The sequence below is a fragment of the Sturnus vulgaris genome, chromosome 31, assembly GCF_052056855.1.
Source record: "Sturnus vulgaris isolate bStuVul1 chromosome 31, bStuVul1.hap1, whole genome shotgun sequence".
Taxonomy (NCBI): domain Eukaryota; kingdom Metazoa; phylum Chordata; class Aves; order Passeriformes; family Sturnidae; genus Sturnus; species Sturnus vulgaris.
The window spans coordinates 640,207-710,179 of NC_142273.1; the positions used below are offsets into that span (position 1 = coordinate 640,207).

Below are 69,973 nucleotides of genomic sequence, written 5' to 3' on the forward strand. Positions count from 1 at the left end.
GCAAAGGACATCTTCCAGATGTTGGGAGTCGAAGAAGGAGGTTGGAAGACAGTCAAACAAGAATAGTAGAAGGATGTAGGTCTGACAAGCAGCATCTAGAAATAGAAAGTTTTGACCTTGAAATGGGCCAAAATGGGATGATTCCAAGCATGGGACTCAATTAAAATCTTGTAATGGAAAACATCTGCTCAGTCACACAGTGCACCTGCGCTACCTGCGGGTCACACCTTGGTCACTGAGGAAGATGATGAGCCTTCATCGGAAATAAGACCCTCAAAAGGATGAGAGACCCCCTAACCCATTAGTAGAGCATGCGCCGTACACACAGCGATGTAGATTTTCGGAATGGAAACTAGGAGGAGTTTTCTAGAAACTTCTGTAGCCTACAGTATATAAGTGGGATTGTTAGCCTGGATGCTTTGGTACGTGAGGAATGGGAGCCACTCCCCGTACCCCCGGTCGGAGGGGGGCCCCTCCTTGGTCGGTTTTGCTTATGCTTTATACGAACCTCAATTATACTGAATTACTTACTGCCACATTTTGTATATTCTTAAATATATGCACTTTGATTGTATGAATCTCCAATACTTTAATTGTCATCTCCAATACTTTGAAGTTATTCATTTTGTTACTATTAAAAATCTACTATTAAATTTAATCTTGTTGGTTGATAAATTAGAAAGATAGAACATCATTCATAACAACGGGCACCGGAGTTTGTGCCCCCATGGCAGCAGCTGCCTGGGCCTGTTGCTTTCTCTCTGCTCTGCTGCTCACAGCCAAGACATTTTCACTGCCCCTCTGCCAGGGCAATGTCATGTGCCAGTCATGCTTGGAGGCTTCCCTGGGGCGGTGCCAGCACTAGGATGATGTAACTGGGGGCAATGAAAACAACGAATCGCCTGGCGAACTTCCAGGATGGCCAGGGAAAACTGGTCTGCCATGCCAAAATTCAGCTAAGTCCCGTGTGAGCTGGGTAGTGCAGTTCGCCCTGTGCCTGGAGCCATGGGGTTGCCCCACCCTGCCATCCCTGGCCGAGCCCAGCCTCAGAGACAGGCAGACCTGGCCACCACGAGGCACTGGATAGCAGGGTACACCTGGTGCCCGAGCACTGCCCCGGAGCACGGCACACCTGTCTGCTGAGGAACTCCCCAGAGCCAGGGTCACCTGGCATCCTCCTCAATCTCCGGACCTGGAGAAATCCCACAGCCACATAGCACTCCATAGCCAGGTAGACTGGCAGCCCCATTCAAGTGGAGACCAAATTTCAAGAGGAGGAAATATTTTTGATAAAAAAAACACCTTTTTTTTTTTTAATGAAAAACATGTGTATATTTTTATTTAAAGAAATGAATATTTTGAAAAACAGATTTATTTGGAGAGCTTTGTTTTTGGTTTTGGACCCATGCCACCTCCATCGTGATCACAGCCAGCATCTGCTCTTTTCTCTGCCTGCATGCACACTCTCCCACTCAAACTGCCCCCAGCAGAGCCCACATAACCTGCAACAAACAACCTGGATGGGGGGGATTGTGTGGAAGACAGCAGAGCCCGGTCATGAAGGGACCAGATTTCCTCACTTGCCAGGAGAACAGAAATCCAGATACAGACCAATACACACAGAGAAACAGATATGCACTGGGCTGGACTGGATGGTAGGGGAAAGGAGGGGGGTCCTTGGGGAAGGGGCCTGCAGGAGCAATGGGGTGCAGGAGCTGCTGTGCTCCTGCCCAGAAGCACTGGGGTCCTGGCCAAGAGGCACAGCTGGGGCAGGGGCTGCATCCTGGGCCATGAAGGGGATCCTGGGGTGACAGGGATGGGAATGCAATGGGGCACTCTGGGCAAGATGTTCCCTGAGAGAGATCCGTGGGGCAGGGGTGCTGTCTGGGATGTCTGTAGGGATGCAATGGGCTGTGCTGGGTCAGACTGGGATGGTCTGGAGTGTGGTGGCCATGCAGGGGGAGGTTTGGACACTGGCAGAACTTGTGGTACTCACCAGAGTTGTCTTCAGGATCTTGAAATTGTCTAAATCCATCTTCAGAAAGATCAGGAGACCTCAGTGGACACTGTGATGTCTCCGGTGCCAGCAAGGGATGGGGGAAGCAAACTGCTCCCCAATTCCCTGAGGGGATGCCCTCCAATCCCAGCACTCCACTCACTGCCCGGACATCATCTTGGGTTCCTTCCAGGAGTACCTGGGAAAGGAGAACAAAGGCTTGGTCTGGATTAACCTTGCGGCGCTGTGGCAGGACATGGGTGCAGGGAGCAGGGCAGATGCTTTGCCTTTGGGAATTCAGGGCCTCCTGGGAGATCTGTTTGAGGTGGGGGGAGACCCAAAGACACTGAACTGGGGTGACCTGAAGAGCCCAAGGAATTGAAATAGGGGTGTAGAAGGGGCCCTGTGTGGCATGCAGGGAAGGAGAAAGGAATTGCAGTGTAGGGACATGGGGCTGCAAGGGAGGGGCTTAGTAGGAAAAGAAGAAATAGGACGGCTGAGGACAAAACCAATGGGACTGGGGGAGGATTTGGAAGTGGGGGGTGAGTGATGGAACGGTATCAGAAGATACTGCTGTAATGGCCATGGAGAAAGGCAAAGGATTGAGGAGGGAAAAGGAAGAGAGGCATTGGGAATGATTGCTAGGAGGGCATTTGGGTACCCTGAATGGGACAAAGAAGAGAAGCTGGGAATGAGATGCCTGAGGAAACCAAAAGGATGGGATGGGAGGCTATAAAGGAAAGGATGTGGGGGAACCTCAGAGCCTGTTCCAGGGGGACAGCTGATTGGAGAAGAGCAGGGCCACACTGAGCACAGCACACCTTCATCTTCCTCTCACACTGGGCAGAGCTCCCTGAGGCTGCAGCAGGGCAGGAGCACTTTTAGCCCTGCCAAGACACCTCCCTGCTCCCTCCCTAAAAGTCCCCAGGCCAAAGCCCAGCTTGACACAGTCCCCAGCCCTGGCCACAATCCCAGCCCTGGCACAGAGTCCATCCCACCTGTAACACACATCCAGTCCCCTTGGCCATCATCCCTCCAGCCTCCTGCATGGGCCAGCTGCCCCTGCAAGGGCCCAGACACCTCTGGGGTCCAAGAGGGTTGGGCAGGGAGCTGTAGGCAGCTGGATCACCTGTGGAGAACACCCCCACTTCAACACAATCCATCCTCCAACAGCTTCCAGAGCCACATCCCCCCATCTCCCAATTCCCCTCCTCTCCAAGGGCTTTTCCTTCACAATATCCCAGAGCTGACCCCAGCGTGTCTGAGCAGAATCATCAGTGTTCCCCCTCCTGCCCCAGGGGGAAACAGGAGATGGGCTGACCCCTCTTCTTGGGACAACAGGACTCCAGAATCTCGGAAAACTGAGACATGATGGGACAACGGTGTCACGAACCTAGGAAATAGCCAGGTGATTTGGATCTCCAGTGACTGGGGTCACTGGGCAGCACTGGGAAATGATGATCAGCTGAAGACAAAGCTGAAGCCTGGGGAATTGCTCAGGTGTGGCATTTCCCACATCCACACCAGCCCATTATTTCCCTTTCCCTGCATGCCTTGAACTGGTGCCATCTTCAGCCCCAGGGTGGAGTCCAGGTGGGAATATCCCCTGTGCTGGGGGTGACCCTCTTCCTGTCACACCTGCAGCCAATAAACCTTCCCAGAGCACCTGGGTCCTGTTCTACACAGCTGCCCCACATGGGGGGTGCCAGGGACCCCATCTCCAACAGGGCTCCCATTCCAGCACTGTCCCTGCCTGGGACTTGGCTGCAGCTCCCCAAGGCTCTTGTCCCCACACAGTGTCTCTGCAATGCCCTGGCCCTGGGCTTAGGCAGGCAGTGACCCAGAGCAGGATGTGTCCATCCCAAGGGATATGGGGGAGCAGGTCTTTGTCCCCAGGCAGACACTGGGATCAAACTGGGCAAACAGAGGTGCCCAGTCAGGGGGAGGGATGTTGGTCCCCTACCTGCATCTCTGATAAGCCCTGTTTACCCAGGGCCTGAGGCACCAGGAAGACATTCAGATATCTTGGGCTTCCAGGAAGGAAAATCCACAGTGAAGTGGTTCCTGAGAGCTGTCCATGGCTGTGATTCTTCTTTGACATTCCGTGGCATTAATGCAGGTCTGTTGTTTCCTGTGAGGTGCCTGAGGTCCTGAAAGGTCACAATGGGGTCTCCCCACAGCCTTTTCTTCTCCAGGCTGAACAGCCCCAGCTCTCCCTGCTCTCTGTCACAGAGAGCTCCAGCTCTTGGAGTGTCTTGGTGTCCTCCCCTGGAACAGCTCCATGAGTTCTGAGTCTTTTCTGTGCTGAGAACTCTATTGTAAATCGTTTATACATAAAACACTATCGATAGGAGAGTTTTAGCTCATTCATCCTGAAAGACTGCCAAAAGTGTAGGGACATACAACAGTAGGGACAGTTTCTGGAGGGCTGGCAGGGGGTGGCCCTGCAGGGACAGCAGCACCTGGGGCACTCCTGTGGTGTCTGTCCCCAAACTGTCCCACGGGAACACTGGTGTAGCACGGAGGGTTTGAGCACAGGGACACCTCGGTCACCCTGGGCTGAGGCAGGACATGGGGACACTGTGGACACCCCATGTGTGCACAGGTCACCTCTCCCAGCCCTACAGCACCTGTCCCCACGGCCACATCCCCATGGCCCTGTGCCCGTGATCCCATTCCCATGGCACCTGTCCCCATGGCCCATCTGCATGGGACGTGGCCCTTGTCCTTGGCACCAAATCCCTGTCTCCCTGTCCCTATCCCCACACCTGCCCCAGCCCCAAGGTTCCCTTTTGCCACATCCTTGTTCCCCCATCTCGATCCCCCTGTTCCCATCCCCACATCCCAGTTCCCCTCTTCCTGTCCCCAGGGCCGCCCCACAACTCTGCTCACACTGGGGTCCATGCCCATGCCCTGGCTCTGCTGGCCTTGGGGACCTCAGGGGACCCCGCAGCCCCCCTGTGCCCCCTCCCCACCGCTCTCTGCCTCACCGGGGCCCATCCCCGGGCCGTCAGGCCCGTGCCCGGGGCACTCACCCCACAGGAGCAGCGCCACCTTCCCGGCCATCCCGCTGTCCCCGGCCATGGGCACTGGCTGTCACTCGCTGCTGTGGCCACCTGTCCCCTGGCTGGCGGCTCTTCCCATGAAGGGACAGGAAGCGAGGTCACGTCTCGTCCCCACGTGTTGGTGGCCCTTGGTGGGGTCAGGGTGTGGACAGGGTGGGGACCTTGTGGGACATGAGGGTGATGGTGGGGACAGGATGTTTCCAGAATTTGGAGGCTGAGGTGGTGCAGGGGAACAGGGATTGGGTGTCCAGGGGATTGGGGTGCCAGGGATGGGGTCCCATGGGAATGGGGGTCCCAAGGGTTGGGTGGATTCAGACTCAGGGATGAGGGTCCCAGAACAACGTGGCCTCCTGGGATTTGTGATCATGGGAGGGATCCCAGGGATGGGGGTGCCAAGGAAGGGAAGACATGACGGATGGGGATTCTCATGTTTGGGTTCCCAGGGGAATTGGGGTGCCCTGTCCTTAGGGATTCCTGTCCCAGAGGTGGCACATCCTGGGCGCCTCTGTCCTGGGGGCCCTGAGCATTCCTGCTGTCCCCAGTGGGGCCCTGGAACCTCTGGGATGCCCAAACTTAAGGGGACACGGGTTACAACCTTGCCTTGATGATGGGAAATCCCAGGATACATTTGCTTGAATTCCCTGATGCCCAATTCTTTGAGACAAAATTATAAATCCATCGAATAAAGGCAAAAATCTTTTCCCTCAACAATTTTTCCTCAGTCAAAAATGAACTCAGCAAAAATCAATTGGACAAGCTATAAAATGATCTGGTTTATAGAAACCTTTGAATCATTGTTCTCCCAACAAGTCGCTCACAAAACAAACACAAACAAATCACAAAGCAATGAGATTTGTTGGTTCCCTTTAGGAGCCCATTGGTGCCATCCCACAGCAGCATTTCCTTGTGGATAACACAGAGGGTGGAATGTCCCTGAGTGTCCAACAGCTCCATGGGATTGTCCCCTGCCTGCTGGGCACCAACCCAGCCCTAAGGAAGGCTTTCCTTGGGCCATAGTCAGGAACTCTTCCCATTTTCCTCATTCCCACTCTCAAACTTGATTTACTTCCCATGGATTCTGCTCCCAAGCAGGGAGGAACTCTGTCCATCCTTGGAGCAGAGCACAGCAATCTGTGGCAATGCCCGTGTGTCCCTCAGGGTCTGATTCCCTGGTAAATCCACTGCAGCCTGCCCTCAATTCCCCTGCCTGGGCACTCCCTGCTCCTGCTGTGACACCCCTGTGCCCCAGAGCCACGGGTGGAGCCCCTGCTCGATATTTCCACACTTTTCCCTCTCTTCTGCTGTCCACATCCAGAACACAAACATTCTTTCTGGCAGGTTCCAGAGGGCTGCAGGTTTTGTTCAAGAAGGAGGGTCCCACTTGTATTATTGAGCAGATCCTTGTGGCATTTGCAGCAGTTCTGGGGCTCTCTCAGTGCCTTGGGCACAGGCACCAAATGATCAATTGCTGCATTTCCGCACTGGTTCCCTCGCAGCTGCCCCTGCAGGGGGGGTTTCCAGCCAGCCCTGCTCTGAAAACCATCAAAGGCCCTCGCAGAGCCACTGCTTGGGCTCACCCTGGGTTTTGTGCTTCTTGCAGAGCTGAGCAAACCACAGCCACGCCTTTTCCCCCCTTAGAATTGTCACCTTTGCAGCAGCTCGAGAGCTGCGATAATCAAAGCCAAGGGGGCGGGGGGAGCCTCAGGTCCTGGCTGCCAGCTGGGGCTGGCCAGAGCAGGGCTGGCCAATGCCCATCCCTGTGCAGTGGGGCTGGGCCATGGCTGGGCCCCACACTTGGATGGCCACTGGCTTCAAGGAGGAGCAGTTTGGGAGCTCCTTCCTGCCTGGGGCTCCATTCCCGAGCTGCTCTTGCCAGCTCAGATCCTGCAGGGGATGAGGGAAAATGGAGAAGTGTGGAACAGGATTTCTCCCAAACCCCAATAAAACCATAATGTCCCAATTCATCAGGACAGAAACCCCGTGGGGGGATTGTGGGGAGCAGGAGAGTGAGGGGGAAGCCCCCCAAGAGCTTCTCAGGTGTTTCATGTGCAGGGTCTCATCCATCTCCTGGTTGCCAGCACTGAGGCCCTGCAGGGCTTTTGGGTGTTTTTGGGGTGGCTTTGGGTGTTTTTGGGGTGTCTGTGCCCTCCCTGACTGACACCAGCCCATGTCCATCCCCCTCCCCAGTCAGCCCCGCTGGGGTTTTTCCCCCACAGAATGATCCTGGTGGGCTGTGCAATGGGGCCGAGGGGCTGCACCTGTGAGGGTTCCCAAATGGGGATGGAGGGCTCCCAGATGGGCGGGGGCAGCCAATGAGGGGGTGTAGAGTGGGCGGGTCACACCCCAAATTGGGGCACCCCAGAGGTCACAGAGGTCACAGTGCCCCACTGAGGACAGAGGGGGTCGCCAGGGCCCCCCACCCACCCGGGACAGGGGTGTGCAGGATGTGCCCTACCCTGGACAGGGACTTCCTCAGGGAATGTGTCCAGGGACCCTGCCCAGAACCCCCATCCCCCAGGACAGGATCTCCCCTGCTGGGATGTGTCACCACTGGGACAAAATCCACCCAGAACGTGTCACCCCCAGAACAGGATCCCCTCAGGCAGGACCCCCTGGATGTGCCCCCCAGGACAGAACCCGCCCCCGTGTGACTCTCAGCACAAACGGCCTCTTCCTTCTGCTGCAGGAGAGAGAAAGTGAAAGTGTTGGGGGGGCTCAGCCGGACACTCCCAGCCCCACAGCCTGCCCATCCCTCCCTGCAGACCCCCCACCCCCTTTTCTCCTTCCCTGGGGTTCCCCCCAACCCGTTCCCTGCCCAGGTGCTCCCCAGGATTTCTGAGCCAGGAACTGGGGATGAGGGAGCATGGCACAAAAGTGAGGAAAATGAGGAAAACAGAGAAATAAAGAGAGGAAAAGTCAAGGGCAGGGGAGGACACAGAGGCAGAGCAACCCAGGATCCCCATGTGATGCAAGCCTAGGAAATGAGCACCCCAGGGGGTGAAGACTGGGTCACCCCAAAATCGGAGGCACCCAGGGAAGGAGCTGTGACCCACGGGCCTGCCCATCCACTGCCCATCCCTGGCACCCCCATTCCCCTGGGAACCAAACCATGGGACCCCCATTCCTTATGTCCCTCCTCTCTGGTATTCCCATCCCAGGAATGCTTTCCCCAGGATCTCCATTCCCAAGGACCCCCAACCCGGAAGTTCCATTCCTGAGACCCCCATTCCCTTGGGGACCCGGATTCCCCCTGGACCCCCATTCCCCTGGCACCCCAATCCCTGGGATCCATCCCATGATCACAAATCCCAGGAGGCCACGTTGTTCTGGGACCCTCAACCCTGAGTCTGAATTCACCCAACCCGTGGGATCCCCATACCCATGGGACCCCATCCCTGGCACCCCAATCCTCTGGACACCCAATCCTTGTTCCCCTGCACCACCTCAGCCTTCAAATTCTGGCAGCACTCAGCCGGAACCAAGTCCCACCATCACCCCCATGTCCCACAGGGTCCCCACCCTGTCCCCATCCTGTCCACACCCTGCCCCCACCGGAGGCCACCTACACGTGGGGACGAGACGTGACCTCGCTTCCTGTCCCTTCATGGGAAGAGCCACCAGCCAGGGGACAGGTGGCCACAGCAGCGAGTGACAGCCAGTGCCCATGGCCGGGGACAGCGGGATGGCCGGGAAGGTGGCGCTGCTCCTGTGGGGTGAGTGCCCCGGGCACGGGCCTGACGGCCCGGGGATGGGCCCCGGTGAGGCAGAGAGCGGTGGGGAGGGGGCACAGGGGGGCTGCGGGGTCCCCTGAGGTCCCCAAGGCCAGCAGAGCCAGGGCATGGGCATGGAGCCCAGTGTGAGCAGAGTCGTGGGGTGGCCCTTGGGACAGGAAGAGGGGAACTGGGATGTGGGGATGGGAACAGGGGGATCGAGATGGGGGGACAAGGATGTGGCAAAAGGAACCTTGGGGCTGGGGCAGCTGTGGGGACAGGGACAGGGAGACAGGGATGCAGGGACAGGGACAAGGGCCACGTCCCATGCAGATGGGCCATGGGGACAGGTGCCATGGGAATGGGATCACGGGCACAGGGCCATGGGGATGTGGCCGTGGGGACAGGTGATGTAGGGCTGGGAGAGGTGACCTGTGCACACATGGGGTGTCCACAGTGTCCCCATGTCCTGCCCCAGCCCAGGGTGACCGAGGTGTCCCTGTGCTCAAACCCTCCGTGCTACACCAGTGTTCCCGTGGGGACAGTTTGGGGACAGACACCACACCAGGTGCCCCAGGTGCTGCTGTCCCCATGGTGCCACCCCCAGCCAGCCCTGTCCCTTCTCCCTTCCAGCCCAGACCCTCGGCCTCGCTGGTGAGTCCTCGGGGGATGCCATGTCCCTGCCCCGCTGTCCCCAGCCCCGTGGTGGCCCTGCCAGGCTGGTGTCCCCTGTCACCCGCAGGTGCCCAGAGCCCGCAGCTCCTGGTGGAGCCCCCCTGGAGGCCGGCAGTGCTGTGGGACCGGGTGACACTGACCTGCCAGGGCTCAGGGACCGCCGGTGACACCACCTGGTACAAGGACGGGCAGAGATGGGGACAGGAGAGACGCGACAGCTTCCGTGTCACCGAGAGTGGCACCTACCAATGTGAGAGACCCGGGACCAGGCTCAGCCCCCCCGTGACAGTCTCAGATGGTGAGGGGGGTTTGGGTGTCCCCAGCCTGGCACCCGCGGGGACCCCGAGGGCTCAGGGTGGGCTCAGCTCCATGGGTCACCCATGGTGTGACCAGAGCCTGTCCCCTGCCCTGGGGACATCCCAGAGCATCCCAGTGCAGGGGGATCCCCGTGCTGGAATTGGAGACCCCTGCTGTGACCCAATGGGGGGTTCTGGTGACACCGGGTGTGACAGGTCCTCCCTGTCCCACAGACTGGCTGGTGCTGCAGGTGCCGGCGCGGGCGCTGCTGGAGGGGGACACGGTGACACTGCGCTGCCGGGGCTGGGGGAACGATTCGGTCACCTGGGTGTCCTTCTACCGCGACGGGAACAAACTGAGGACGCTCCGCGATGGCACCGAGCTGTCCCTGTCCTCTCTGCGGCTGAAACACAGCGGCCTCTACCACTGCAGGGGCTGGGTGGGAAGCCGGGTGTGGATGGAATCTGCGCAGGTGACAGTGACAGTGCAGGGTGAGCACCCCACAGCCCCACCCCGACACCAACACAGCCCCTCCCCAGGCACTCGGGGACACAAATCCCCCTCCAATCTCTACAGAGCTCACGCCTGTCTTGGTGCTGGAGGGTCCCCCCGAGCTCCCCGAGGGGTCCCTCCTCAGTCTCAGCTGCCTCAGCACCCCCAGCCCCCTGCGGCCCCCAGCCCCTCTCCTGTACCGCTTCTACCGGCACGGGCAGTTGGTGGGGGGCCCGCAGGGGTCCCCGCAGCTCCTGGTGCCCGCCGTGGGGGTCTCCCACTCGGGGAATTACAGCTGCGAGGTGCGCTCCGAGGGGGGGGCCGTGTGGAAGAGCAGCGCCCGGCTCGGCGTCACGGTGCGCAGTGAGTGCGGGGATGGGCACGGGGAGCCCTCACAGCCCCCACGGGACCCCTCAGCCCTCCCTGGGAACCCCCCTGCCAGTGCCGGGTCAGCGATGGTGACAGCGTGGCCGAGAGCCCCGCATTGAACGTCACTGTCCTGGTTGAGCGGGACCCTCGGGCTGAGGGTGACCCCACCCACGGTATCCCCAATTCCACACATTCCCATCCCACCTCATCCCCCCACTCCATCCCCAGCCCAGCCCAGCTCACAGCCCCCACCACTGGGTGTCACAGACCAGGGCATCTGGGACCGTCTGGCTCCAGGGATCCCCACCCAGCACATCCAAGCCCTGCATCCCTAAGCCCAGCTGTCACATCCCCCACTGCACACCAGGTCACATTCACCCTGCTGAGCGTGACCCTCCCAGGGCACCGGGACCCTTGGCATCGGGGTGACGCCCCCTTTGATGTGCCTCATGGACCCCATCACATCCCACCCACGCAATTCCGTGCCCCCCACCAGGTGACGGCCATCCCTGCCCTTGGACACAGCATCCCTCATCCCACCCTCACCTCACCCTCATCCCATCCTCATCCCCCACCCCTCACCCATCACATGCCCTCATCCCACACCACATGATCACCCCCAGCACCACGGGGTCACTGTCCTGGGTGAAGGAGACCCTCCGTCCCCAGGTGCCACCATGCAGACTCCCTCATCCCCCCACACCGGGTGCCAGCCCCTCCCCCGGCCTCAGCCCCGTCTGTGTCCCCGCAGTGCCCGTGGCCAATGCCACCATCACCCCCGGTCCCCCGGCACTCCAGGTGCGTCCAGGTGACCCCGTGACCCTGCGCTGCTCGGTGCAGGTGGGCTCAACCCCTGTCACCTTCACCTGGCTGCACCACGGGCACGAGGTGGCCCGGGGTCCCCTCTTGGAGCTTGGGGCCGTCGATGTGGGACATTCGGGCACCTACCAGTGCGTGGCCACCAACCAGCTGGGACAGGACGGGCACCGCGTGTTCCGGGCACTCAGCCCAGAGCTGGCCCTGGAGGTGACACCACAGGGAACCACTGGACAGCACCGGAACACAGGTGGGGTCACACGGGCTCACCGGGCTGATCAGGACCCCCGGGGCTCAGGGTGACGCCTGTGTGTCCCCCTCTGTCCCCAGCAGTGACTGTGAATTTCGGCAGGACCCTCCTGTTCCTGCTCCTGCTCCTGGCTGTCATCGGGGGCTGTCGCTGGTGGCACCGCCGGGGTGGGTGACAATGGGGGGACATGGGGGTCCCAGGGATTGGGGTGAAGCCCCCATAGTGGGGGGGCCATAGGGTGTCACCAACAGCTCCTGACTTGGGTGAAGCTGAGCCCCCAGAGACCTCAGCTGGGGCTCCTGGGGGATTTGGGGAGGTCCTGGAGGGTCGTGCAGGGATGTTGGGGGTTCTGTCAGGGGTTTTGGGGGAGTTTGGGGGCTCAGGGGGCAGTCAGGGGTCCCGAGGGTGTTCAAGGGCCCTGAGGCCCCCAGAGTCACCCCTCCCCCCTCTTTCCTTTGCAGCCCTCAGGAAGGAGCAGGAAAGGTGAGTGGGGGGCTCCAGGTCTGACCCCCCATTTTACCCCCAGCGCAGGAAGCCCCGCACCCCCACAGACCCCCCCTTATCCCCGCAGGCCTCCCCAGGAGCCCTCGGCCCCCCCGGAGGAGGGGGCGGTGCTGGACCCGCACATCGTGGGCACCGAGAGGGCAGGGGGTGAGTACAGGGGGGCACAGGGACACGTCACCCACGGGTGTCACCCCCACCCAGGTCCCCAACCCCGGAGCCTCACTCAGGACACTCCACAGCCCCAGGGGACCACGAGGAGCTGCCGGGACCCCACGGGCGACAGCGGCACCGCAGGGACAGCTACGAGAACGAGCAGTGACACTGGGGACACTGGGGACACTGGGGACACTGGGGACACTGGGGACACTGGGGGCACTGGGGACACTGGGGACAATGGGGACAATGGGGACACTGGGGACACTGGAGTTCCCTAACCGACGGCACACCTCTTGTGTCCCACACTCCCTCGGCTCCTGTGGTTGCCCATCGTGCCCGGGAGGTGGCCACGACTGCGGGGTTCCATGTGAGGCTGCCCAGAGCTCCCCGTTCCAGTGCTCCCAGTGCTCCCAGTATGCCCCCAGGGCTCCCCTTTCCCTCCCCCAGTGCCAGGGGGCACAGGACCCTTGTCCCTCTTATTGGACACAAACGCAGCTTTTGGATTAAAGCGGCAGAAATGGTTTTGGTTTGTTCAGCTCTGCCTGCTCAGCTCAGGAAGGAGGAGGGTTCCGGTCAGGTCGTTGAGCAGATCCTTGTGGCATTTGCAGCAGTTGTGGGGCTCTCTCAGTGCCTTGGGCACAGGCACCAAATGATCAATTGCTGCATTTCCGCACTGGTTCCCTCGCAGCTGCCCCTGCAGGGGGGGTTTCCAGCCAGCCCTGCTCTGAAAACCATCAAAGGCCCTCGCAGAGCCACTGCTTGGGCTCACCCTGGGTTTTGTGCTTCTTGCAGAGCTGAGCAAACCACAGCCACGCCTTTTCCCCCCAGAATTGTCACCTTTGCAGCAGCTCGAGAGCTGCGAGAATCAAAGCCAAGGGGGCGGGGGGAGCCTCAGGTCCTGGCTGCCAGCTGGGGCTGGCCAGAGCAGGGCTGGCCAATGCCCATCCCTGCGCAGTGGCCAAGGTGAGGAGCTCCACAAAACCTTGCCGGCAACCAAAAAAGGTCCTTATGGGCAGAGCTGGAGGCCTGTGATCCCCTAAATGTGTCCAGTGCTTCCTCAGTAGCCCAAAATCCCCGGGAGAGGTAGCAGAGCCTAGTGTTCGTGCACAGGGATGGTTAAGCAGCACAGCTGAACTTCAGGACCCCCGGCCCAAATTCCAACAGCTCGTTAAGAGTCTGCTCCACCTCCCTCTCCTGGGGCTGCTGTATCGGGACCAGCAGTGGCCCAGGAAGAGCAGCAGCTCCAAACGAGCTGTGGAGCCCCTGAGGAGCCCTGGCAGTGTCAGCAAGGAGCACCTGCTTTCCTCAACATCCCAGGGCAATTCAGCATTCCCAAAGCTGCTGTGCCAGGGCTGAAGGAGGAAAAGGCAGGGAAAGGCTGAGGGTTTTCAGGAGTTGTGCTGGAAAGGCCCGAGAGGTGCTGTTGTGGAGCTGAGAGCTGCCTGGGGTTGGGTGGTGCCTTCCTTGCGTTGGGGATCAGGGAGAGCGGTGGCGGGTGTTGCGCAGGGTGTGTGCCTGGCCCCGGGACACTGCTCCGCTGCCCCTGGGCACTGGGATCCAAGCTGCTGCCTTGGTCTCTTCTGCCCGGGCGCTGCCGGTGCTGGTGCCGGGAGCGATTGGTGCAAAGCGTGAGTTTGCAAAAGGAGCGATTTCCCCTGGTCCCTCCCGCCCGAGGCCGCCATGGCCCCTGAGGGGTTCGAGCGGCACCGGGGCGCCCCCTGCTGGCCGGGATTGCTCCCTGCAGCGCCCCCTGTTGGCCGGGATTGCTCCCTGCTGCCGCCCCTGCTGGTCGGGATTGCTCCCTGCAGCGCCCCCTGCTGGCCGTGGCCAAAACTGCACCAAAGATGAACAAACTGCCCTGAGCAGGTTGGAAATTTCTGTTCTTATGGTGCTCTTTGTTCTGTTCTGTTCTATAGATTTCCTGGCAACGAACTGTTATTCCTTTTCAGACTTTTTTTGCCTGGTAGCGCCATAATTTTTACAATTATAACAATTTGGAGGGATGCGTCCTCTTTCCATTCCAGAGAAGTTCCTACTTTCCTTGGAGATGGTTCTACTTTAAACCAAGACAGTTTGGTCTCTTCAGTTCCAGCGTGGATGGGACAGACACTCCTAGAGAAGACAGGCTCAGACACTTGGCCACCTCATGCTCTGCCTTTGAAGCCCTTGGGCCACCAAGGGGCCTCTACCAAGGTGGGACTCCTGGTCCCTCGGCCACTCAGGAGTTGGGTTTGGCAGAGCGTCACTCTGTCCCCAGTGTTCCATGGCTGACAGACTGACTGAGATACAGGAGTCTGTCTCACCCATCCCTGCCACACACAGGTGTTCCAAAATGTCTTGACACATCAAACTTTTCCTAACCCTGACACCCGTCCCTGCACCATGGCCTGATCCCAACTGCCCTGGGAAAGGGGGAGGCTCCAGATCGCCCCAGGGCCTTTATGACATCATGGTGTGGGGAACACAGCAGAAGAGGGGTTTGAGACAGGGCAGAAGGGAATCTAGAGCACTGGTTTTTAGTGGCAGCCTAAAATTGGAGAATCCCATCCCTAGAGCCTGGCAGATCTGAACAAAGAAACACCATTTTTGCCAGTTTAACCATAAAGCTGCATTTTGGTTCCAATAGAAAGGCAACGAGTCCTGTGTTCCCTGGGCACTGGGAGTGTAACAGCCAGGTGAGGGTTTGCATCACTTTAATTAGTGGTTTGTCATCTGTCTCGACTGTCTTCCCTCAGAGTCAGGATTAACAGGAACACGATGGAAACAGTTTCTCTGGTGTTCAGGCTTGGATGTTTATTATATCTTATCAGAAAGTACATGGAGTAAAACAGCACTTCCACTACTTGCTAGAAGCGAGGAACAATGCCTACAGATGCAACTGCTACAAGGTCTTTTATGGCAAACAGTCCAATAGAGAATTAACACCTACATTATTTATACTTTTGAACCAATAACCAGATTCCCATCACCCTTAGAGTGACACTGACTGACCAACCAGAAATTACTACCAGAAAACCATGAAGAAGGAAGAAGAAGAAAGATGAACAAAGAAAGAGACAACACTCAAAAACCTCCATGTTGTCCCATACCTATTACTATACTATAAAAACCTCAAATTTAAAACCCATCACCCCATGAAAACACACACTTCTAATTCACTGCACACACTTCTAATTCACTACACACATGATTTCTATTTCATCATTCATATTTAGAAGATGCGGGGTGACGCGAGCAACGGGGAGGGAAGGCATGCAGACAATCAATATGATTGATAAAGCAAGCTCCGTTTATTCTCTGTTACAATGGTTTTCTATACACTTAGCAAGCAACAAGTGCAGCTGTCATATTTTGATTGGTTGCAGATTCCTGCCTCGCTGCTTCTTCTTGCCAAGTTTCTTCCTTGTTCTCATGAGAAACTTCTGTAAAGTTGCATAGAGCAGGATGACAAGATTACAGTGCCCTTGCCACATTAAAACATATTGAAACACTTGTGAAATGATGTACAGCCTGTCTTATTCAGATCAACAAGGGGATTGATTGAACAATGCTTCCAAAGACCCATGACCCTGATCAGTAAGCCATTCCTCAACAAGAAGATGTCTCCAAGGCCTCAGGTAAAAAGCAATGTTTTTCAGTGTTTTCTCTGTGTGAAAGCACAGAACTCTCAAAACCTCCAGATTTCAGGGATCCAACATGGGAGGAGACATGAGGAGCCGTGGGTGTACTGGGAGTGCTGAGAGGGGCATTGCAGAGGCACTGGGAGTACAGGGGTATTGGGAGATAGAATGGGAACCACCTGGATCTACTGGGAGCAATGGAGAGGCACTGGGAGGGGAAAGGGAGCCCTTGGGGATACTGGGAACACTGTGGGGAGGAAATAGGGAACTGTCTGAGGGTTCAGGAAGCACTTGGATGTGGAATGGGGAGCCACTGGTTATAATGGAAGGGGGTGGGGAAGCCCTTGAGGGTTCTGGGGGAATGGGGAGCTCTGGGTGCTCTGTGCAGTCGCAAACGTGACCGCCTACTTGTGCGCACTTAGGCGTGAATGTTGGGCACCCACGGGGGCAGTGGGAGGGACACACAGGTGTGGCAGCCCATGAGTGGGGTCCCCTAGTGCCCACAGTACTCCCAGTGCCCCCAGAGCACCCCAGTACCGAGCCGTGCCCGGAGTGTCACAGCACATTCCCGGAGATGTCCCCACATTCCCGTGGTCGCCCATGGGTTGCTGCCAGCTCTGCGTAGGTCACCTCGGGATCCTGGAGTGTGGTGGCACAGGGGACACTGCGAGAGACACTGGCTGTGGCATCTGGGCACAGGGACACCCATGGGTGACGTGTCCCTGTGTCCCAGCCCGGACTCACCCCCCGTCTGCTTGGGGATCACGACGTGGGTGTACAGCACCTCCCCCTCCTCTGGGGGGGCCGGGGGCTCCGGGGGGGCCCTGAGGGAATCAAGGGGATATGTGGGGGGGATGGGAGGTCTTGGGGGTTGGGGTGAAAGGGGCGAGTGTGGTTTGAGCCCCCCACTCACCTTTCCTGCTGCTTCCTGGCAGCTGCAAAGGAAAGAGGGGAGGGGTAACTGTGGGGTTCCCCATGGCCCTGACCCCTCTCAGGAATCCTCAAACCCCACTGCACCTTCAATTTCTCCCAGGAACCTTGGGCATCCCTGGTGAGCCCCCAGAACCCCTGAACCACCCCAGTGCTCTGGACCCCCTGAGTCTCCAGAAGCTCAAGCCTGACAGGGAAGAGCAACCTCCAAATTCCTCCGGGATCACAGAAAGAACCCTCAAAATACCTGCAAGACCCTCTGACACCACCGCAAATCCTTCAGGATCCTGAGCAGAGGTCCTAAGTGCTCAGCGCTGCCCAAGTCAAGGGCTGTGGGTGCCACCCCACACTTAGCTGGTCCCTCAGCTCCCCAGGGCCCCCATATTCCCCATTGTCACCGACCCATGTAGTTCCACCTGTGCCAGCCCACAGTTACACTCATGAGCAGGAGCAGGAAGAGGAGGGACCAACCAAGCCCAGCGGCCACTGCTGGGGACAGAAGTCATCAGGGTCACCTCTCACTCTGAGGATCCTGCAATCCCAATGACCCCGTGTGACCCCACCTGTGATCCAGTGTCCCTGTGGTGTCACCTCCAGGGCCAGCTCTGGACTGAGTGCCCGGAACACGCGGTGCCCGTCCTGTCCCAGCTGGTTGGTGGCCACGCACTGGTAGGTGCCCGAATGTCCCACATCGACGGCCCCAAGCTCCAGGAGGGGACCCCGGGCCACCTCGTGCCCGTCACGCAGCCAGGTGAAGGTGACAGGGGCTGAGCCCACCTGCACCGAGCAGCGCAGGGTCACGGGGTCACCTGGACGCACCTGGAGTGCCGGGGGACCGGGGGTGATGGTGGCATTGGCCACGGGCACTGCGGGGACACAGACAGGGCTGAGGCGGGGGGGAGGGGCTGGCACCCGGCATTTGGGGATGAGGGAGTCTGCATGGTGGCACCTGGAGACAGAGGGTCTCCTTCATCCAGGACAGTGGTGCTGTGGATCATCATGTGGTGTGGGATGAGGACATGTGATGGGTGAGGGGTGGCGGATGAGGATGGGATGAGGGTGGGATAAGGGACGCTGTGTCCAAGCATGGTGGGGATGGTGGGGAGGGTGCAAAATGGCATGGGTGGGATGTGATGGGTGCCATGAGGCACATCAATGGGGGGATTCACCTCAATGCCAAAGGCCTCAGTCCCCTGAGAGGGTGATGCTCAGTAGGGTGAATGTGACCTGATGTGCCGCGGGTGATATGAGAGCTGGACTTAGAGATGCATGGCTTGGATGTGCTGGGTGGGGATCCCTGGAGCCAGACGGTCCCAGTTGCCCTGGTCTGTGACACCCAGTGGTGGGGGCTGTGAGCTGGGCTGGGCTGGGGATGGTGTTGGGGGGATGAGGTGGAATGGGAATGTGTGGAATTGGAGATGGTGTGGGTGGGGCAACTCTCAGAGCCCAAACGTACTTTGAGAAGGAGACGGGGGTGAGGTCTGTGACTCTGAGTTTTCTGAGAAGTGGCTTTCTGGGTGTCAGGATATTGGAGTTCCAGCCTTGGAAGTGCTCACCACGCACTGTCACTGTCACTAGTGCTGACAGTGGCATTTTTGAGCCCACCAACCCCCCGCAGTGGTAGCAGCTGCTGTTGTGGAGCTGCAGAGGGGACAGAGATAGCTCAGTGCCCCTGAGGGACCTTCTGAGCTCCTTCCCATCCTTGCAAAAAAATTGCGCCCTGGTGACAGAATTTCCAGCCAGCCCCCGCAGCGCAGTGTCACCGTGTTCCCCTCCAGCAGCGCCCGTGCTGGCGCCTGCAGCACCAGCTGCTCTGTGGGACAGGAGGGTCCCGTCACACTGAGGAACACGAGACAGCTCCAAAGTGGGTGCCCATGGCAGCGGGGACATCTGGCTGGAGTGTCCACAGCATGGGAGGGTCCCAGGGACTCCAGGAGCAGTCCCATGGCACAGCTGTCAGTACCAAATCCCACCACATTGGGGTGCACTGGGATGCAAACGAGGGGTGTGAGGCCAAACGAGGGCTGTGAGGCCACCCACAGAGTGGAGCCACCCAGACCTATCAGGGAGCCACCCTGAGCATTTCAGATCCTCCCTCACCATCTGACACCATCACGGTGGGGCTGAGCCCACTGCCGGCTCTGTCACCTGTGTAGGTGCCACTCTCGGTGACAAGGAAGAGGTCGAATCCCTTCTGCCCCTAGCGCTGCCTGTCTTTGTACCAGGAGGTGACACTGGTGCTCCCCGAGCCTTTTTGCCACATCCTTGTCCTCACATCTCGATCTCCCTCTTCCCATCCCCACATCCCAGTTCCTCTGTTCCTGTCCCACTGTTTCTGTCCCCAGGGCCACCCCACGACTCTGGTCACACTGGGGTCCATGTCCATGCCCTGGCTCTGCTGGCCTTGGGGACCTCAGGGGACCCCGCAGCCCCCCTGTGCCCCCTCCCCACCGCTCTCTGCCTCACCGGGGCCCATCCCCGGGGCGTCAGGCCCGTGCCCGGGGCACTCACCCCACAGGAGCAGCGCCACCTTCCCGGCCATCCCGCTGTCCCCGGCCATGGGCACTGGCTGTCACTCGCTGCTGTGGCCACCTGTCCCCTGGGTGGCGGCTTCGCGGGAAAAAGGGAAGGAAGCGAGCTCAGATCTCATTGCACTGTGGTGGTGGCACACGGTGAGGGCAGGGTGGCCCCACGCCGGGGACAGGGTATGTGCAGGGTGGCCACAAGGCTGGGTGGCCGGGATGGGCCCCGGTGAGGCAGAGAGCGGTGGGGAGGGGGCACAGGGGGGCTGCGGGGTCCCCTGAGGTCCCCAAGGCCAGCAGAGCCAGGGCATGGGCATGGAGCCCAGTGTGACCAGAGTCGTGGGGTGGCCCTGGGGACAGGAAGAGGGGAACTGGGATGTGGGGATGGGAACAGGGGGATCGAGATGGGGGGACAAGGATGTGGCAAAAGGAACCTTGGGGCTGGGGCAGCTGTGGGGACAGGGACAGGGAGACAGGGATGCAGGGCCAGGGACAAGGGCCACGTCCCATGCAGATGGGCCATGGGGACAGGTGCCATGGGAATGGGATCACGGGCACAGGGCCATGGGGATGTGGCCGTGGGGACAGGTGCAGTAGGGCTGGGGGAGGTGACCTGTGCACACATGGGGTGTCCACAGTGTCCCCATGTCCTCCCTCAGCCCAGGGTGACCGAGGTGTCCCTGTGCTCAAACCCTCCGTGCTACACCAGTGTTCCCGTGGGGACACTTTGGGGACAGACACCACACCAGGTGCCCCAGGTGCTGCTGTCCCCACGGTGCCACCCCCAGCCAGCCCTATCGCTTCTCCCTTCCAGCCCAGACCCTCGGCCTCGCTGGTGAGTCCTCGGGGGATGCCATGTCCCTGCCCCGCTGTCCCCAGCCCCGTGGTGGCCCTGCCAGGCTGGTGTCCCCTGTCACCCGCAGGTGCCCAGAGCCCCCAGCTCCTGGTGGAGCCCCCCTGGAGGCCGGCGGTGCTGTGGGACCGGGTGACACTGACCTGCCAGGGCTCGGGGACCGCCGGTGACACCACCTGGTACAAGGACGGGCAGCGCTGGGGACAGGAAAGACGCGACAGATTCCGTGTCACCGAGAGTGGCACCTACCAGTGTGAGAGACCCGGGACCAGGTTCAGCCGCCGACTGACAGTCTCAATTGGTGAGAGGGATTTGGGTGTCCCCAGCCTGGCACCCGCGGGGACCCCGAGGGCTCAGGGTGGGCTCAGCTCCATGGGTCACCCCTGGTGTGACCAGAGCCTGTCCCCTGCTCTGGGGACATCCCAGAGCATCCCAGTACAGGGGGATCCCCGTGCTGGAACTGGGGACCCCTGCTGTGACCCAATGGGGGGTCCGGGTGACACCGGCTGTGACAGGTCCCCCCTGTCCCACAGACTGGCTGGTGCTACAGGTGCCGGCGCGGGCGCTGCTGGAGGGGGACACGGTGACACTGCGCTGCCGGGGCTGGCGGGACAATTCGGTCACCTGGGTGTCCTTCTACCGGGACGGGAACAAACTGGGGAGGCTCCGCGATGGCACCGAGCTGTCCCTGTCCCCTCTGGGGCTGAACCACAGCGGCCGCTACCACTGCAGGGGCTGGATGGGAATCTGGGGGTGGAAGGAATCTGCGCAGGTGACAGTGACAGTGCAGGGTGAGCACCCCACAGCCCTACCCCGACACCCCCACAGCCTTTACGGGACCCCTCAGCCCTCCCTGGGAACCCCCCTGCCAGTTCCAGGTCAGCGATGGTGACAGCGTGGCCGAGAGCCCCGCATTGAACGTCACTGTCCTGGGTGAGCGGGACCCTCGGGCTGAGGGTGACCACCCACGGCATCCCCAATTCCACACATTCCCATCCCACCTCATCCCCCCACACCATCCCCAGCCCAGCTCACAGCCCCCAACACTGGGTGTCACAGACCAGGGCATCTGGGACCGTCTGGCTCCAGGGATCCCCACCCAGGATATCCAAGCCCTGCATCCCTAAGCCCAGCTGTCACATCCCCCACTGCACACCAGGTCACATTCACCCTGCTGAGCGTGACCCTCCCAGGGCACTGAGACCCTTGGCATTGGGGTGACGCCCCGTTGATGTGCCCCATAGACCCCATCACATCCCACCCACGCCATTCCGTGCCCCCCACCAGGTGACGGCCATCCCTGCCCTTGGACACAGCATCACTCATCCCGCCCTCACCTCACCCTCATCCCATCCTCATCCCCCACCTCTCACCCATCACATGTCCTCATCCCACACCACATGATGACCCCCAGCACCATGGGGTCACTGTCCTGGGTGAAGGAGACCCTCTGTCTCCAGGTGCCACCATGCAGACTCCCTCATCCCCCCACACCGGGTGCCGGCCCCTCCCCCCGGCCTCAGCCCTGTCTGTGTCCCCGCAGTGCCCGTGGCCAATGCCACCATCACCCCCGGTCCCCCGGCACTCCAGGTGCGCCCAGGTGACCCCGTGACCCTGCGCTGCTCGGTGCAGGTGGGCTCAGCCCCTGTCACCTTCACCTGGCTGCGTGACGGGCACGAGGTGGCCCGGAGTCCCCTCCTGGAGCTTGGGGCCGTCGATGTGGGACATTCGGGCACCTACCAGTGCGTGGCCACCAACCAGCTGGGACAGGACGGGCACCACGTGTTCCGGGCACTCAGCCCAGAGCTGGCCCTGGAGGTGACACCACAGGGACACTGGATCACAGGTGGGGTCACACGGGCTCACTGGGATTGCAGGAGCCCTGCAGTGACAGGTGACCCTGATGTGTCCTTCTGTCCCCAGCAGTGGCCGCAGGCCTTGGCGGGTCCCTCCTCTTCCTGCTCCTGCTCCTGGCTGGGGCTGTGGGCTGGCACCGGTGCCACAACAGGGGTGGGTGACAATGGGGACAATGGGGACCCCCGGGGCTGGGGGGACACCTAAATGTGGGGGTGATGGGGCGGCACCCAGAGCTCCTGACTTGGGCAGTGCTGAGAGCTCATGACCTTTACTCAGGGTCCTGAAGGATTTGGGGTCATGTTGGTGGGACTTGCAGGGTTTTTGGGGGTTCTTTCAGTGATCCCAGGGGAATTTGGAAAGTCCCCCTTCATGTCAGGCTTGAGCTTCTAGAGCTCAGGGTGTGCAGAGCACTGGGGTGGTTCAGGGGTTCTGGGGACCTCCAGGGATGCTCAGGGGTCCTGGGGAAAACTGAGGGTGCAGTGGGGTTTGATGATTCCTGAGAGGGGTCGGGGCCATGGGGACCCCACAGTTACCCCTCCCCTCTTTCCTTTGCAGCTGCCAGGAAGCAGCAGGAAAGGTGAGTGGGGGGCTCAAACCACACTCTCCCCTTTCACCCCAACCCCCAAGACCTCCCATCCCCCCCACACATCCCCTTGATTCCCTCAGGGCCCCCCCGGAGCCCCCGGCCCCCCCAGAGGAGGGGGAGGTGCTGTACACCCACGTCGTGATCACCAAGCAGACGGGGGGTGAGTCCGGGCTGGGACACAGGGACACGTCACCCATGGGTGTCCCTGTGCCCAGATGCCACAGCCAGTGTCTCTCGCAGTGTCCCCCTGTGCCACCACACTCCAGGATCCCCAGGTGACCTACACAGAGCTGGCAGCAACCCATGGGCGACCTCGGGAATGTGGGGACATCTCCGGGAATGTGCTGTGACAATCGGGGCATGGCTGGGAACTGGGGGAACTGGGGACACTGGGGAAACTGGGGGACCCCACCCATGGGCAACCACCCGTGGGTGTCCCCCCTACGGCTCCCGTGGGTGCCCAACATTCACGGCTAGGTGGGCACAAGTGAGGGGTCACCAGGGCACCCAGAGCTCCCCATGGCCTCTGAACCCCCAAGGGCCTCCCCACCCCCCTTCCACTCCCCCCAGTGCCTCCCCATTCCACATCCAAGTGCTCCCAGTACCCTCAGAGATTTCCCCATTCCCTCCCCACCGTGCTCCCAGTACCCCCAAGAGCTCCCTGTTTCCCCTCCCAGTGCCTCTCCATTACTCCCAGTAGATCCAGGTGGTTCCCATTCTCTCTCCCAGTTCCCCTGTACTCCCAGTGCCTCTGCAATGCCCCTCTCAGCACTCCCAGTACACCCACGGCTCCTCATCCCTCCTCCCAGTGCCCGGGGAACACAGGACTCGTTTCCCTCTTTTTGGCACCAAAATGCAGCTTTTTGGTTCAACTGGCAGAGATGGTGTTTCTTTGTTCAGCTCTGTGGCGCTTTAGGAATGGGATTCTCCAATTTTGGGCTGCCACTAAAAACCAGAGCTCTGGATTCCCTTCTGCCCTGTCTCAAACCCCTCCTGTGCCGTGTTCCCCACACCATGATGTCACAAAGGCCCTGGGGGGGTTCCGCAGCCTCCCCCTTTCCCAGGGCACTGGGGATCAGGCCATGGCACAGGGTGGGGTGTCAGGGACAGGAAAAGTTGGAAGTCTCGAGACATTTTGGAACACCTGTGTGTGGCAGGGCTGGGTCAGGCCTTGCTGTTGGTGACACAGGGCCCCATGTGTCAGTCAGTCTGTCAGCCATGGCACTCTGGGGACAGAGTGACGCTCTGCCAAACCCAGCTCCTGAGGGGCCGAGGGACCAGGAGTCCCACCTTGGCAGAAGGATCTTGGTGGCCCAAGGGCTTCAAAGGCAGAGCATGAGGTGGCCCAGTGTCTGAGCCTGTCTCTTCTTGGAGTGTCTGCCCCATCCACGCTGGATCCCAGGAGCTGGAAACTGTCTTGGTTTAAAAGAGAAACGTCTGCCAAGGAAAGCAGGAACCTTCCTGGAATGGAAATAGGAGCCGTCCCTCCAAATTGTTATAACTGTGAAAATTATGGGGCTTGCAGGCAAAAATGTAAGAAAAGGAATAACAGCTCATTGCTGGGAAATTTATAGAACAGAACAGAACAAAGAGCAACACAAGAACAGAAATTTCCAACCCACTCAGGGCTGTTTGTTCATCCTTGGTGCAGTTCTGGCCACGGCCAGCAGGGGGCGGTGCAGGGAGCAATCCCGGCCAGCAGGGGGCGGTGCAGGGAGCACTCCCGGCCAGCAGGGGGCGCTGCAGGGAGCAATCCCGACCAGCAGGGGCCGCAGCAGGGAGCAATCCCGGCCAACAGGGGGCGCCCCGGTGCCGCTCGAACCCCTCAGGGGCCATGGCGGCCTCGGGCGGGAGGGACCAGGGGAAATCGCTCCTTTTGCAAACTCACGCTTTGCACCAATCGCTCCCGGCACCAGCACCGGCAGCGCCCGGGCAGAAGAGACCAAGGCAGCAGCTTGGATCCCAGTGCCCAGGGGCAGCGGAGCAGTGTCCCGGGGCCAGGCACACACCCTGCGCAACACCCGCCACCGCTCTCCCTGATCCCCAACGCAAGGAAGGCACCACCCAACCCCAGGCAGCTCTCAGCTCCACAACAGCACCTCTCGGGCCTTTCCAGCACAACTCCTGAAAACCCTCAGCCTTTCACTGCCTTTTCCTCCGCCAGCCCTGGCACAGCAGCTTTGGGAATGCTGAATTGCCCTGGGATGCTGAGGAAAGCAGGTGCTCCTTGCTGACACTGCCAGGGCTCCTCAGGGGCTCCAGAGCTCGTTTGGAGCTGCTGCTCTTCCTGGGCCACTGCTGGTCCCGATACAGCAGCCCCAGGAGAGGGAGGTGGAGCAGACTCTTAACGAGCTGTTGGAATTTGGGCCGGGGGTCCTGAAGTTCAGCTGTGCTGCTAAACCATCGCTGTGCACAAACACTCGGCTCTGCTGCCTCTCCCAGGGATTTTGGGCTACTGTGGCAGCACTGGACACATTTAGGGGATGACAGGTCCCAGCTCTGCCAACAAGAATTTTTTTGGTTGCCGGCAAGGTTTGGTGGAGTTTGTCACCTTGGCCACTGCACAGGGATGGGCATTGGCCAGCCCTGCTCTGGCCAGCCCCAGCTGGCAGCCAGGACCTGAGGCTCCCCCCGCCCCCTTGGCTTTGATTCTCGCAGCTCTCGAGCTGCTGCTAAGGTGAGAATTCTAAGGGGGAAAAAGGCGTGGCTGTGGTTTGCTCAGCTCTGCAAGAAGCACAAAACCCAGGGTGAGCCCAAGCAGTGGCTCTGCGAGGGCCTTTGATGGTTTTCAGAGCAGGGCTGGCTGGAAACCCCCCCTGCAGGGGCAGCTGCGAGGGAACCAGTGCGGAAATGCAGCAATTGATCATTTGGTCCCTGTGCCCAAGGCACTGAGAGAGCCCCAGAACTGCTGCAAATGCCACAAGGATCTGCTCAACGACCTAACCAGGACCCTCCTCCTTCCCGAGCTGAGCAGGCAGAGCTGAACAAACCAAAACCATTTCTGCCGCTGGTTCGGGGGGACACCCCAGGCTGATTCCGGGGGGCTCTGGGTCTGTGCCTCCCCCTCCCCCTGGGCTTTTTCCTCTCTTCATTTTCCATTTCCTTCCTTTAATTCCTCAATTTCACATCTCCCCCGATTTCGTGCCTTGATGATCCTGGGGGCTCCTGAGCAGGGAACGGGTTGGGGGAACCCCAGGGTTGGAATACGGGGGCTGCAGGGGATGGGGATGCCCGGCTGTGTCCCCCCAACACTTTCACCTTCTCTGAAAAGAGGAAACTTCTTTCACTTTGATTCTCCCGTGAGAGTCAAACGGGGGCTCGTTCTGTCCTGGGGATGGCACATCCAGTGGTGACACATCCAGGGCTGACACATCCACGGGTGAGAAATCCCGGGGTGACACATCCTGGGGTTCCTCTCCCCGTTCTCTTGGGTCTCCCTGTCCTGGAGCTGACACATCTTCGGGTCCTGTCCCCGTTCTCTGGGGTGTCCCTGTCCTCGGGGTGACACATCCTGGGGTTCCTGTCCTGGGGACGAGCCGGAAAAGCTCGAGCAGCGGCTCTGCCCCGCGGCCGTGCCGGGGCTGGCGGAGGTGACCCCGGCTGGATGGCCACAGTGGCCTCGGACACGCCGTCGCAGCCACCCTCGGTCCCCGCAGCCCGCGACAGTCCCGGCCCTGGCAGCCGCGATCGCGACAGTGCCCCGAGCTCGGGACTCCGCTCCCGCAGCGCCGGGGGCTCCTCCCCGGGCTCCCGGGACCCCTCCGCCCTCCCGGCACCTCCCTCCCGGCGCCCCGGGGCCGCGCCCGGCGGAGGCTCCGCAGCAGCTCCGGGGCTCAGACGCCGCTCGGGGAGCGCCGAATGCGGGGCTTTGGGCACCGGCGGGCACCGGGCAGGGCTGGAGCTGGCCCGGCCTTGGGGGGCGATTTGGGGACACCCCCGGCTCCGTGCCGGGGCTCTCGGGGCGCTCGGGGCTCCGGATCGGCCCAGGGGCTCGGCAGCTGCGGGATCGGTGCCCGCGGCCATCCCGAGGTCCCCGAGCCCTTGGCCGGTGTCACCGAGAGGGGACAAACAGCGAGCGGCAGCTCCTTCCCCTCTGCGGGGGCAGCTGCGAGGGAACCAGTGCGGAAATGCAGCAATTGATCATTTGGTCCCTGTGCCCGAGGCACTGAGAGAGCCCCACAACTGCTGCAAATGCCACAAGGATCTGCTCAACGACCTGACCGGGACCCTCCTCCTTCCTGAGCTGAGCAGGCAGAGCTGAATAAACCAAAACCATTTCTGCCGCTTTAATCCAAAAGCTGCGTTTGTGTCCAAAAAGAGGGACAAGTGTCCTGTGCCCCCTGGCACTGGGGGAGGAAATGGGGAGCACTGGGGGGGTACTGGGAGCACTGGGAGCACTGGAACGGGGAGCTCTGGGCAGCCCCACATGGGACCCCCCAGTCGTGGCCACCTCCCGGGCACGGTGGGCAACCACAGGAGCCGAGGGGGTGGGGAAAAGGGGTGTGCCCTCGGTTAGGGAACTCCATTGTCCCCAGTGTCCCCAGTGTCCCCAGTGTCCCCAGTGTCCCCAGTGTCCCCAGTGTCACTGCTCGTTCTCGTAGCTGTCCCTGCGGTGCCGCTGTCGCCCGTGGGGTCCCGGCAGCTCCTCGTGGTCCCCTGGGGCTGTGGAGTGTCCTGAGTGAGGCTCCGGAGTTGGGGACCTGGGTGGGGGTGACACCCGTGGGTGACGTGTCCCTGTGCCCCCCTGTACTCACCCCCTGCCCTCTCGGTGCCCACGATGTGCGGGTCCAGCACCGCCCCCTCCTCCGGGGGGGCCGACGGCTCCTGGGGAGGCCTGCGGGGAAAAGGGGGGGTCTGTCGGGGTGCGGGGCTTCCTGCGCTGAGGGTAAAATGGGGGGTCAGACCTGGAGACCCCCACTCACCTTTCCTGCTCCTTCCTGAGGGCTGCAAAGGAAAGGGGGGAGGGATGACTGTGGGGACCTCAGGGCCCTTGAACACCCTCGGGACCCCTGACTGCCCCCTGAGCCCCCAAACTCCCCAAAACCCCTGACAGAACCCCCAACATCCCTGCACGACCCTCCAGGACATCCCCAAATCCCCCAGGAGCCCCAGCTGAGGTGTCTGGGGGCTCAGCTTCACCCAAGTCAGGAGCTGTTGCTGACACCCAATGGCCCCCCCACTCTGGTGACTTCACCCCAATTCCTGGGACCCCCATGTCCCCCCATTGTCACCCACCCCGGCGGTGCCACCAGCGACAGCCCCCGATGACAGCCAGGAGCAGGAGCAGGTACAGGAGGGTCCTGCCGACATTCACAGCCACTGCCGGGGACAGAGGGGGACACACCGGGGTCACCCTGAGCCCCGGGGGTCCTGAACAGCCCGGTGAGCCCGTGTGACCCCACCTGTGATCCAGTGTCCCTGTGGTGTCACCTCCAGGGCCAGCTCTGGGCTGAGTGCCCGGAACACGCGGTGCCCGTCCTGTCCCAGCTGGTTGGTGGCCACGCACTGGTAGGTGCCCGAATGTCCCACATCGACGGCCCCAAGCTCCAGGAGGGGACCCCGGGCCACCTCGTGCCCGTCACGCAGTCAGGTGAAGGTGACAGGGGCTGAGCCCACCTGCACCGAGCAGTGCAGGGTCACGGGGTCACCTGGGCACACCTGGAGTGCCGGGGGACCGGGGGTGATGGTGGCATTGGCCACGGGCACTGCGGGGACACAGACAGGGCTGAGGCCGGGGGGAGGGGCTGGCACCCGGTATGGGGGGAGGGGGGGACGGGAGAGATGGTTTTGATGGGGAAATGTGGTGGGTGGGGACACTCCATGGAGGGGTGAGGGGACACAGAGAGCGATGAGGAGACACAGGGCAGAGGCGGGGGACACAGGAGAGATTTCTGGGGGTCAGGGATGTAGCCAGGTGGGGGTCCCGTGGGGGCTGTGGGGGCTCCCCGTGCCCATCCCCGCACTCACTGCGCACCGTGACGCCGAGCCGGGCGCTGCTCTTCCACACGGCCCCCCCCTCGGAGCGCTCCTCGCAGCTGTAATTCCCCGAGTGGGAGACCCCCACGGCGGGCACCAGGAGCTGCGGGGACCCCTGCGGGCCCCCCACCAACTGCCCGTGCCGGTAGAAGCGGTACAGGAGGGGGGCTGGGGGCCGCAGGGGGCTGGGGGTGCTGAGGCAGCTGAGATTGAGGGGGGACCCCTCGGGGAGCTCGGGGGGACCCTCCAGCAGCGGCACCGAGAAGAGCTCTGGGAAGGAGATGGGGGTGGGGACTGTGACTCTGAGTCCATTGAGAAGTGGCTTTGGGGGTGTCAGGATATTGGAGTTGCAGCCGTGGGGGTGCTCACCGTGCACTGTCACTGTCACCGGTGCTGACTGTGTCGCTCCTGAACCCACCCAGCCCTCTCAGAGGTAGCGGCCGCTGTTCTGAAGCCACAGGGGGACAGGGACAGCTCGGTCCCACGGTGCTGCCGCCACAGACGCTCCCCATCGCGGTAGAAGCGCACTGCAGGGACTGGCTCCTTCTACCAGCCCCGACAGCGCAGTGTCACCGTGTCCCCCTCCAGCAGCGCCCGTGCTGGCACCTGCAGCACCAGCTGCTCTGTGGGACAGGAGGGTCCCGTCACACTGAGGGTCCCGAGACAGCTCCAAAGTGGGTGCCCATGGCAGCGGGGACATCTGGCTGGAGTGTCCACTGCGAGGGAGGGTCCCAGGGACACCAGGAGCAACCCCGTGGCACAGATGTCACCACAGGGGTCCCACCACACTGGGATGCACTGGGATGCACTGGGATGTCCCTGTGTCCACGGAACAGGCTCTGGCCACACGAGGGCTGTGAGGCCACCCACGGAGTGGAGCCCACGCAGACCTATCAGGGAGCCACCCTGAGCATTTCAGATCCCCCTCACCATCTGACACCATCACGGGGGTCTGAGCCCACTGCCGGGTCTCTGACACTGCTAGGTGCCACTCTCGGTGACAAGGAAGTGGTCCCGTGGCTCCAGTCCCCATCTCTGCCCGTCCTTGTACCAGGTGGTGTCACCGGCGGTCCCCGAGCCCTGGCAGGTCAGTGTCACCCGGTCCCACAGCACCGCCGGCCTCCAGGGGGGCTGCACGAGGAGCTGGGGGGTCTGGGCACCTGTGGGTGACAGGGGACACCAGCCTGCCAGGGCCACCACGGGGCTGGGGACATGGCATCCCCGGAGGGTCTGGGCTGGAAGGGAGAAGGGACAGGACTGGCTGTGGAACCAGGTGTGGTCTTTGTCCCCAAACTGTCTGTCTTAGGTTGCAATACAGGATGTAACCAAAAGTATGCATTCTATCACCATCTGATAAAATCAGCTGAGGTAGTATCCTTATGTCTCTGGGAGATAATCTTTGCTAAGAGGCCATCTCATAAAACCCAGTAGAACCGTCATCTTTTTCTTTTCCACAACTCATTCTTTTTCCAAAAAATATTGTCTGTTAATGGGCCATTGGGTCCCACTGTATGACTGATCAAATTACATCATCCCACTGGGAGATGATCCAGCCAGTGGCAGGAGCCAAGCCTTTCCTACCTAGATACAAACTGAGATTTGGAACACCAAGGCAACCTTCTTCCACTGGAACCCAGAGGAGAAACCAGTCCTTTCCCCATCATCACTGGACCTTCGGAGGAAAACTGCACCTTCTACAGGACCACTGCTTCAAGGGAGCCACATCTGTCATCCAGCAGGGCTGCAGCCACCATTTAATAGGACTGCTACCAACAGCCTGACTGACGGGGTGTCAGAGTTATATTCTGACTGTCAGTGTTTTGGGTTTGTTCCCTGTAATACTGTATTTCTATTTTAATTTTCCTAGTAAAGAACTGTTATTCCTATTCCCATATCTTTGCATGAGAGCACCTTAATTTCAAAATTATAATAATTTGGAGGGAGGGGATTTACATTCTCTGTTTTAAAAAAAGAGGCTCCTGCCTTTCTTGGCAGACACCTGTCTTTCAAACCAAGACACCGTCCCCACAGGAACACTGGTGTAGCACACAGGTTTTGAAGAACAGGTCACCTCGGACACCCTGGCCTGAGGCAGGGCATGGGGACACTGTGGACACCCCATGTGTGCACAGGTCACCTCCCCCAGCCCTACAGCACCTGTCCCCATGGCCACATCCCCATGGCCCTGTGCCCGTGATCCCATTCCCATGGCCCCTGTCCCCATGGCCCATCTGCATGGGACGTGGCCCTTGTCCCTGACCCTGCATCCCTGTCTCCCTGTCCCTGTCCCTACAGCTGCCCCAGCCCCAAGGTTCCTTTTGACACGTCCTTATCCCCACATCTCTATTCCCCTGTTCTCATCCCCACATCCCAGTTCCCCTCTTCCTGTCCCCAGGGCCACCCCACGACTCTGCTCACACTGGGGTCCATGCCCATGCCCTGGCTCTGCTGGCCTTGGGGACCTCAGGGGACCCCGCAGCCCCCCTGTGCCCCCTCCCCACCGCTCTCTGCCTCACCGGGGCCCATCCCCGGGGCGTCAGGCCCGTGCCCGGGGCACTCACCCCACAGGAGCAGCGCCACCTTCCCGGCCATCCCGCTGTCCCCGGCCATGGGCACTGGCTGTCACTCGCTGCTGTGGCCACCTGTCCCCTGGCTGGCGGCTCTTCCCATGAAGGGACAGGAAGCGAGGTCACGTCTCGTCCCCACGTGTAGGTGGCCCTTGTTGGGGTCAGGGTGAGGGAAAGGTGGAGACAGGAAAGGAGCAGGGGACAGGCTGGGGACATGATGGGATAGTCTGGCAACATGGTGGGGGATGGAGTTCCCAGGAGTTGGGGGCTCAGGGCATGTGGGGAACCAAGGATGGGTGTCCAGGACAGTGGGGGTCCAGGGGAATTGAGAGCTCCATGCCAGCAGGGATTCAGGGATGGGGGTCCTCTGGGAACATGGTGCCCAGGGATTTGTGATCATGCCATGTGGGTCCCAGGGTAGGGAGTGCAGGGGGGAAAAAGGCACCCTCAGGAATGGGGGTTCTGGGGTAGAAGCATCCCATGGGATGGGATCAAGACAATGGTGGTGCTGGGCAATGGGAGTGCTGAGATGGGGGTCCCCAGGGAGGAGCGACCATGGGAATGGGGATGCCAGGGATGCCAGGGTTGGGCTCCCAGGGGAATGGGGGTGCCATAGTTGGGTTCCCAGGGAAATGAGGATCCCAGCAATGGGCAGTGGCTGGGTGGGCAGCAAGGTCACAGCTCTTTCATGGGGTGTCTCAGATTTTGAGGGGACTCAGAACCCAGCATAGCTCCCACAGGGTGCTCATGGCCAGGAGGGAACCCCAGGCTTTTCATGGGAGGCTGTGGCTCTCTGCCTCACACACCCCTGGGCTTTTTCCCATCCCCTCATTTCCTGGCTCAGCCATCCCAGGGAAAACCGGAACAGAAAACAGGTGGGGGATCCCAGGAAGGGGAAAAGAGGGCTGGGGGGTGCAGGCAGAGACTGGGGGGCTGTGAGGGTTGGGGCTCTCTGGCTGTGTTCCCCCAATATATTAATTTTCTCTTTCCTGAGCAGAAGGAAGAGGCCGTTTATGCTGAGGCCAGGACATGGATTCTGTCCTGGGAGGGCACATCCAGAGAGGGATCCTGCCCTGACAGAAAAGGGCTCCTCTGGGGTGGATGCCTGGGTCTTGTCCCAGGGTCTTGTCCCAGGGAGGTCCTAGTTCTGGGGGTGGCAGCTGCTCTTGCAGGCTCAGATCCTGCATGGAAGGAGCAAGAATGGAGAAGTCTGGAATCCCCCAGAGCCACCATCCCCCAGGGCAGCATCACTTCCTTCTGCTTCAGGAGAGAGAAAATGAAAGTGTTGGGGGACAAAGCTGGACACCCCCATCCCCCAGAGCCCTCAACCCCTCCCTGCAGACCCCCTACCCCCTTTTGTCCCAGTCTGGGGTTTCCCCAACCCATTTCCTGCTGAGGTGCCCTCCAAGATCATCAAGTCACGAACTGGAGGGTTGTGAAATTGAGGAATTAAAATAAGGAAATTCAATTGAAGACAGGAAGAAGCCCCTGAGTGGTGGGAGGGGCACCTGGGTGGTAAGGAGGCACAGACCCAGAGACCCATGGAATCCACCGTTGGGGTTTAGGTGACCCCCCAAACCAGGGGCACCCCGGGAGACAGCACTGGGCTTGGGTCACCCCAAACTCTGAGGCATCCAGGGAAGGAACTGTGACCCACGGGCCTGCCCAGCAACTGCCCATCCCTGGCACTTCCATTCCCCTGGCACTCCAATCAAGGGACCCCCTTCATTATGTCCTTTCTCCCTGGGACCCCATCCCAGGACTGCCATTTCCCAGGATCTCCATGGCCCAGGACCCCCCGTTCCCAAGGAACCCTGTCCCCAAAATTCCAGCCCCTACAACCCCCCTTCCAGCAGAACCTTGATTATCCCAGGACCCTCCATTTCACTGGGGCCCCCTCATTCTCCCAGTACCATCATCCCCCGGACCCCCATCCATGACCCCAAATCCCTGGAGCCCAAATTCCCCTGGGACTCTGATCCCTGAGTCTCCCTGGCCCTGGTGACTCCCCCTCCTCAGGACCCCCATTCCCCTAGACACCCATTCCTGGCTCCCCACTCCCTCTGAGCCCTCCTGGGAACTCCATCTCCCACCTTGTGCCACCCAGCCTTGTCCCCATTCTGCCCACAGCCTGTCCCCATCTTGTGGCCACCCTGCCCCCACCACAGGCCACCTACACAATGAGATGAGACGTGACCTCGCTTCCTTCCCCTTCATGAGAGGAGCCGCCAGCCAGGGGACAGGTGGCCACAGCAGCGAGTGACAGCCAGTGCCCATGGCCGGGGACAGCGGGATGGCCGGGAAGGTGGCGCTGCTCCTGTGGGGTGAGTGCCCCGGGCACGGGCCTGACGCCCCGGGGATGGGCCCCGGTGAGGCAGAGAGCGGTGGGGAGGGGGCACAGGGGGGCTGCGGGGTCCCCTGAGGACCCCAAGGCCAGCAGAGCCAATCTATGAGGTGACCGGGGTAATGGGGTGGCCCTGGGGACAGGAGAGGGGGACAAGAACGTGGAGACAATAATGGTGGGACCGGGATTTAGCGAGGCATTATGGGGCTGATGGACATGACCTGTGCCAGCAGGACGTGCCCATGGCATCCCCAATTCCAGGCTGTCCACACTGCCCCCGTGTCCTGCTGGAGCATGGGGTGCATTCAGCGTCCCTGTCCTTGAGGGACCCATGCCACACAAGCACAGTTTGGGGACAGACACCAAACTCTGTGTCCCTGTGCTCCTGTCCCCACATTGCTATCCCCAGCCAGCCCTGTCCCTTCTCCCTTCCAGCCCTGATCCTCGGCCTCGCTGGTGAGTCCTCGGGGGATGCCATGTCCCTGCCCCGCTGTCCCCAGCCCCGTGGTGGCCCTGCCAGGCTGGTGTCCCCTGTCACCCGCAGGCGCTCAGAGCCCCCAGATCCTCGTGGAGCCCGCCTGGAGGCCGGCGGTGCTGTGGGACCGGGTGACACTGACCTGCCAGGGCTCGGGGACCGCCGGTGACACCACCTGGTACAAGGGCGGGTGGCTCTGGTGGCAAAAGGGACCCAAACGCTTCGTTGTCAACGAGAGTGGCACCTACACGTGTGGCAGACCCGGCAGTGGGCTCAGCCTCCCCGTGAGGGTGTTAAATGGTGAGGGGGGATGTGTGCCCTGGCACCCTTGGGGTCCCCGACAGCTCTGGGTGGGCTCCTTTCCTGGGTCACACCCCCCATGTGCTGAGAGCCTGTCCCCTGCTCACGGGGACATCCCAGAGCATCCCAGTGCACTGAGACCCCCTCAATGCAAGGGGGGACCCCTGGTGCCTCCCAAGGCCTTTGGGAACCCCCAGACTCCCCAGATGTGACAGGTCCTTCCTGTCCCACAGAGCGTCTTGTGCTGCAGCTGCCGGCACGGGCGCTGCTGGAGGGGGACACGGTGACACTGCGCTGCCGGGGCTGGCACGATGGCACAGTCACTGGAGTACGATTTTACCATGGGGACAGGGATCTGGGGAGGACCCTCTGCGGGACCCAGCTGTCCCTGTCCCCCCTGCAGCTGCACCACAGTGGCCGCTACCGCTGTGGGGGCTGGGTGAACTCTGGGCCATCACCGTGCTGGGAGAAGTCAGCCCCAGTGACAGTGACAGTACATGGTGAATGTGGGAATGGGGACGGGAAACCCCCAAATCCTCCCAGCTTTCACGCACCAGTGCCTGGGTCCCTCAGCCTTCCTTTCATCCCTCCCTGGCTCACCCAGACCTTCCCATGTCCGTCTCGGGTCCCTCCATCTCTGTCCGGGTCCTTCTCCAGGTCCCCCCATCCCTACCTGGCATCCTATACCCCTCCCGAATTCCCAGCTCCATCCTCTACTCTCCCTTCCCTACCCAGCTTGCTTCCACCCCTCCCTGCTTCCCTCCAGTCCCTCCCTGGGCTCCTCCCGCCCCTCTCTGAGCCACCCCACATCCCCCCCGGGGTCTCCTCTGTCCTATCTCGTGTCCCTCATCCCTGCCTGCCTCAACTCCACCCGTCCCTGGGTTCACTTCTCCCTCAATGGGGTCCACTCCCCAAATGTTTCACCCCTCCCATGTCCCCAGTTCCTCCTGTGTCCCCTCGCAGGGGTCCCGCCCTCGGGGGTGTCGCTGTCGGTGCAGCCCCCCGGGGCACAGGTGGCACTGGGGGACTGCCTGGTGCTGAGCTGTGCGGTGGCCATGGGGACAGGTCCCCTGTTCTTCTCCTGGCACCGGGGGGGTTCGGGGACACCACTGGGCACTGGCTCCCACGTGGAGGTGTGGCACGTTGGGGACAATGACAGTGGCCACTACCACTGGAGACAACATGGCCAAGAGTGTCCCCCTGAATGTCACCATCCTGGGTGAGCAGGACCCTCGGGCTGGGCGTGACCTCATCCACAGCATTCACATCCCACCCATCCCACCCTTATTCCCCCCTCGGGTCCTCTCCCCTAGTGGGTGCCAGCCCCTCCCCCGGCCTCAGCCCTGTCTGTGTCCCCGCAGTGCCCGTGGCCAATGCCACCATCACCCCCGGTCCCCTGGCACTCCAGGTGCGCCCAGGTGACCCCGTGACCCTGCGCTGCTCGGTGCAGGTGGGCTCAGCCCCTGTCACCTTCACCTGGCTGCGTGACGGGCAGGAGGGGGCCCGGGGTCCCCTCCTGGAGCTTGGGGCCGTCGATGTGGGACATTCGGGCACCTACCAGTGCGTGGCCACCAACCAGCTGGGACAGGACGGGCACCGCGTGTTCCGGGCACTCAGCCCAGAGCTGGCCCTGGAGGTGACACCACAAGGAACCACTGGACAGCACCGGAACACAGGTGGGGTCACACGGGTCCTAATTGGGTCTGAGACCCTCGGATCATTGATGACCCAGGTTCACCCCTCGCTCTGTCCCTGCCAGTGACACAAACGGAACAGGGCACAGGAAGGGAACTCCTGAGGTCACTGGGATTGGTAAAAAACCTCTGGGGTGACCCCAGTGACCCCAGTCTGTCCCCCTCTATTTCCTGCAGTGGCTGCAGTGGTCCTTGGGTCCTTGTTGTTCCTAGTCCTGCTCATGGGCATCATTGTGGCCTTTCACTGGTGGATCCACATGCGTGGGTGACAATGGGGGACATGGGTCCTGGAGAGTGGTGGGAAGGCGCTCAGAGAAGGGGGGGTTGGCACCCACAGCCCCTCATTTAGGAGGGGCTGAGCTCCCAGTGACCTTGGCTCAGGGCCCTGGGGTGTGTGGGGAGGTGCTGAAGGGTCGTGCAGGGATGTTGGGGGTCCTATCAGGGCTTTTTGGGGATTTCAGAGAGTGCCCTTCCCTGCCAGGCTTGGGGTTCTGGGAGTTCAGGATGTTAGGGAAGTGGTGTGGTTCAGGGATTCTGAGGTGACCTGAAGGGAACTGAGGTTCTGGTGGCAGTTCAGGATTCCTGAGGGTGGATGGGGAATCAAAGTCACCCCTCCAGTTTTCCTTTGCAGCTGCCAGGAAGCACCAGCAAAGGTGAGTGCAGGCTCCAACCGTGATTTGGGTTTTCCCCAAACCCCCAGGACCTCCCATTCCCTTCCACACACCCCCTTGTTCCCACAGGGCCCCCCCGCTGAAGGATCCTCAGGCGACCTACATGGAGCTACAGGGGCCACATGGGCAACCATGGGATCCCAGTGACATCTATGACAATCTACAACAAAAGTTGTGACACTCTGGGAAGCCAGAGGCACTGGGTGACACGGGGTGCTCCCTCCATGGCTCCTGTGGTTGCCCGTCCTTCCAAGGGAGGTGGTCATGAGTCAGGAGGAGGCTACACAGGGCACCCTGTGCTCCCCATTTCCTCTCCCAGTACCCCCAGGGGCTCCCCCATCCCCTTGCCCGTACCTGCAGGGACTCCCCAACCCCATCCGAGCGCTCCAAGTACCCTCAGTGACTTCCCCATTCTCTGGCCACAGTGCTCGCAGTACACCCAGGGGTTCCCCATCCCCCCTCCCACACCCCCTGTCCCATCCCGCTCTCAAAGGGGGAGTCGCGAGGATTCTTTCTGATCGATTTCTCAGATGAAAATGAAGCACAAATGCTGCAATATCATATCTGAGAAGTGTTTATTGATAAAGGAGGGGAAGTGTTCTCACCAACGGGCACAGATGAGAGAGCAGAGAGGGAAAAAGCGAGACAGAGAGAGAAACAGAAGACGGGGACAGTGTTACTGCAAGAACCCCAGGTGCTCTGTTGGCATCAGCTCGGCAGGTGCAGTGTGAGTGCTGAAATCCACAGCGAGCCCACGTGGCTTTTGTGAGTGCCTGGGTGCGATTTCCAAGCGGCGGCACCTGCGTGTCTGTGGTTTGGCCAACGAAGGCCATGGGCTGGTGATGCAGCACGGGTGGCCATGGGCTGGTGATGCAGCACTGGTGGCCATGGGCTGGTGATGCAGCACTAGTGGCTATGGGCTGGTGATGCAGCACGGGTGGCCATGGGCTGGTGATGCAGCACTGGTGGCTATGGGCTGGTGATGCAGCACGGGTGGCCATGATCTGGTGATGCAGCACTGGTGGCTATGGGCTGGCTGCTGCAGCACTGGTGGCCATGGGCTGGCTGCTGCAGCACTGGTGGCCATGGGCTGGTGATGCAGCACTGGTGGCCATGGGCTGGCTGCTGCAGCACTGGTGGCTATGGGCTGGCTGCTGCAGGTTGGTGCTGCAGGGCTTGTGCAGCTCCTGGCTGTGGGCAACACGGGAATCACGGCAGAGGCGGTGGGTGCGTGCAGGCTTCTTGATAAGTCCTTTTGTAAGTTTCCAGACAGGGCTGTTTTGGCACTCCTGCCCCTGTTCAGGTCATGAAAGCTGCACGGTGGTTTGGTAATTTCTCTTCTGACTGGGCCTCATTTTCCTGGTGCCAAGTGATGTCTCGTCAATTGAATAGATCCCTACTTTGAACCTGCTGATGATGAAAACACATGCATATCTTCTCTTTAAATTAGTGAATCAATTATGCGCTGTCATTGTACATTCAATTGAGGGGATTTATCTAAAAATCGTTTAACAATTTTTTATATATAAATTTTGCATTACTCAGACTTCTTTAGAAGCTAATTCCCCTTGCTTTTTGTTTTAAAAGCGGTATGCATGACTCTTGCTAAGAACATGAAGAGAATAACAAAGCAATATGTCTAGTGAGACCAGAAACTTACAGCAGTCAGGAATAATTCAGATATAACAATCCAAAACATTTCCAATAACAGACATAATTAATAACACATGTGAAATTAGATGATTACCAAGCACTAAAACATTGTGCTATCATCCCAGTGTCTGCAAGAACTGATAAACCTCAAATCAGTGAAGAACTGGATAATCATCTCTGGAAAACGATTCCCAAGCTCACTTGAAAAATAGGTCCAGCTCTCATATTGATAGGGTCAAATTGCCAAGTCAAAGTGACTCGAGTGTTGTTTTGATACAGAAAACATCTGAGTGTGTTGGCAGTTTCCCATCCAGGTAGAGCCAGAGCATGGCCAGAGTCCTGGCTCTAATTGGAAAAGAATTCCCTGATATAATTTAAAAAACAGGACTCTTAAGAGTAGAAGTTATGAGTACATTGAGAATATGAGAATATTCAGAATATTGAAAATTGAGAACAAATTGAAAAGATGAGAATTTTTGAGTAAAGGTCTTGGGGTGAAAGACTAATCAAACCCATCCAATAGGTGGTTCCCTCCAAAGATTTCCTCAGGCTAGAGATGAGAAAAGCAGCAAACTGCTGGAGTGCTTCTGTAAGAAATAATTGGGATTGCATCTGTGCTCTGTCCTCTCTCACAATAACCACAAGATCATCAGTTTAGAGGAGGTTTTCAACAAAGCTCAGATACTGTTTCTTGGAACTCTTAAAAGACTGACAATCATGAGACAAGAGAGAGGTAGCCTGGATAAAGGAGATGCATATGCAACTAGAGGAGAAAAAGAAAAGATCCTGACAATGACACGTGTCTCATAGAGAATTACACCATGAGATGTTAAAACATATGAAAAAGCCAGCTATAAATCCGATATTAATATCTTAGGAATTATGCCTTTTACAAAATCGGTAAATTCACACCATGCAATCAATAGTGTTGCAGCAGACCTTAGATTTGAGATAGAAATGAATCAAGACACAGACTCTTGTTTAACACATGAAAAGGTCCCGGTTTATTCTTAATTATCACTTGAGTAGAACAAAAAGCACACTTAAGAGAACTCAGTGAATCAGTATTAATACCGAACATAACATGATCTAAATAAAACTGGAACAGAACGATGTCTAAATTTAGTGATACTGAAACTTACAGAAATGAAACTTAACAGAATGAACCTAATAGAACTTAGCCTTAGTCAATCTTAACAGAACGTAACTGGACATTACAATACAGGACCTTGACAGGAATAGAAACCAACATCTATTACAAGTTATAGACATAACTTACTCTAATGCTAGTAATACAAAAAGGCACTAAAAGGTTCGAACAATCTGCGAACAGGATGATTTTACTGGAGGGATTAAAATGGATGTGATAAGTATCTTGTGATTCTATGTCGTTTGGATCATGATAATTGCAATTATTAAGTATAGCTCTTATTAGGATTTTTCAAAGTACAGTTTTAATCATTCGTAAATTACTGAAGAGGTATACATAATCAAAATGTTGATACATCTGTTATGGCAATAAGGATTTTCAGTCTGGGCTTAAATATTGATTGCTGTTCTACTAACATTTAATTAAAAACATTTGGGAAGAAAGAGTGCCCCGAATTAAGGAGGCAGAAACATTATCCGCCTGTAAATATTGTTGGGTATATAAATTTCCAGTTATTATAGTAAAAGCCAATACCATTATAATGTGCCACAGTGCACGTAGTTTTAAATTCCTCCAGTAAAACAATAAAAATAATTCCTTTCCCCCTTTTTTTTCTTGTTTTTTTTTTCTTGTTTTTTTTTTCTTTTTTTTTTTCTTTTTTTTTTTCTTTTTTTCTGATAGAAGGGATTTGCAGACACAGTCGCCTGTGGGCTGTGGTAAAGAGAGGTAGCTCAGAAGTCGGGCAGTAGACGGCGGGGGGGCAGCTCCGGGCCCCGCGGGGAAAACGGAGCCGCCCCGAGAGCGGGGGCAGAGGGGGACAGGGAAAAAAAAACTTTTGCTGTATGGCATCTATATTCGTAGGGGTTGCATGCCTACATTTGGAACGAGCAGGTGGCGCTGGAAGCCGTGCGGACCCGCCACGGCACCGAGCCCGAAGCGAGCCCGGCACAGCCCCCCGGGGCTGCTGCACCCCCAAGGACACGCGGGGGAAAAAGAGGAGGGGAAAAGGCAGTAAAAACAAACCCTAAAACTGCACACAGGAGCGGGAAAAACACCGGGAAATGAAGGCAGAACAAGGCTAAAAAGGCACAAAGCCCCCCCACCCCTCACCCCCCGCCCCAGCAGAGCCGCCGGCTCCGCCAAAAGCCGCGCCCCGAGACCACGAGAGAATGCGAGCGGAGCCCCCAGCTCCGGAAAGGAGCCGTGCCGCAGGAAATGCCGCCCGGCCCCCGCAGCTCCGGAGCCCGCACACTCCCCGCAAAGCCGCGGCCAGGCGCAGCCGGGGCTTCGGGGGGCTCTGGAGCACAGGACTCACCCGGACGCTGCTGCGCCACGGCCGCGGCTCCCCAGAGGGCGGGAGCGGCTGCCCCGCGCTATCGGGGGCAACTAAACCGCGCCCCGGCTATTGTGCAGGCGCACGCAATGGAATTCCGGATCCCGGTTTCTTTGTCCCTCTCCATGCATCTTCACGTGGCTGGATTAAAAGCAGTTTCAAAAGCGACTATAACATTCTCTAGTAGTTTTTTCAACATGACAAACGGACTTAGAAGGTAATCTTTCCATCATTCGTGGGCAAAGGGAACAGAAACAGAGCCACAGACACGGGGGGCACCGTTCGAAAATTTCCCGGCACCCTAGGGGGGGCGTCGAGAGCCGCAGCGGCAAGCGGCAAGCCGTCTGTAATTTTTTCTTTTTTTATACCATGTAGGTAGCGATTTTGTGGCTGCCATGTCATCCCCTATGGCCTCTGTCTCCCCGGCTCGCTGGCCCTATCTCTCCCACGATTCCAGATCGCGGCTCCGCGGTTGCTTTGCTCATGTGTTCCCCGGTTCTTCAGACCGTGCCTCGCGTCGCCTTGGACGCTTTTTATTTTTTTTTTTTCCGGCTCTCGTCTGTTCCCTCACCACGGTTCTTGAGACCGCTGTCCCCACGATTCGCTCGGCCGTGCTCCCACGCTCAAGGGCGTGATATATTTTCCGGTTCGTGACTTTTTCTTGTTTCTTGCTGTCCTGTGGCTGGCTGTAGCCGTAGCCTTTCGCTACTTTATATATTCCATTTCTGAGTGCCTTGCTTTCTTTTGACCCATCGCTTAATGCATCCCACAGTTAATTCCCACTCGAGGTTGTCGAAAACACTCCTGGGGTGGCAAAAAATCCTCTCTCCTGAGCCCATCACAACAGTCTTTTGAAGACCTGCGGGTCATACTTAACTGCTCTCTTAGAGAGAATAAGCTGGAGGACATTCAGCGTGGCCTGTTCTTCTTTTGACAGTGCCTTTCCCATCCTTCCAGCCCCTGCCGCTCACCTTTTCCCGATGTACCCTGGGCAGTGTGCATATTTTTCCCGGAGCCTTTCTCCCGAGCCTTCTTTCTCCTGCACTCCTTGGAGCCGCCCTCCGGCTCCCCCAGCACGGTCCTGTAGCGGCGATCTCCGACCGAGCCCCCGCCTTTTCACCCTGCAGAGCCACCTGCAGAGTCCAAAGGGGCCGATGCTCTGCTTCATTATCACCGTGTTAATCACATCGTGGAGTCACCAACATGCAGGAATTCAGGACTTCTGAACAGCTAAGCAGTGGGATTAAGCAGAAGCCACTTTATTGTTTACATTATGCATTACTTACACATTCTAAACCCAGTACTTGATTTGAAATGAATGGGGCAGGAGACCTGCTCCTTTTTAAGGCCTTTATTAAAAGTCAGGTTTGGGTGGGGAACCCGAAGGGCTGTGCACACCGCTGTTCTTCCCCCGGATGACGCGAAGGAGCAGAAGTGCAGCTTTGTCTTTGGGCAGAGCTGGGCCTTCCATTCTCACAGGGTCTGTTAGAAGACAAGTGTCCCTCATAGTCAAGGAAGGTCATGTTAGTTGGTGCTATTTAGGTCATGGCGGTGGAACAAAACAACTTTGGATGGTAAATTCGTTCTCTGCACTAATTTCCTGACCTGGAAACAGTATTCTCAGTTCCAGATGTTATTTGGGCTCGTTGTTTTAGGGGTTTTTAACTCTGAATAGTGTCCCATGAACACGTGCGGTTGCATCTCGTTTAACTGGTTTCGGGGAGGTGGGCGTGGATACCAAGTATAGGTACGGGAACTGGGAAGGGACAAACAACTAGGAGCATTATGGCTGGGCATGGATACAAGGTAGGTACTGGGAAAAGGAAAGGACAGACAGCTGGGGACATTTACAGTTTACAAAAACATAAAGCATTAACAAACAAACAGTTAACATAAAAGACAACAACCTCCTAGAGACAAACTTGCATCTGGGAATTTATTCCCCACATGATTGGTGCCTCTATCTTGTCCACGTGCTCTACTTGCACCTTGTAGGAAATAGGATTGGTTACAGTCCAGTGCTTCCAAGCCCTTCTTTATCTTAGTTCTTGCAATCTTGGTATTGTGTTTTTCAGCCTCTTCTTTCCAGGTGTCACAGCATGTTTCTCGTAGCTGTCACTGGGGTCCCAGCAGCTCCTTGTGGTCACCTGGGGGGATGTGGCGGGGGGAGGTCCTGAGAGAGACTCTGGGGTTGGGGACCTGGGTGGGGGTGACACTCGTGAGTGATGTGTTCCTGCTCCCCCTGTACTCACCCCCTGCCCACTTGGAGCCCGCAGCATGGGGGTCCAGCACCGCCTCCTCCTCCAGGGGGTCCTGTAGGGATAAGGGGAGGTCTGGATGGTGTCTGGGGAGGGGGTAAAGGGGAGTCCCAGTCAGAGCCTCACACTGACCTGTCCCGGGGCTTCCTGGCAGCTGCAAGGAAAAGGGGAGGGGGTGACCGTGGGGACCCTGGGAACCCTTCCTGGGACCTAAGCAGCTCCAACCACCCAAAGATCAAACCCCCAAATTCCCATGGAGCCCCAATTCCCACCATACCCCTGATTTCCCCCCAGACACTCCAAGCATCCCTGAACTCCCCAGAACTTCTGCACCACCACAGTGCCCCCAACGCCCCCCCGTGCCTCTGACTCTCTTAGCAACAAAACTCAAAGCCTTGCAGGGAGGGGCACCCCCCAAACTCCCCCAGGATCCCAAAAAAGATCCCCCAACATCCCCGCATGACAGTCCAAGAGCTCCTCAAACCCTCCAGGAGCTCCCAGTGCCACCCCAATGTTCCTCAAAGCCCACCCAGGGATTCCCCTGGAGCCCAAACAAGACCCTCAAAATTCCCCCCAACCCCCAGGACCCCCAGCCGAGGTCACTGTGGGTTCCGTTTCCCCCAGCCCAGGGAACCCTGGGTGCTGCCTGATCTCTGCCAAAACTCTAGGGGTTTCCCCTCACAATGATGTTTCTTTGTGGACAATATGAATAAAGTAGAACAAAGTAAAAGAAGCTCCAAAATGAAACCAACAAGAAGTATCAAAGATGACTTTTATTGTAAGTGTTTTGTAGATATTTGCCAGCAATTTAATGTTTCTGAAACCATCCAGTCATTGGTATCCACACTGCAGCCTTGAGCTCCTGGTTCCTCAGGCTGTAATGAGGGGGTTCAGGGTTTGAGGCACCATTGAGTACAGAACTGACAGTGCCAGATCCAGGGATGAGGAGGACATGGAAGGGGGCTTCATGTAGGAAAGTATACCATTACTAAGGAACAGGGAGAGCACGGCCAGGTGAGGGAGGCAAGTGGAAAAGGCTTTGTGCCATCCCTGCTCAGAGGGGATCCTCAGCACAGCCCTGAAGATCTGCACATAGGAGAAAACAATGAACGTAAAACAGCCGAGTGTTAAGCAGAGACCAACAGCAAGAAGTCCAAGTTCCCTGAGGCTGGAGTGTGAGCAGGAGAACTTGAGGATGTGTGGAATTTCACAGAACTGGCCCAGAGCATTGCCCTGGCACAGAGGCAGGGAAAATGTACTGGCCGTGAGCAGCAGAGCATTAAGAAAGTCACTGGCCCAGGCAGCTGCTGCCATGTGGGAACAAGCTCTGCTGCCCAGGAGGGTCCTGTAGTGCAGGGGTTTGCAAATGGACACTTAGTTGTTGCAGTACATGATGGTCAGGAGGAAAGAAGAACAGAAACAAAAATAGTTGTGCAGCACGTCCTGCATAAGAGATGGTCCTGGTGTCCCAGAGGGAATTGTGCATGGCTTTGGGGACAGTGGTGCAGATGGAGCCCAGGTCACTGAGGGCCAAGTTGAGCAGGAAGAAGAACATGGGGGTGTGCAGGTGGTGGCCACAGGCTATGGCACTGATGATGAGGCCGTTGGCCAGGAGGGCAGCCAGGGAGATGGCCAGGAAGAGGCAGAAGTGCAGGAGCTGCAGCTGCCGCGTGTCTGCCAATGCCAGCAGGAGGAAGTCGCTGATGGAGCTGCTGTTGGACATTTCTTCACTATGGGCAAGGAGTCCTGTTGAAGGAGGGCACAGTGAAAAGTCAGGGCAGACTTTGTTGAGTAATATGTAAACCCCTTCTCCCAGCCCTGCCTCGGCTGCTCTGTGCCACTCCATTTTCCTTTTCTTTGAGCTTTTCCTTCAGCTCCGTGCCTCGAGCTCTACTGGGATCTGGCCCCATTGCTGTGACGAGCAGGGGCTCTGCCCATGGACACCAAGGGGTCAGCTCTGCTCTGCCACAGTAGGGTCATGGGAACAGGGACAGGGCCCAGTCCTGGGGCTGGACTTCAACAGCCCAAACTGCTCCTGAGGCAGAGGAGCTTGGCAGCATCTCCTGTCCCAGGGCTAAGGAATGGTGATGACCAAAGGCAGTTTGAGAGGGTTTCTTGCTCTGCCCAGGGAGAACAGAGAGAACTGTGCAATACAGAAGCATTGGCTGTAACTCAGTGGAGGGTGATGGGAGCTGCTCTGTCACTCCATCTTTCCCCAGCTGCCCTTTCTGAGATCAAGGGTAGTCACTGTGTTCCCCTGAAAATCAGCTTGACACAGCTGAGAGCAGGACCCACAGCAGAGCAACCTGGCTCAGCCTTTCTCAGAATCTCAGCCCCACTCCTGTCCAAGGACATTCCTGTCCCCTAGTGTTCCCTGGAGGCAGCTCCCAGTTTGGATGGCATCCCGAGGACACACCAAGAGTCCTGTTCATGGCACTGCTTGAAGAGAGTCAGCTCATTCCCAGCCTCCCAGCCTGCCCTGCCCTGAGCTCCCCGGAGCTGGGACACCCCATTGCTGTGCTCAGCCTGTACAGGAGGAGCCCAGGGGCTGGGCCTGAGCCTGCAGCTCAAACTGCCATTCCCAGAGAGCCCGTCAGCAATGCCAGGAGCATCTGGGCAAGGCAAGGAGAGAGAGCTGGGCCCTGAGGAAAAGCCTTTTCCTGAAAGCCCTGCCCAGCCCCTCCCAGGCAGCACCAGGGCAAGACAAAGGCCTTCAGGCCGTGGTCAGCAGGGATTGGGCACATGGCAGAGATGCCCTACATGTCTGGTGCTGCTCTGCTGGCCTAGGAGGGGACTGAGGGGCCTGAGGGCTGTACTGGCTGGGAGGGGACACAAGAGCTGTGCTGCTCAAGGCAGTGTCAGCCCTGCAGGGCAGGGCCGGCAGGTGCCACATCTGCCCTGCAGCAGGGCTTCCCTCAGCAGTGCTTCCCTCTTTCCCTGCTGTCACGATCCGCTATTAATGCAGAGCGGGGGTCGTGATGGTTCTTTTGATCTTAAAGGTGCAAACAGGCAAAATGCAGGCAACAAAATCAGTTTATTCAACAACAGAAAATCAGTTTATTCAACCACAGCAATGCATTTCATCAAATGCCAACAACTCAGTTACGGTAAAGGGGAGAGGTATAGGATAGGGAAAGGGGAAGGAAAGGAAGGGATGGGAGAATAGCTACCAACAGACGAGATGGGCGTCCTAGCGGGTCATCCGATAGACGAGTCTTCATCCGTGGGGAGATCTCAGGGGTCTTCTCCAGGGGGTCTTCATCAGTGGAGAGATCTCAAAAGGTTCTTTCCAGAGGGTCGCTCTTTTATAGTCCTTCTCCAAAGCGAGTGGCTTCTGGCCAAAAGGTGGGAAGATTTATGGACCATTGTGTGGTGCTGCAGGACACAGGTACGGACAAGCAGTCCTCAGTTGATACAACACAGCCTCTGGTTGGTGCCACAACAGCACAGTCCAGTGAACACAATACACCAGCACACAGTCATGAGCATCCACCTGGCCCGGCCAGTAAACCATTGTTGGGAGTCAGCCTGGGTGGGGGTCCTCGAGGTCTCCTTGCGACGGTCGGGAGGCAAAATCGAGGGGAACTTCGGACCGACCCTTACACCTGCCCATGGCTCTGCTGCTGGAACTGTCCCTACCAGAGCTGCCAGAGCCCAGCCCAGCCCCTGGGCCAGCTCTGTCCTGCAGCTGCTCGGTGTTCAGAGATTAAAAAACAGCTCCCCCAGGCCTAGAGAGCATGGAAAGGTGATGCTGGATGGATCTGGAGGCTGGGGAGGTGGAGGCACCTGCTGAGGTTCCCAGGAAATCACAGTGTGATGGTTTAAGTGCTTCAGCCTCTGCTCTACCCTGCACAGCGGAGTTTCCATTGCCACCAAGCTGAACCTGGGAAAAGTGTGAGCACAGATTCAGGAAAGCAGAGACCCAAGCAGGAAAACCCTGCCCTGAATGACCCCACGAAAAGTCTTCTCGGAAATGACCTGGGCATGAGCTGGAGCTGTGAGCAGCCCTGGCCCACACAGCACCCTCTGCATAGCAGCAGGACCTGCCCTAGCAGGAGTCACTCGTCACACCCACAGTTCCCCTCCATCATCCATGGGGAGCTCCTAGGCAGGCTGAGAGCTGCACTTGCCAGGTGGCACATGCCCTGGCCTGGCCCACCCACACACCCAACCATGTCAAGCACTGTGAAGATCTTTCCTCAAGTGAACTCTCAGCTCAATGTCTTCCCAATTCTGATTGCCTTTAGCCTGAATCTGCCTGGCTCCTGTCCCCTCAGTGCCTGCAGACAGTGCTCTCAGCCCTGCTAGGCTGGGACAGGAGCTGCTCCTCAGCAGAAATGTCTTTTTGAAGCTCTTCTTGGTTTAGCTTGGGAGCTGCCTCTGAACCAGGAACCCGGCCCAGCTCAGCAGCACAGACACAGCACAAGGACTTTAATGACCTTCTCAGGGCTTTGGTGCTGTTTACGTCAGACTCAGTCCCTGAGTCCCTAAGAGAGTGTTTTCAAAAAAAAAACTGCTCAAGAACTCAAAGTCAGATTGAAACACTGAAGTTTCTTGAAGTTTTAATGTGTCCCACTGAGGGACAAAACTAAGAAAGTGCCCCACGTTCCAGTTAGAGCAGGACATTGGATGTAGTGAGGGCGTGAGGGCGGGAGAGGCAAACAAAGTAAAGGTGTCTGTGATGCTGAGCAAACCTGGATGTGTTTCAGGAATGCAAAGGGCCAAGGCCTGAGCCCCAGCCCCTGGCAAGGCAGATCCTGTCCCTCCCTCATTGCTCAGGGCTCTTCCCGGCCCACTGGGCTCTGGGCATGTGCAATGCCAAGGGCAGCACCATGGGGCGGCCCCTGCCAGGCTGCTGAGCAGGGACAAGGAGGCAATGAGGCCCCAGCACAGCAAGGCTCACTTGTCCCCTGCTGGCCTCAGGCCCAGGGCCAGCCTGCATGGCCCAAGTGCTGCAGGAGTTGTCTCTGTCAGGGCCTTTCAGCTGCTGCCCATCCCTGTGCCCTCTGCAGCCCAGGCTGTCCTACGGTGTCCATGCCCTGCGCCTCTGTCCCTGCAGGCTGTCGTCATCCCCCGGCTGCCCCACCTCGCTGGCCCCTTCCTTTGCTGACAGCTCTGCCTCCTGCCTGCCTCTGCCTGGACACACAGAGCCTTGGGCTGCTCCAGACTCCTCCTGGGGGATGTGTCGCACCCCAGCCCTGCCCTGGGAGGGAAATTCCTTTCTCCTTGTGTCCATTCTGGATATCCCCAGCTGCCCTTGGTGCCATTATTTCTTCCTCAGGCTCATTCCCACTATAAAGAAAAGCTCCAGCCTTTCTGGAACCACCCTTCAATCCCTCTCAGGCTACTCCTGTTCTGTCCTCAATCTCCAAACCACCAAGCCCAGGGCCCTCAGCCTCTGCCTGCTGTTTATGTGATGAGGCCTCCAAACCCCATCTTGGGAGATTTTTGGGTGCTCTCCAAGGTCTGTTAAAATGAAAACACTGGTCAAAGTTTTTTTCTCCCAAATCTTGCAGTGACAGAACAAGGGTCAATATCTTTAAATTGAATGAGGATGCATTTAGATTTGTTAGAAGGAGGAAATATTTTACAATGAGAGTGACACAAAACTGCAACTGCTTTTCCAGGGAAGTGGGTGACCCATGCTAGGAATGCTCCAAGAGCAGGAGTTTTGTGCAACCCAACATAGTGAAACCCCCTTCCCTCCCCAAGGATGGAATCCCTGTTGTGTGGGTTCTCTGATGTGCTGGGTGACCTTACAACACTTCTGGCCAGAATGTCTGCTGAGGGCCAGCCAGGCTGCTGCATTGGCACTGACCTCACAGCCATCACCATTGCAGCCTTGTACCCTGGGCCTGGCTCCCCCCATCCTCTATCCCTGTCCTGTCTCTGCTGGGATGAAGAGTTTTGTCATTAATAACTTGTCCCCAAGGTGCTGGGGCCAATTGCTTCCCAGTCAGGCTCCTGGAGCAGAAGTGGCTTTTCAGAGCCCAGCCAGAAATTATCCCCTGACCCAGCAGCTCTGCAGTGGTGGCCACCAGGCTGGCTTGCCAAGGGAGGCTTCTGGCCATGCCCTGCAGGGATCTGCTGCCGCCGCCAAAGTGTCTTGGATGTCTCAGGCTCTCCCTGGCACAGGTCCCACCATGGCACTCTGCATTTATGCTCGAGGCCTTCCCTGTGTTGGTGCTGGCCTGGGGCTTTTCCCGCTGTGAAAATTCGTAATTTGGAATTTTTAAAAGTTTAATAAGGGATAAAACAAGGACAAAACAATTAACCAGTTCTGGGGTGATGTCTTGGGGTGACTGTATGATGCCTATATCCCCAAATCATCTGTTCTGTTGGTGTTGAATATTAAATTCTGCAACTTTAAGACTGGCTTCAGGAGTGAAGGGGGGGAAAGAAGAAGTACAGAGTTTGTTATCAGAGACTGCACTGGCTCCCCCGCATTCCTGCAGACAGACTGTGTTGTCTGCAGTGGACAGCAGGAGAGAGCTCTCCTTTGCTCTTGGTTAGTTTTCTGGCTAGCTGAGGCAGAGAAGCCCCCTGGATTGTTTATTTCCTTTTTCTCTTTTTTTTTTTTTTTTCCTGGAACTGTTTGAACCTGCTCTGGACTAAAACCCAGAAGAGCACTGGGAGCTCACACCTGTGGCCCACCAGGCCTGGCCTGGGCCGTGGCATTCCCCAGCACCGGAGGGACTGAGAACAGCCTGAGTGAGCCGGGCAGCCCACAGAAAGAACTCTTCTAAATCTGTCATCTCTTCAGAACAGTGAGAGGTTTTGCTGTTTGGTATTGTTCATTTTTGTGCTGGGAGGTGTGTTGCCTGTTGAATAAACAGTTTTTCTTTTTTCCACTTCTCTTCAAGGAATTTCTTTTTCCCCGAGACAACTCAGGGAGGGACTGCTTAGATCTTTTATTTTTTCCTAGAGGGACCTCATTCAGAGGTTTCCTCCCAAATTTGCCCTAAACTAGGACAGGTGCCTTTGGCGATTAGCCAAAGAATAGATGGCTACATTTAGTGTTATCTCTATACTGTTATATTACTGAGGTACATGCATATTCATGTGTTTTATACATTATTCAAACATTCTTGTGAGTTTTTAATGTTTCAGGGACTCTTTTGTTTGTTTTTTTACACTCTAACTTATCTGCATGACATCCTGTGAATCAGGTTGATGTTTTATTTATTCTTGTGTCTCCATCCTGTTGTTCCACATCCTCTGATAAAGAGTTAACAAGTTCTCATCAAGTTTAACATGGTATTTTCTAATTGTCCTCTGGTGCTGTGGCTTGTGTCAGTTACCACTTGGAGAGGTCAGTTAGCAGATGTGGGGGAAGCATCTTAAAATTTAGTGTTTTGCTAAGGCCTATGGTATGATATATTCATCATACTACCACTTCTATAAGCTAGGCATTACATACTTAAACTGATTATGTTATACTAACAGACAGCTAAATAGAGTTATACATTGTACTGTATCCAGATATTCATGGTCAATACCAACATGCAAAAGCTAATACATAAATGCAAAAGCTAATATTATATTGCAGTTTTTTAACAATATTGATCCAGGGTCTCTCCTCAGAAGATCCGGCCTGCTCAGAGAAGCTGTGCCTTGAGGTCTGACCCGGTATGGACAGCCTTGCTCCACATTCCCCAACCCCATCCTGCTTGTCCTCACTCACCTGGGACCTGCTTTGCTTGGAGAACTGGCTGCACTCAGGCAAACAGGGGTTTTCTTTTCTTTTCTTTTTTTTTTTTTTTTTTTTTGAAGCAATCTAAAATTCTTGAGTTTCCCCATTGAAAACAGACACACTTCTTAATTGTGTGCCAGCATAAGGTGCCACCATGGAGGCTTCCCTTCCCAAAGGCAGAATCTTGCAAGGAATGTTTGAGACCTTTGGACTCCTCGGTTTCCTGAGGCCTTGCAGTGTTACAAAGGTCCCTTGGTTCCATGAGGTTCTGTACTGTCACAATGGAGATTTGGGTCCCTGGGGCCCCACAATGTCACAGTGCTCTTTTTGGTTCCATGAGGCCTTGATCTGTCACAATGGACTTTTGGTTCCATGAGGTTCTGTACTCTCAAAAATGGTCTCCTTAGTTCCAAATGTCACAATGGACCCTTGGTACTATGAGGTTCTTCAGTGTCAAAATGGAATTCTTTGTTCTATGTGGCTCCACAGTGTCACCATGATCTCCTTGGTTACAAGAGGCCATGCAGTGTCACAATGGCCCATAGGTTTCAAGAGGCTCCAGAATGTCACAGTAGACACTTGGTTCCATGAGTTACCCCAGTGTCACAATGGTCTCCTTGGATCTGCAGTGTCACAATGGTTCCTTGGCTTCATGTGGCCCTGCTGTGTCACAATGGATGTTTGGTTCCATGGGGACCCACGGTGTGACAGCGGTCTCCTGACAGCAGTGGAAATGAAGAGACAAGGTCTTCATGAATTGCATGCATGAAGCTGTTTATTGATACACAAAGCAAAGTTTATATACCTTTCTCAACTATTGCTAAAAATAGCGCACCAATAATATTTGCGTTACCAAGATATATTGCTTATTCGTAACTAAATAATCTATGCTTTGCTGTAAGTTGACAAGGTACATTGTGTGATATTCCATAATATTGCAAGTTCAGAACCTTGTACCTAGCACTTTCTTATCTCTTGCATTCCTTCTTAAAATCCCGCTTATTCTTGCCAAGGCTTGCGGCCTACTATGGCTAACATATCCATGTTGGTTGTGACAAGCTGAGCAGTGCTCACAGTTCTGCTCTCTAGCTGCATTCTCACAGTCTCTTTTTCCTACAGCACCCAGCAGCAAACCCCACTAGCAGGGCCAAATTCCTGGGAAGAAGGAGGAAGGGGGACATTTGGAGTGATGGTTTTTGTCTTCCCAGGGCACAGTGAGTGGGGTGGGACCCTGCTGTCCTGGAGACGGCTGAACACCGGCCTGCCCATGGAAGGGCTGAGAGACAACAACCTCTGTGCATGGAACTACAACAGCAGAGAGGTCAGGCTGAAGGCTGGGTTTAAAAGACTGTCACCAGCACAGGAAACATCAATCTGAGAGGAAAGATGTGTGTTAATATCTTTACAAATCATTTGATGGATGAAGGGATGGGAGTTAAGGTCTTGGAAATGGGTTGTAACATTTCTACTGACTTTGGGCATCAGGTTTGTTACTGGCTCCTGAAGCAGACAAGGGTCTACACAAGGCTGAACTTCTGAACTTTGGAGGGAAATGCCAAGTTCAAGGGGGGATATGGGGCAGGTAGTTCGGGAAGGCTGTACCTTCCAAGTACTTTGGCCAATGGGGAAAGGAAGAGGGCAACGTGCGGCTGGGAGTTTACGGTAAAAGGAGGCTGCACCCTCTGAAACCCCGAGAGAGAAAACCCCGTGGCCATGTGCCCCAGTGAATTCTCTCCTTTTATTCAAATAAAGTTGAAGGACTCCTCTGTCTCCTTTTCAGACATAAACCTCTGGCATTTATGGATTTGCCTGACAGTGACAACATGGAATCTCATGGAACCAAGTGTCCACAGTTTCATGGGGCAGCCTCATAGAGTGCTGAATACCATTGTGTCACAATGGGAACACATGGAACAAAGGCTCCAGAGTGACACTGCAGGGCCTCATGGAATGCAAGAGATCATCCTGATGGAATGGAAACTCATGGAACCAAGGCTCCATTGTTTTACAGCAGGGCCTCATGGAGTGCTGGAGACCATTCTGCCGCAATGGAAACACATGGCACAAAGGTTCCACTGTGACCCGGCAGAACCTCATGGAATCCGAGAGACCATTGTGTTTCAATGGAATCTCATGGAACCAAGGCTCCGTTGTGTCAAACCTGGGCCTGATGGAACCAAGGAGTCCACTGTGATGCAATGGAATCTCAAGGAACCAAGGGTCACTTGTCAACACATCAGGCTGTTGGGGGTTGAATTGTTCCCTTTTCTTTCTGTGGAATTCTTCCCATTGTTATGCTAAGTATTTGTGGCTACACCTTAGTAGCAATAGTTTTCTCTCGAAGGGGTGTGGGGGACAGGGTAGGACCAGAAAAGGAAAAATGGGACAGGGGCCTGGGGTCTCTCTCTTGCTCATGGAGTTGGAGGAAGACCACCAAGACTCCTATCTAGCATCCTCCCCGCCATCCTAACACCGGGAACCATGTTCCCTACTGTCGGACATTGCACTGCTGCCTTCCCACTTCATCCTACTACCTCCAGACACTCTGCCGAGCACCACGACCGACACCATGAGGGGGGAGTCGTTCCTCCATCCCTCTCACACCTGGCCACTGCCACCACCACCCAGCCCCCTTCAGCTGTGCGGGACCTGCCCTGCCCACAGCACCGGTAACTGAGCACAGGGAGAGGGAGCGTGTGGCCAAAAAGGGACTGGAACTGAGCTATACTGTTCTGTTTTGTTGTCAATTTTTATAGCTGTTGTTGTTTCTTTTGTTTGTGTTGTTAGATACATTAGTAAAGAACTGTTATTCCTACCTCCCGTATCTTCTGCCTGAAAGCCCCTGATTTCAAACTACAGTAATTGGAAGGGAGGGGATTGCACTCTCCATCTCAGGAAAGGGCTTCTTGCCTTTCCTTAGCAAATACCTGTCTTTCAAACTGAGACACAGGCTCTCATAAAACTAAGGAGAACATTGTGACACAATGGATTCTCATGGAACCAAGGCCCCATTGTGGCCAAGCGCAGCCTGATGGAATCCTGGTGCCACTGGGACATCTCCAGCCTTGGAGGAAGCAAGTGTCCATTGTGGCACAGCACAGCCTCGAGAATCACAGGAGAGCACAGTGACACCTCGGAATCTTGGGGAACCAAATGTCAATTGTAAACACAGTGGGGACTCGTGGAAGCCAGGAGACCATTGTAATGCAATAGAATCTCATGGAACCAAGTCTGAATTGTTACAAAGAGGGACCTCATGGAACCCAGGAGACCATTGTAGCACCATGGAATTACATGGAAGCAAATGTCCACTGCTTCACTTTGCAGCCTTACAGAGCACTGGAGACCATTGTGACACAATCAAAAAATGTGGAACAAAAGCACCCTAGTGACACTGCAGGGCCTCATGGAATGCAAGAGACCATTGTGGTGGAATGAAGTCTCAGGGAAACAGTTATCGATAAGTAAAACTTTACAAAAGGAAGGCCTTCTAAAATCATGGCTCAGGCCTGTTACTTTGGCAAAGTAGAAAAGGACTGTGGGAAAGAGACTCAACTGAATTAGGGGTAGGAAAACGTTACATAACCATCGCATGTTCACATTGTGGTGTATCGTGTTTGGTTGAATTATGTTTGTTATGCTTTAAAACTGTATAACTGATAATGGGCTAACTGCTTTAAAAGGGCTGGTTTTTGACACAAAGCATCTCTCCTTTGCACCTGCCTGGGGACTCTGTGTCACTACCGACCCTCACCCACAGCTGGTGCCTGAATGTGGAAGATCGACCTACCACGAAGAGCGGCCCGCGACTGAGACCAAAGCTCTGCAGACTCAAGGAGCAGCCCCCGGCAGCAGACCCAGACACCCCAAGCGACCCCCACCCTCACCTTACTGCATCTCAGCACACCACTGCATTCATCACTTTGAGGTGAGCAATGCAGTACATCCTGGAAGCAAAGCTGTCAGGTGAGCAAAAGCAGACCCTGAAGAATTTACAGTGGTTTTTACAACGTCAGAATAGAGACATTCCCAATGCTCAATTACTTGTTTTGCTGGATTGGATTTCCACACGTTAAAGACTTCCCCTCAGCCAGCATTTTTCATCTAGATGCCTGGTAGCTATTAGGACACAAACTTTTTAAAATTGCGAGCGCTGATGATGCCGATATGTCCAGGCACCTCGCATCTTGAAGGATTACTACAACAACTCACTCACACAGACTCTCGTTCTCGGCTGTCATCAGAGGCTGCCTGTTCTGGACTGCCGGCTCTTCCAGTGCCACCTTCCCATGGTGAGGCCCCTTTGCACAACACCTCCCCCACATCAGAGGCCCTGCAGCGTGCTGCAGCTCCTCCACTGCCTGCACCCCCGCCGCCGCTTCTTTGCTGCCTACCACAGCACCTCCTTCACCACCTGCCCCCCAGCACAAGCTCCCTCACGGCTACTTTACTAACAGCAACCCCTCAGCTGGTATTGGCCCCTGGGCATGCTTGGCCTCCTGGCTCTTCAAAGCCCCCTGTCCAATGCTGGCCCCTGGGGCATGAATGTCCCACTGACTCTTTGTAGCCCCCTGCCCTTGCTGGGCTCCCAGAATGCTGCAGCTTCTTCATCCCCTCTTGGGCTCCTGGGTGACACAACCCCCCCCCCCCCACTTAACCTTTGCCAAGAGCCGCCGGCTGGATCTGTGGCCATCCCACCCCCTGAGGAAATGGTTACTTGGGATAGCTATCCTGAATCATCCTATCCTTCAGACCCAGCACCTGTTGCAGTAGTCGAGATGGACATGACTGGCATCACCAATCCCTTATTATCTTAAAAACTTCTCATACTTTCTCTCTGGACTTCTCTCAGGCAGCTCCACACAGCACTGACTCCTCCCCTCCTTCTCTCTGCAAGTTTCCTTCTGCCTTCTGCATGATCAGCTAACCCCAACCTGTCCCTTACCCAGCTGCCCAACCCAGTCTATCCCTCACACATTGTCTTACCTTGTCTGTCCCTTGCATGACCGCATGTCCCTTCCTCCTCACAGCACAGCCAGCAGATTCCACCTCAAACTAAAGCAGACTCTGAGTTTCAAGCTCCAACTGCCTGATGGTCAGCTAACCCACTCTTTTATAACACCCATTCTCATTGGACAGGCAAGGCTGCTTCCACTCCTCAGTAATCAATTCAGCTGTAATTCATTAAGGAAAATTGCCCTCTACACTATCCTTACAATATATGATAAACTATCCTTACAAACCATCTTCCCACAATGAGGCCCTGCCATGTCACAATGGACACTTGCTTCCATGAGATTCCATTCTTTCACAGTGCTCTCCTAGGCCCCATGAGGCCTTGCTGTGCAATATATGATTTGTGCTGTGCAATAATTGAGCCTTCTTTTTACTAGGTCTGGCAATGTCCCATCTGGCACCTGTGTCCCATGAGGCCCCACGTTGTCAAAGTAGAGCCTTGGATCCGTTAGATTCCGGGTTGTTTCAATGGTCTGCTGAGTTCCATGAGGCTGTGCTGTGTCACAATGGACATTGTGTTCCATATGCCCTGGCAATATCCAAGTGGCACCTGGCTTCTATGAGGCCCCACTGTGTTTGCAGCTGGCACTTGGTTTCGCCAGTCTGCCTTGTGTCACAGTGGTTTCCTGGGTGCCATGAGACCATGCTGTGCAATAATGGAGCCTTGTTTCCACTAGGCCTGGCAATGTCCCAGAGGCACCTGTGTGCCATGAGGCCCCACTTGGTCAAAGTAGAGCCTTGGGCTGATGTGGGTGAGGGTCAGTAGTGATGCAAACTGCCCGCATTGCACCATTCATTGCTCCAGTCCCGTGTGCATTATGGGGACAGGATGTCCTGGGATAGTTTGGAACCTCTGTGAGCATAGACCCTGATTCACGTCACACACTTTTGCGTAGGGGCCATTGAACAATTGTTCCAAACACAAATACGGAACATATGTAAGCTCACATGGAGGACAGATGAGCTTGTCTGGATCTCTCAAAGGCTCCTGTGTCAGGAACGGCTTCAAAACCTACAGCAATTCATAGATGAACAGTGATCTCTTGGGCACCTACAGCCATCCTCTAGCCCTTGGAGCACCCCTGTATTCTGCATGCCCAAGAAAAGTGGTAAATGGAGACTCTTATGTGGCTTGCAGGTGGTAAATGCAGTCATTTAGCCAATGGGAGCTTTACAACCTGGACTTCCTTCTCCAGTGTTGATTCTTCTCGATTGGCCCTTCATAGTCATAGACTTAAAAGACTGCTTTTTTACCATTCCCTTGCATCCCTTGATGATGCACCTCACTTTGCCTTTTCAGTGCCCACCCTAAACCATGCAGAGCCAATGAAAAGGCATCACTGGAATGTTTTACCACAAGGCTTGTGCAACAGCCCAATGATATGCCAGAGAGTGGTACACATTACTCTGCAACCTTTGTGGCACCAATTTCCTGAGGCAATCATATACCACTACATGGACAGTATTTTACTTGTTGCTAAAGACCATACAGGTTGCTGTCATTCAGGCAATTCAAGCAGCTGGATTAGGTGTTGCATGCAAGAAAGGGCAGCAGCAGGCCCCGTGGCATTACCTAGGGTGGAAAATTACTCAGCAGATTATCTGCCCTCAGCCTGTAAAACTTTGTTAAAGATAACTTGATCTTAAATGATTTGCAGAAATGTTTAGGGTCCTTGAACTTGTTACGTGCCATTCTAGATTTATCCGCAGAGCATTTGCACTCCCTGTTTGCTTCACTCAAAGGTAACCCTGATCTCAACTCTTCCCGACAGCTAATTCCAGAGGCTAAGAAGGCCCTTGAACATTATGCTCAGGTACTGGAAAAGCGTCAGGGCTGGAGATGGGACCCAGATGAACCTATTGCCCTTGCTATCGTAACTAGTAAATTTCAACCTTTTGCAGTCTGGTTTCAGTGGTTTGCTGATGACAGAGATCCCTTACACGTATTAGAATGGCTATTTTTGCCTGATACGGTGACAAAGACTGTATGGACTGTCAATGACATGTTTGCACAGCTCATCATGAAAGGCTGCAAGCGGTTGCAGATGCACAGTGGCCAGGATCCACATGTAATCGATATGAACAAAGAAAACCTGTCATGGTTGTTGTCAGAGGATACTAAGTTTCAGATTGCACTTGCAGACTTTTCAGGACATTTGTCTATTCACTGCCCTTCACATTGCCTGTGAACAGGGGTGGGTAGCTGTTCCGAGCAGTGGCATGAGGCACAGGGTAGGTCTCCAACCATTCAGTGGTGGCTTCCACCATGGTCAGTACATAGCACTTGCCCTGGTGGGTTTGAGGCAGTGTGATGTAGTCAATCTGCCAGGCCTCTCCATACTTATATTTGGACCATCGCCCCCCATACCAGAGAGGCTTGGCCTGCTTGATGGCAGCACACGTCTCACAGTCATGGATAACTTGAGAAATACTGTCCATGGTTAGATCCTTTGGTCTCGTACCCACTTATAGGTGGCATCTCTACCCTGATGGCCTGAGGCATCATGGGCCCATCGAGCCAGGAACAACTCTCCCTTGTGTTGCCAATCTAAATCTGTCTTTGACACCTCTATCTGTGCCGCCTGATCTACCTGCTCATTGTGTCGGTGTTCCTCATGAGCCCAACTCTTGGGGACATGGGCTTCTACGTGACGGACTTTCACAGGCAGCTTCTCTACCCGGGGGGCAATGTCTTTCCATTCATCGGCAGCCCAGAATGGTTTTCCTCTACGTTGCCAGTTAGCCTCTTTCCACCTTTCCAGCCAACCCCACAGAGCATTGGCTACCATCCATGAATCAGTGTAAAGGTAGAGCTTTGGCCACTTCTCTCTTTCAGCAATGTCCAGGGCCAGCTAAACAGCTTTGAGTTCCACAAGTTGACTCAATCCACCTTTTCCTTTGGTAGCTTGTGCAACCTGTTGTGCAGGGCTCCATATGGCTGCTTTCCACTTCCGGTTCATCCCCACGATGCAGCAGGAACCATCAGTGAAAAGAGCATAGCATGTTTCATCTTCTGGCAGTTGGTTATATGGTGGGGCTTCTTCGGCTCGGGTCACTTATTCCTGTTCCTCATCGTCGGCAAGACCAAAGTTTTCCCCTTCCGGCCAGTTGGTAATTATCTCCAAAATCCCTGGGCAATTTGAGTTTCCAATATGGGCACGTTGTGTGATGAGGGCAATCCACTTGCTCCATGTGGCGTCAGTGGCATGGTGGGTTGAGGGAACCTTTCCTCTGAACATCCACCCCAGCACTAGTAGTCGGGGTGCCAGGAGAAGTTGTGTTTCCATGCCAATCACCTCTGAGGCAGCTTAAACCCCTTCATAGGCGGCCAAGATCTCCTTCTCTGTTGGAGTGTAGTTGGCCTCAGACCCTCTGTAACTTCGGCTCCAGAATCCCAGTGGTTGGCCTCAACTCTCACCAGGCACCTTCTGCCACAGGCTCCAGGACAGACCATGGTTCCCGGCTGCAGAGTAGAGCACGTTCTTCACTTCTGGTCCCATTCTGACTGGGCCAAGGGCAACCGCATGAGCAATCTCCTGCTTGATCTGGGCAAAGGCTTGCTGCTGCTCAGGGCCCCAGTGGAAATCGTTCTTCTTGCGGGTGACCAGGTAAAGAGGGCTCACAATCTGGCTGTACTCAGGAATGTGCATTCTCCAAAAACCTATGACACCTAGGAAAGCTTGTGTTTCCTTCTTGCTGGTTGGTGGAGACATTGCAGTGATCTTATTGATGACCTCACTGGGGATCTGGCACCGTCCATCTTGCCACTTTACTCCTAGGAACTGGATCTCTTGGGCAGGCCCTTTGACTTTGCTCTTTTTAATGGTGAAGCCAGCTCCCAGCAGAAAATGGATGATCTTCTCTCCTTTCTTAAATACCTCCATTGCCTTTTTTTCCCACACAATGATGTCATCGATGTATTGCAGGTGTTCTGGAGCTTCACCCTTTTATAGTGCAGCCTGGATCAGTCCATGGCAGATAGTAGGACTGTGCTTCCACCCCTGGGGCAGTCGGTTCCACGTGTACTGCACAACCCTCCAAATGAAAGCAAACTGAAGCCTGTACTCTGCTGCCAGAGGAATGGAGAAAAATGTATTGGCAATGTCAATGATGGCATAGCATTTCGCTGCCTGGGACTCCAGCTCGTACTGCAGTTCCAGCATGTCCGGCACAGCAGCGCTCAGCGGTGGAGTCACTTCATTCAATGCATGATAGTCCACTGTCAATCTCCATTCCCCTTCAGATTTGTGCACAGGTCAGATGGGGCTGTTGAAGGGTGAATGGGTCTTACTGACCACCCCTTGGCTCTCCAGCTCACGGATCATCTTGTGGATGGGGATCACAGCATCTCTATTTGTCCAGTACTGCTGACTGTGCATGGTTGAGATGACAGTTGGTACTCATTGCTCTTCCACCTTCAGGAGTCCTACTGCAGATGGGTTTTCTGATAGTCCAGGCAAGGTGTTCAACTGCTTAATGCCCTCTGCCTCTACAGCAGCTATTCCAAAAGCCCACCTGAACCTCTTTGGGTCTTTGTAATAGCCATTCCTGAGGAAGTCTATGCCTAGAATACACGGTGCCTCTGGGCCAATCACAATTGGATGTTTCTGCCACTCCTTCCCAGTCAAGCTCACCTCAGCCTCCAGCAAAGTCAATTCCTGCAATCCTCGTGTCACCCCAGCAATGGAATCAGGTTCTTCCCCCACATGTCCTGATGGTATTAATGTACATTGTGAACCAGTATCAACCAATGCACTGTGTTCCTGTGGCTCTGATGTGCCAGGCCATTGGATCCACACTGTCCAAAAGACCCGTTTTTCCTGTGCCTCTCCCTGGCTAGAGGCAGGGCCTCTCTAGCCCTGGTTATTATTTCTCTCCTGGGCATATGTACTGGAGGTTCCTTCAAGGGGATCTGACAGATCATCCTCCCTTCTGTAATACCCTGCACCTTGGTCATGGCAGGTAGAGGCTCTTTAGTAGAAGTCCCTTGGTTAATGTTCCCCTTCCTGAGTTGGCGCACCCATGCTGCCAGGACAGAAGTGGGTTTCCCATCCCACCTTCTCATGTCTTCCCCATGGTCACGCAGAAAGAACCACAGGTCAGCTTGTGGGGTGTACCCTCTCTCCCTAGCTGGGGGGCGTTGGGCTCTAATTTTGGGGTCCATGACTCACACTGGTGCTGCATTGATCTTCCTCACCTCTTCCCTTATCTCCTTCATCTCCTCCTTAAACTCCTCTTTGAGTTCCTTAACCACAGCAGAGACATGAGCCTGCACTGGGCCAGCCATCATACTCTGATAATTCCTGAGCCTGTTGGCAACAGAACCCACTGTCACTTGGTTGGTATCAGCATTAATCATTGCAATAAAGGTGGTATATTGAGATGGTCCTAGGTTTACCAGATTCCACAACATCTGCCCTGTGCACCTGACCTTGTCGGAGTCATTGTCATGCTGTCCATCCCTCCCAAAGAGCACCTCCAGTATTGCCACTTCTCTCAGCTGTTGGATCCCTTCCTCAAGGGTATTCCAATGCATTCTATGGTGGTGCTCCTGCATTCTCTCTCTGTAGACAAACCTCTCTCTTACACTCATTAAAAGCTGCTCCCTGAGGGAAAGGAGGCCTGGCTCCCTTAGAAATATCTGATCCACACTTGAGTCTTGGGTTAAGGGTCCCAAATTCCTTGCCTCAGTACCATCTAGTTGCACACCTGTACCCATAAGATCCCAGACCTTCAGTAACCACGTTGTAAAAGGCTCACGGCCCCATTGTACAATGTCTTTTTGCAGGTTACGGAGACTCGGTGATGACAGGGACTCAGTGATGATCTCCACTTCTGACTCCCCTGCTGGTTGTGAGGGCCCTCCTTCTCAACCCATATTATCTAGGTGCCTTGTTTTCATCTTAGACTTCCTCGTTTCTACCGGGGCAGCTGCTGCTGGCTGTGAGTGCCCTTGCAGTTCAGCTGGAACCTGGACAGATGCAATGTCTGTGGGTCCCACTGCTGAACCTTCAGAGTCTCCCTCTTTAAGGCAGGGTGAGAGTTTCTCACCAGCTAGGGAAAGGTACTCCTTCAGCATCTGGCTCATCTCATGCATCTCCTTCACTAGGCCCCTTACCCACTCCCTGTGGTTCCTTTCTGAGATGATCTGTGGGGTAGGATCAGGCTCTAGGGCAGCATCCCTGTTTCCTAGGGTAGGTATCAGAGTGGTAATCCAAACCAATATTCCCTTATCTCTGAATGCTAAATAGAACAGGCATATCAGTAACACCAGCTACTGTATGATATCATTAGCATTTAGAGGAGATTTTAGCCCTTCAAAAACTGGTGGGGTAGACCCAAAAACTGGGTGAAGGGTTGGGAGAAAATTTTCCCTGGTGTCATTCACTCAAAGTAGGTACCATTATTAAAGAAACATCAAAAACGTACAGTTAGAGTGTGATAGCCCTGAATCCATGTAGTTGCCTTTCAAAGGAAGTTAAAAATCCATGAATTCCTTACCTTATTAACCCATGAAACAAATTGGATAACAGCCACAGTAGCTTTAGTTATAGGGCCCATGTTTAGATAAGGACCTGCAAATGGGAGGAATACAGCCACCACCATGTGCCACCTAAACCAGGGTAAGCTAGACCACATGGTGCCACCCAATGAGGTTTCTATATCCAGCACACAAAAAAACAGGTTACCCAAGAACTGTTATTCCTTCTTTCTCTCGACATCTTCACGCCCCACATTGGGCGCCAAAATCTGTCTTGGTTTGAAAGACAAGTGTCTGCCAAGAAAGACCGGACCCTCTTTTTAAAACAGAGAATGTAAACCCCCTCCCTCCAAATTATTATAATTTTGAAATTAAGGGGGCTCTCAGGCAAAGATATGGGAATAGGAATAATAGTTCTTTACTAGAAAAATTAAAATAGAAATACAGTATTACAGAGAACAAACCCAAAAACACTGACAGTCAGAATATAAGTCAGTCAGGGTGTTGGTAGCAGTCCTATTAAATGGTGGCTGCAGCCCTGCTGGATGACAGATGTGGTTCAGTTGAAGCAGTGGTCCTGTAGAAGGATGCAGTTTTCCTCCGAAAGGTCCAGAGATGATGTGGAAAGGACCAGTTTCTCCTCTAGAATCCAGTGGAAAAAGGCTGCCTTGGAGTTCCAGATCCCAGTTTTTATCTAGGTAGGAAAGGCTTGGCTCCTGCCCCTGGCTGGATCATCTCCCAGTGGGATGATGTAATTTGATCAGTCATACAGTGGGACCCAATGGGATTATGTAATTTTACCAGTCATTCAGAGGGACTCAACGGCCCAACATCCCTGCATGACCCTTCAACACCTCGCCAGACATCCCTGGGCCCTGAGCCAAGGTCACTGGATGCTCAGCCCCTCCTAGGTCAGGGCCAGTAGGTGCCACCCCCCCTTCTCTGGGGGCCTTCCCACCACTCTCCAGTGTTGGAGTCAGTAAGTCAGGAGTCTCTCTGATTTCTTCAGAGAGAAATCAGAGTGCAGGGATTGAATTAAAGTCTTTGGATGGAATGAGTAAATGCATAGATGGAGTGAATAAGTAAGTAAGTAAATGGAATAAATTTTAAGTGCTTTTAGTGAGTAAAAGGTCTTAGATGCCTGAGAAATAGTACATGTTCTAGTGAAGGTTGAAAAACATACTAGTGTTTCCTTGGAGGCTCCAAGAACCTAGTTTCAGACATAATAGAGTTAAGAATATTGCTTACATTTTTCAGTTAGAACAAGATAGGCCATGTACCTAGTTTATACATTAGCCTGGTGTGTTAAGAAACTAGAATTCTAATAGGTTAAGTGGTCCGAGTTTGTGTCTTAGCTAGTTGGAAAGTTTCTATAAAAGAACATGCATTAAGCGGAGCTGGTGCTCTACCCCATGGCTTTATGCCATGTGCATTTTGCCATTGCATTTTGCCACTGCAGTTTTGCCATTATTTTATGCCATTGCTTTTGCCGTTGCTTTTATGCCATTGCTTTGCTTTGTTTTTGCCTTTGAGACTGAAGTGCTTCTACAATAAATAACTTTATAGCAACTATTAACTTGCTTGGCTTTTTAAAGAAGAAAATAACCCGACAGTGTGGGTGCCCAAGAAGCACCCAAAGGTCCGCAAAACCTCACATTCCAGGACCCATGTCCCTCATTGTCACCCACCCATATGGATCCACCAGTGAAAGGCCACAATGATACCCATGAGCAGGACCAGGAACAACAAGGACCCAACAACCCTTGCACCCACTGCAGGAAATAGAGGGGGACACATTGGGATGACTGGGGTTACCCCAGAAATTCTGCAATCCCAGTGACCTCATGAGTTCCCCTCCTGTGCCCTGTTCCATTTGTGTCACTGCTAGGGACAGAGCAAAGGTCAGCCTGAGTCATCTATGATCCAGGGGCCTCAGACCCACATAGGAACCCTGTGTGACCCCACCTGTACCTCCTTGTCCCCAAGATGTCACCTCCAGGGCCAGCTCTGGGCTGAGTGCCAGGAACACGTGGTGCCCATTCTGTCCCAGTGGGTTGGTGGCCACACACTGGTAGGTGCACAAATATGTCCCATATTGACATCCCCAAGCTCCAGGAGGGGACTCTGGCCCGCCTGCATTGAGCAGCACAGGGTCACAGGGTCACCTGCATGCACCTGGATTGCCGGGGGACCAAGAGTAATGGTGGCATTGTCCACAGGCACGGTGGGGACAGAGACAGAGTTGGCACCTGCCGGGGTTGGATGAGGATGTTCTGGGTGAGGTCACCTCCCAGCCCAAGAGTCCCGCTCACCGAGGACAGTGACCTTCAACTGGGGGCTCTCGGCCACACTGTCACCATTACTGGCCCAACGCTGGTGGTGGCTGCTGTCATTGTTCCCAATGTGCTGCAGCTCCAGGCGGGGGCTGGTGCCTACCAGTGTCCCCGAGCCCCCGCGGTGCCAGGAGAAGGACAGGAGACCTGTCCCCATGGCCACGGAGCAGCTCAGCAGCACCAGTGCCACCTGTCCCCCCAGGGGCTGCACCAACAGGGACACCCCTGAGAATGGAAATGCTGTGGGAGACGAGGGACACCATGAGACTGTGAGGGTGCCGGGGGGGGCCGAGAAGGGGCTGGGGGACCCCAGTGAGGGAGAGAGGGCACAAGGATGGGAGAGGCCTGGAAAGGGACCCCAAGGAAAGATGGGGAGTTCAGGGAAGGGACACCAGGGAGGGTTGAAGGGACCCACGACAGAGGCTGGGTGTCCTGGGCAGTGACTGGGGGATGCGGAAAAGATATCAGGGATGGATGGGGGCATCAAGTCATGGCTGGGGGTTGCAGGGCAGGCCCGGGGAAAGGAAGGGCATACTTGGTGGATTGCGGATCCCAAGGCAGGGCTGGGGTTCCCTGGGCAGGGGTAGTGTGGGGGCTGTGCAGGCTCCCCAAGCCAATCTCCTCACTCACTGAGCACTGTGATGCCGAGCAGGGAGCTGCTGAACCACACACCGCCCCCACCTCGAAGCGCAGCTCATAGCTGTATTTCCCCGAGTCAGAGACCCTCATGGCGGGCACCAGGACCTGCAGGGACCCCTACGGATCACCACCAACTGCCCGTCCCATTAGAAGCGGTAAAGGAGTGGGGCTAGGGTCTGCAGGGGGCTGGGGGTGCTGAGGCAGCTTAGATTGAGAGGAGACCCCTCGGTGAGCTCGGGGGGACCTTCCAGCACCAAGAGAGGCGTGAGTGCTGGGGAGATGGAAGGAGAATTTGTGACCCCAAGTCCCTGGGGAGAGGCTGTGGGGGGTCGGGGAGGTGGCTGTGGGGTGCTCACCTTGCACTATCACTGGCACCTGCCAGACTCCTTCCATCCCCAGTATTTCAGCCAGTGTTATCCTGGGGGATGGTGGCTCCAGTAGATTCCAGACTTCCCCATAATCTCTCGTCCCCTGAAGGAGCTGAGCAGTCAAGAGCAGCTTGGGAATGGAGCCCCAGGCAGGAAGGAGCCCCCAGATTCCTCCTTGAAGCCAGTGGCCATCCAAATGTGGGGCCCAGCCATGGCCCAGCCCCACTGCACAGGGATGGGCATTGGCCAGCCCTGCTCTGGCCAGCCCCAGCTGGCAGCCAGGACCTGAGGCTCCCCCCGCCCCTTGGCTTTGATTCTCACAGCTTTTGGGCTGCTTCAAAGGTGAGAATTCTGGGGGGAAAAGGCGTGGCTGTGGTTTGCTCAGCCCTGCAAGAAGCACAAAACCAGGGTGAGCCCAAGCAGTGGCTCTGCGAGGGCCTTTGATGGTTTTCAGAGCAGGGCTGGCTGGAAACCCCCCCTGCAGGGGCAGCTGCGAGGGAACCAGTGCGGAAATGCAGCAATTGATCATTTGGTGCCTGTGCCCAAGGCACTGAGAGAGCCCCAGAACTGCTGCAAATGCCACAAGGATCTGCTCAACAAGCTGACCAGGACCCTCCTCTTTGAACTAAACCTGCAGCCCTCTCAGAAAGAATGTTTGTGTTCTGGATGTGGACAGCAGAAGAGAGGGAAAAGTGTGGAAATATCGAGCAGGGGCTGCACCCGTGGCTCTGGGGCACAGGGGTGTCACAGCAGGAGCAGGGAGTGCCCAGGCAGAGGAATTGAGGGCAGGCTGCAGTGGATTTACCAGGGAATCAGACCCTGAGGAAGACACGGGCATTTCCAGAGATTGCTGTGCCCTGCTCCAAGGATGGAAAGAGTTTCTCCCATTTGGGGAGCTGAATCCATGGGAAATAATTTCTAACTCTGGCCCAACAAAAGCCTTCCTTAGGGCTGGGTTGGTGCCCAGCAGGCAGGGAACAATCCCAGGGAAATGTTGGACACTCAGGGAGATTCCACACTCTGTGTTATCCACAAGCAAACACTGCTGTAGGATGCACCAATGGGCTCCTAAAGGGAACGAAGACACCTCATTTCTTTGTGATTTGTGTTTGTATTGTGAGCAACTTGTTGGGAGGGCAACCATTTAAAGGATTCTAGAAAGCAGACCATTTTCTACCTTGTCATATTGATTTTTTACTGAGTTAATTTTTGATTGCAAAAAATGGCCATGGAAAAGATTTTTGCCTTTATTCTATGGATGTATACTTTTGTCTAAATCAATTGGGCATCAGGAAATTGAACGAAATGTAGCCTGTGAATCATCAGAGCACAGTCATAAGACCTCCCCGTAATTTTGTGCATCCCAGAGGTACCAGGGCCCCACTGGGGACAGCGGGAACGTTCAGGGTCCCTCAGAAGGGAAGTGCTCAGGATGTACCACCTCTGTGACAGGAATCCCCAAAGACGTGGCAGTCCAATTCCCCTGGATCCCCATTGTCCTGGACATCCATCCTTGGTTCCCCACATTCCCTGAGCCCGTCACTCCTGGGAGCTCCATACCCCAGACCATAGTATAATGTCCCCAGCCTGTCCCCTGCTCCTTTCCTGTCTCCACCTTTCCCCCACCTTGCCCCCACCAGAGGCCACCTACACGTGGGGACGAGACGTGACCTCGCTTCCTGTCCCTTCATGGGAAGAGCCGCCAGCCAGGGGACAGGTGGCCACAGCAGCGAGTGACAGCCAGTGCCCATGGCCGGGGACAGCGGGATGGCCGGGAAGGTGGCGCTGCTCCTGTGGGGTGAGTGCCCCGGGCACGGGCCTGACGGCCCGGGGATGGGCCCCGGTGAGGCAGAGAGCGGTGGGGAGGGGGCACAGGGGGGCTGCGGGGTCCCCTGAGGTCCCCAAGGCCAGCAGAGCCAGGGCATGGGCATGGAGCCCAGTGTGACCAGAGTCGTGGGGTGGCCCTGGGGACAGGAAGAGGGGAACTGGGATGTGGGGATGGCAACAGGGGGATCGAGATGGGGGGCCATGGGGATGTGGCAAAAGGAACCTTGGGGCTGGGGCAGCTGTGGGGACAGGGAGACAGAGATGCAGGGACAGGGACAAGGGTCATGTCCCATGCAGATGGGCCATGGGGACAGGTGCCATGGGGATGTGGTCTTGGAGACAGGTGCTGTAGGGCTGGGGGAGATGACCACGGGGCAGGGAGTGTCCACAGTGTCCCGATGTCCTGCCTCAGCCCAGGGTGACCGAGGTGTCCCTGTCCTCAAAGTCTACGGGCTAGTCCAATTTTCCTGTTGGGACAGTTTAGGGAGAGAAACCACACCTGGTGCCCCAGGTGATCCTGTCCCCATGGTGCCACCCCCAGCCAGCCCTGTCCCTTCTCCCTTCCAGCCCAGACCCTCGGCCTCGCTGGTGAGTCCTCGCGGGATGCCATGTCCCTGCCCCGCTGTCCCCATTCCCGTGGTGTCCCTGGCAGGCTGGTGTCCCCTGTCACCTGCAGGTGCCCAGACCCCACAGCTTCTCGTGGAGCCCCCCTGGATGCCAGCAGTGCTGTGGGACCGGGTGACACTGACCTGCCAGGGCTCGGGGACTGCCAGTGACAGCACCTGGTACAGGGACGGGGGGCTCTGGACACAGGTGGGACGCGACCGTTTCATTGTCATCGAGAGTGGCACCTACCAGTGTCAGAGACCCGGCAGTGGGCTCAGCCCCCCGGTGTTGGTGTCAAATGGTAAGCGGCAATCTGAAAGGCTCAGGGTGGCTCCCTGATAGGTCTGGCTGGGCTCCACTCCGTGCACACAGGGACATCCCAGGGCATCCCAGTGTGGTGGGAACCCTGTGGTGACATCTGTGCCACGGGGCTGCTCTTGATGTCCCTGGGACCCTCCCGCGCAGTGGACACTCCAACCAGATGTCCCCGGTGCCATGAGCATCCACTTTGGAGCTGTCTCGGGCTCCTCAGTGTGACGGGACCCTCCTGTCCCACAGAGCGGCTGGTGCTGCAGGTGCCAGCACGGGCGCTGCTGGAGGGGGACACGGTGACACTGCGCTGCCGGGGTTGGCAGGACAAGTCGGTTACCAGCGTGCGATTTTACAAGGATGAGAAAGAGCTCAGGGGGTCCCTCAGAGGCACCGAGCTGTCCCTGTCCCCTCTGCAGCTGCACAACAGCGGTCGCTACCGCTGCAGGTGCTCGGTGCGCTCAGGAATGTCACAGTCAGCACCGGTGACAGTGACAGTGCACGGTGAGCACCCCCACGGCTGCAACTCCAATATCCTGACACCCCCAAAGCCACTTCTCAGAGTCACAGTCCCCACCCCCATCTCCTTCCCAGAGCTCTTCTCGGCGCCGCTGCTGGAGGGTCCCCCCGAGCTCCCCGAGGGGTCCCCCCTCAATCTCAGCTGCCTCAGCACCCCCAACCCTCTGCGGACCCCAGCCCCCCTCCTGTACCGCTTCTACCGGCACGGGCAGTTGGTGGGGGGCCCGCAGGGGTCCCCGCAGCTCCTGGTGCCGGCCGTGGGGGTCTCCCACTCGGGGAATTACACCTGCGAGGTGCGCTCCGAGGGGGGGGCCGTGCGGAAGAGCAGCGCCCGGCTCGGCGTCACGGTGCGCAGTGAGTGCGGGGATGGGCACGGTAAGTCCTCACAGCGCTCCCAGGTCCATTCAGCCTTCCCTGGGTGCATGTCTCCCTGTATGAGGTCCCTCCACTGTCCACAGGTCCCACCATCCCTCTCTAGGCTCCCAAAATCTTCCCTGTGCTTCCCGTCAACACTCCCGATGCTTTGCTTCTCTGAATCTCCCTTTCTCCCACCCCTTTCCAAGCCTCCCCCCGGCTCTGCGCCCCCTTCTTCCTCGTTGTGATTCCCTCACCCCCCTTTGATCCTCCCCTTCCCTGAGTCCCTCACTTCTCCCTTGTGTCCCCCAGTCCTCCCATGTCGCAGTCCCTCCTGTGTCCCCTCCCTCCCACAGGAATCCCGCTCTCAGGGGTGTCTCTGTCAATGCAGCCCCCCGGGGGACAGGTGGCACTGGGGGATTGCCTGGAGCTGAGCTGGGCAGTGGCGATGGGGACAGGTCCCCTGTCCTTCTCGTGGAATCGGGGGTCTCGGGGGCACCACTGGGCATCGGCCTGGAGCTGCAGCACATTGGGGACAATGACAGCGGCCACTGCCAGTGCCGGGTCAGTGATGGTGACAGCGTGGCCGAGAGCCCCGCACTGAACATCACTGTCCTGGGTGAGCGGGACCCTCGGGCTGAGGGTGACCCCACCCACGGCATCCCCAATTCCACACATTCCCATCCCACCTCATCCCCCCACACCATCC

At 56.6% G+C, this 69,973-nt stretch overlaps 2 protein-coding genes and 1 long non-coding RNA gene across 3 annotated transcripts in view; all 3 read left to right on the forward strand.

The window, feature by feature from the left end:
• Nucleotides 1–8,725: 8,725 nt before the first annotated feature.
• Nucleotides 8,726–23,048, forward strand: LOC148220715 (high affinity immunoglobulin gamma Fc receptor I-like). The gene is made up of 9 exons (XM_088180946.1): nt 8,726–8,774; nt 9,405–9,425; nt 9,514–9,744; nt 20,789–21,046; nt 21,799–22,101; nt 22,182–22,265; nt 22,668–22,689; nt 22,779–22,858; nt 22,939–23,048. Exons 1-9 carry the CDS (start codon nt 8,726–8,728, stop codon nt 23,046–23,048), a joined length of 1,158 nt encoding a protein of 385 aa, XP_088037072.1.
• Nucleotides 23,049–36,648: 13,600 nt separating this feature from the next.
• LOC148220716 (uncharacterized) lies at nt 36,649–37,286 on the forward strand. Its single transcript, XR_015798664.1, has 2 exons — nt 36,649–36,707; nt 36,795–37,286. It is a non-coding gene; the product is annotated as an uncharacterized LOC148220716 (long non-coding RNA).
• A 30,112-nt stretch (nt 37,287–67,398) lies between these two features.
• LOC148220717 (high affinity immunoglobulin gamma Fc receptor I-like) overlaps nt 67,399–69,973 on the forward strand; it is an 8,493-nt gene continuing 5,918 nt past the window's right edge. The window contains exons 1-4 of the mRNA XM_088180991.1: nt 67,399–67,447; nt 68,044–68,064; nt 68,153–68,383; nt 68,641–68,895. Of these exons, the coding sequence (XP_088037117.1) occupies nt 67,399–67,447; nt 68,044–68,064; nt 68,153–68,383; nt 68,641–68,895 (556 nt within the window). The remainder of the gene's footprint in view (nt 67,448–68,043; nt 68,065–68,152; nt 68,384–68,640; nt 68,896–69,973) is intronic.

Coding starts and splice junctions, on each gene's coding strand:
- LOC148220715 (XM_088180946.1), top strand. CDS start 8,726: ATGGCCGGGGACAGCGGGATGGCCGGGAAGGTGGCGCTGCTCCTGTGG. Junction 8,775..9,404: donor GGTGGCGCTGCTCCTGTGGG/GTGAGTGCCCCG, acceptor TCTCCCTTCCAG/CCCAGACCCTCGGCCTCGCT. Junction 22,859..22,938: donor GATCACCAAGCAGACGGGGG/GTGAGTCCGGGC, acceptor TGTCTCTCGCAG/TGTCCCCCTGTGCCACCACA.